The following is a 72,089-nucleotide window of genomic DNA, read 5'->3' on the forward strand; positions in this document are numbered from 1 at the left end:
ACATTCGGTGGAAGGCTTTGAGCATGTTCAAAATTTAGAACGTACACTACCGGACAAAGTGGTCCGTTAGATGTACGGTAGCAATGCGCTGATATGCGTTTTGTTCGTTACTCGTGCGTTCCCTATTCTGAGCTTGACCGGTTCGCTTCCGTTTTTGCCCGGTTCGCATTCGTTCTTGTCCGGTGGACCTAATTCACAGCCGAACTGCTACCGGACATGCAAAGGATATAACGTATGTGCAACGGACGATAACTGACAAGAACGTTTTGTCAGTTTCTCATGCGTTGCGCTTGCGTTTAATGCGGTACAAGTCCGTTACTAGTACGGTGATATCCGTAAATTGAACGTTGTTCGTCCTGTATATATGCGTTAATCTTGCGGTCATTGTGCGTTTTATGCGCCCCATACACCGATCACGAGAGCATCGAGCAGCAGCGGGGGATGCCTTTCGTCACCGGATAACTTTCTGTCGCAATTTTTCTATACGTTTGGCGTCCGTTAACGCTATACGGTGAAGTGTGACTGACACATTCATTATGTGTTATTATGTGTTACGATGACTGGTATAGGTACAAAGTCCTTAAACAGTGAATGGTTAGCTGATACCCATTCATAACTAAAACTTTGTGAAGTGATGATATTCAAACAACAAAGAAAATACGCGACCGGGGCATTAAAACATTCGTTTTCAATCTGATTTCTCGCTACATCAATAATTTCTACTTGCAAATGGATCAAAAGCCTACGTCAGTGCTATCGCCTGTGCCATAGCCGGTTGGAAGTTGTCAATGCGGATGATAGAAGCCGCAACATTCGATGGGTCTCCACATACAGAACCAGTCGACATCACTGTAAAAAGAATATTTCATTGTCTTTTCAATTATGGTCCAGAAAAATGAATCTAAAAGTCAAATGGTGAAGAAAAGAAGTTTAAAAGGTCATGTTGTATATATCAATATGCTACATGTTCATGTTGAAGTTATTGGGGGATTCATTTTTCGGTTTCTTGGAGATTCATATTGAAATTATTGAGAGGCCTTTCGAGATATGTGTTGAGATTATTCGGGGATATATGTTTAATTTATTTGGAGATGCATGCTGGAGTTATTTGGAGATATATATGTGGAACAGTTACTGGAAAATGCGCGTGGAAGTCATTAGGAAATTCATGTTGAATATATTGGAAAATTTATGTTGAAGTTATTAGAAAATTCATGTTGAAGTAATTGGCAAATCATGTTAAAGTTATCTTGAAATTCGTGTTAATTTTTTGTTAAATCTTTTAATAAATTTATATTGAAGTTATTGAGAGATTCGTGATTAATTCGTTAGAAAATTCATGTTAAAGATATTTTGAGATTCGTGATGAAATTATTGAGAAATTTATTTTGAAGTTTCTAAGAAGTTCGCGTTGAAGTTACTAGGTAGTTCCTGTTTAATATTTTTGGAGATTCATGTTGAAGTGAAAGGGAGTTCATACAGAAGTTCCTGCGGAATTTGTGTAGAAGTTACTGGGAAATATATGATGAATCCATTGTGATATTATGTAGAAGTTATTGGAAATTTATGTTGAAGTTATTTGGAGATTCATACTGAAGGTACTGGTGGGGGGGGGGGGGGGGGGAGGGGGGGAGCAGCCATGATGAAGTAACTGGGACACACATATTGGGGACTATCTCATATGGATAGTCCCATGTTATTTGATGGTTTATTAAATTAGTGGTATATGTCCGTAAGTCAAAGGAAATTTAGTGGTGTTTGTCCGTGGCGCATATACTACGTCATCGTACTACGTCACATTCTTTTCATCCTTGAGCTGCATTGAGGAAGGTGCGTAGAAATTCAGACAATTTAAAATTAAACTTTTTCCTTGTGATAATGCATATTCTTAAACTATACTTCAAAATAAAATTCATGAATACTTTGCCTCCTACAGTTCAGCTATTTCATGGATCGTTGGCACTTGAGATTAAAGATATTTCATGATTTAAAAAGCGAATGAGCCGGAGCTGGGGTACATCTACATGGCGAATGGGCCCACGTGAATTTTTATCGCAATGATATTCATTGGATAGTTTTTTCTTATTAGTAGATCTACTATTTAAATTTTAAATTTAAAAGTAAATAAATAATTATTAGTAGATCTACTATTTAAAATTTTAAATTAAAAAATCAATCAATATCTAGATTCTAATTTCTAACGGAATCGACAGTGCTTTTAGTCTCCGGCACTGTCACAGGTTTATGAAATGATGATGAGTTGTTGTTGTTGTTGATGATGCTGATGGTGATGGTGATGTGAAGGAGGACGTTTGTGTAATAATATTATTTGACGTTGTTCTGCATGTGGATTATGTCAACGAGGATGATGATTATGATAATGATGAGGATGATGATGGTCGTTATCACATATTTCAGAGTTGATGATGATGATAATGGTTAATTCTAATCAAAGTAATATGAATTGTTATTAATTGTGATGATGATTTGAAGGAAGATGCTGTTATAATCGTAATGATATGTTATTATTGCTGCTGCTGAACTTGATGATGATGATGATGATAATGTTGATCGATATTACATAGATCTATTAGAATCAGTTTGTTTAAGAGTTGATGTTGATGATGATAAGGGTTAATTCTAGTCATAGAAATCTTAAACCTATTTAGTGAATAGTAGCCAGCTCATCGGAAGTCAAGGTGGTAATGGGTTTCAGATTCTACTAATACGGTATACAAACGCCAATGGAAGTAAGAGGCACCCAATATGATCGTACTGCTGATGACTGGCTTATGTTGTTTTGTTTTGTTTTAAAGATGATGTTGATGATAATGTTGTTTTTGAGGATGATGATGAGAGGCTTATTTGTTTAAATAATTTAACTTTTGCAATACTGTACTGCAAATTAAACTGTAATATGATCGGAATACTGACGACTGGCTTGTGGAATTTTAAGAAATGATGTTGAACGATGATGATGATGATCGATAGTAGCCAAGGTCAGGTTTTACCTTTTATTCATTCTGAACTGGGAATCCCAGTTTGAGAGTGATGATGATGATGGTCTGATGATTTGTTTATGTTGATGGACTTACTTGTAACAATTGCTCGTTTATTGCAATAAATCTACCTCAGTTTATATTCATTAAAAATCATGATATTTGTAGAAACTTAATAAATTTTTTTAAATCTTTTTACGTCATTTTGGCGTTAGATAAAATGAAACGTCGTGAAAGACTGGAGAAGCGGGCCGGAGAGTTGGGTTTAATGAACAAAAGAAAGAGGCGGGACGAGCCTCCACTGGTGATTCCCCATCAAGATAATGAAGTGGACGAAAGACAGAGGCAGGACGAGGCTCCTCCATTGGTGATTCCCCAACAAGATAACGAAGTGCAGCAACTCGTGCAAAATGATGTGGGTGGTGACTGTGTGCAAAAAGGAACTGACGACTGTAGCCCAGGTCAGGTTTTACCTAGTATTCATTCTGAACTGGGGATAGCTGTTTCAGATTCCCTAAAGTCTAAAATAATTTCCGGAAAATATGTTGAGCTAGCACATTTGTTAGATTCAAATATAAAGCCGGAACATAACAAGGTGTCAATCAGTACAACAGGTGAACTTGTTTTAAAACCTAGTGGGCCGTCAACCAAAATAAACGACATTGAATCTTGGTCAGACGCCTTTTTGATTTACAGTAGTATATACTTATGTGCCCATCCCGAAAAAACGCAGGAGTTACTTAAGTATATGAATACAGTCCGGGATGGTGCTAGAAGGCATAAGGGTTTTGGATGGAAAGATTATGACCAGCAACTTAGATATCGCATGTCGGTTAATCCTGCGATGTCTTGGGCCAAAATAGACTATGAGTTATGGCTGGTGTACATGGCTAATGGGCAGTCTTCAAGTAACGTAGCGGTTAACAAGCAATATTTTGGCAGGTGTTATGACTTTAATTATCGGCAATGCAGTCGACATATTTGTCCGTATAAACACACTTGCATAACTTGTCACGCTGTTCATCCTTCTAGGTACTGTCCCAATAGAAAGCAGTTCCATGATGTTACAAGAAAACCAGTATGGGCCTTTGTTCCCCAAGGCCAGCGAGGTCACGTGTCACAGTTCAGCGGCCGTGGATCATTCCAATCCACAAATAGATTAAATGGCCCTTGGAAAAACTCCAGTTAAAGTTGAGGCTCTTGAAGAATTTATAAAGAGATATCCTAACAAAGCTGATGCAAAACTTTAAGTAGATGGGTTTAAATTTGGGTTCAAGCTTCAGTATTCAGGTCCTAGAGATTTTTCTGATGCGAAGAATCTGAAGTCTGCATATTCAAAAAAATTAGCTTTGCAAGAAAAAATAGATAAGGAAGTTAAGTTAGGTCGCATTTCTGGCCCACATCCTAATCCTCCTTTTTGTAATCTGAGAATTTCCCCAATAGGTGTAGTTCCTAAGGCTGATGACAGCTGGAGGTTAATAACTCACCTGTCTTATCCGTCGGGTCGCAGTATTAATGACGGAATCAATTATGACCTCTGTTCAGTAAACTATACATCGTTTGACACAGTGGCTGTTATGATTTTTAAACAGGGCAGGTCTGCACTTTTAGCTAAGCGTGACATAAAATCTGCATTTCGTTTATTGCCAGTGAATCCCACTGACTTTCACCTTCTTGGAATGAAAGTTGACAACATGTATTATTTCGATAAATGTTTACCCATGGGTCTGAGTCTATCCTGCGCATTATGGGAAAAAGTGTCAACTTTCCTGCATTGGTTAGTAACTGAGGTTACGGGTTTGGAAACATTAGATTTTGAAATCTGGTGGCAAGGTTATGGCGGTCTGTGTTTGACCCAGCTGCTTTCAAAGTTACGAACCTTGTGCCGCGTAAGAGACGAACCTGATTTCTTATTAGTTCATTGCGGGGGAAACGACTTGGGGAAAACAAAACTGAAGGAACTCAGAACAGAAATTGATAAGATTGTGCATTTCAAAAACACGCACCTTTCTTCTACAGTATTGATCTGGTCAAACATTCTCCCAAGAATCAATTGGCGGTATTCGGACAATCGTATGGCAATGGACAGGTCCCGAAAAAGACTTAACAGTTACGGGGCGTTTTTGTTATTTGGCGGTGGCCTTCGTTCCTGGAGCCACTAGGTCTCCAGGTCCGATGGCCATGATGCGGCCAGCGAACTTCGGACGTATAACTTAACCTCTTGCATGTGATATAAGCCTTTGTTTCCCAGGGCCAAATTTACAATAACTAACATGATTCAAATCCTCTATGGTCCGAACGATTGGAACTAATTGTTGCTGTCGTTGTTTAAGGTGATTCGCGGGTTTCCTACGAAAATTTCGAAGTATGAGATATAAGACTGATATTAGGTCTGTATGTATTAACATCTCCTGTCTTTCATTTGGAGAAAAAAGAAAATCGTTCCGAGTCCACATTTCCTTTGAAGAGCGCCACCTGGCGGCATATGTATTTTTCAAGAGAAATCGCCATTTTACTGTAATAATCTCATTAAAATTAATGTTATTACATTTTTTCAAACTCAGGAATATAGCTAAATTCAATGTTATTGTTTACATGTTGCGTTTTGTAAATTATTTCATTTTGGAAAATGCTTAGATAAAGAGATATCCGTAGCAGGGGCGGGGAAAAATAGCGAAAATATTCAATGTACAAAAGCTAATTAACATAAATAAACAGAAAAAGCTTAACTCAGATGTGACAAAGTATCATTATAACTTGTAGTATTAACATACTTAGTTTTTCTTCGGAAGTGATAAATATACAAGATCAGAACATTTACAAAACGTGAAATGCTTCGATCAGTTGGGAACGGTACAGAATATAGGCCTAATAACTGTAAGTAGATACTACTGCTAGAATAAAGCATCGCAATGATAAATTATTTTCAAGATATTGTTTAGAATCAGATGCTGTAGCTTTGAGAGCTACGATGTTTGAACCTTAGTTCAATGATAAAAACTACATACTTGTAGATGTATTGGAAGAATTACACCAAATAGTTTACCTTGTATTCCTCCCTCCATTTCTAATCTGAAAATATAACATAGAAAATGATAAACTTTGTAATATAAAAAACTGAAATATTTCACCGACATTTCTGTAACATAAACAAAGTTGTGGAAAACCAAAACGTTTGTCATTTTCTTCCGAAGAATCATAAACTGAATCGGATCATCGGCTATACCACTGGTCGACTACAAGACTGAGCCGAGATACAACCGGCAAGATATGTTTACACTCTGCCAAAATGCAACTCGACAACACCACTCGGGGTTTGTCAAAAACGTGTTTGTTTCAAATTCGAAATTTATTTGAATGTCTTTTTTTTACACCACCAACATCCTAACACGGCATGGAATACATCAGTACACTATAGGCCAGGCAATTATATAATCTTGGTTTTTAAATTAAATTGATTTAATATTATATGTCACCAATTTAACCTCAACTACCAGTGTCATGTAAAGTTCACCCTGTCTTGTAGGCGTAAAGTTTTACGTCAATTTATCAAAGTACAAACGTGTTGCACTTTAAAGACATTGTAGGCCTATAGATATCAATTCTAAAGGAAATCCAATATACGGTTTTACGTTTTTCTCTCGCGAGACAATTTCAGTATTTTAATTCCACAAAGTAGCTATCTCGTCATATTATTAACATTTTGCTGACAATTGTTAGCTTCTGATTTCATAGAAAAGCTTTCTATAGTCATTTTTTGGATCTGAACGACAATTCGTGGATTCTCATTCTTCTACTCGGTAGGGCCTAATCCGAAATTTCGAAAAGAATTACTTAAAAAAAATTGCCTTTGGTCAACGGATGTTTTAACCAACTTTCGGATATCCTCTGACGGACAGCATTGACATGTCTTTGTAAACTACAAAATGTCAAAACAAAACGATTGCTAACCTAGGGCGTACCTGTCCATACTTAAGACCAAACTGTAAATAAAATCACTGAAACATTTAATTAATTAGACGAGTTTGTTACTTACTTTGTAATTGCCATCACATGGTCAGGATAGGGAAACGCAAATTTGGTATATAACTTGTAATAATACGCCTGGAAATCTGTAACTGCTGTTGTTTGTAGCTTATCTCCGGATAGATTGTTCTCAACCCATTCTTGTTGGTTGGACGCCTGTAAAATTCATCATTCTTGTAAAATAAACAAAATGAAAACGTACATTTTATAATGTTTGTGAAGTACTAAACGTTATATAAAGCAGAACATCAAAGAAATGGTTTGTCAAAGTTTACTTCATTGATATTTTATGAATTATCAAAGTAAAACATTGCCTTAAGTTCATAATGTTTTACGAAAAGTAGCTTCACACTTAAATATTTTGATATTTGTAGCCGAAAAAAAATGTAAAATTCGAAATATTTGTTCAATCCGTCTTTTTTCTCAATGATTGGTCCCCACTATCCAAACCCCTGGGCCAGATTAATATTACATACATTATCAATCTATCCAGTGAATGTCATCTTATGCTTTAGCCATTGACCTCCCATTCAGCAAAAGCTGTATATCAGTGTGCATATAACTTACCGTGGCTACTTGAAATTGTTTGGTGTAAACTCTTAACGGATTGTTTGTTCCATTTGGTGCATATCTGAGCCGCGCCATGAGGAAACCAACATACTGCATCTGCGACCAGCATGGATCCAGACCAGTCTGTGCATCCGCGCAGTCTGGTCAAGATTCATACTGTTCGCTAACGGTTTCTCTAATTGCAATAGGCTTTAAAAGCGAACAGCATGGATCCTGACCAGACTGCGGGGATGCGCAGGCTGGTCTGGATCCATGCTGGTCGCAAATGCTGGTTTCCTCATGGCGCGGCTCATATCATACTGTACATATGACTCACCATGACTTTTTTAAACTGTTGGAAGCACTGTCAACTGTTTGGGTTTCTCCAACAATTGTATGTCATATTGTATATATTAAATCACCATGACAACTTGAAACTGTTGAAGGAACACTCCCAACGGCATATTTGATCCAAAGGCTGTAGTCATATTGTATATATACTTCACCATGACTATTTGAAACTGTTAAGTGTATTTATAATAGCGCGTTTTTAAATTAGCTGTTTGTTGCATTCTACATATAACTTACCATAGCTACCTGAAAATGTTTGAAGTACATACTTAGTGGGCCTGTTTGTTCCAAAAGCTGTTTGTTGCATTCTATATATAATTCAACTTGACTGGTTGGAAATACGCTGTATATATTAGTATAATATTGTACATATATCTCACCATGATTATTTGAAACTGTTGGAAGTACACTCTAAGCGGCGTGGTAGTTCCATACACGCCTAAATACTCGTAGATAGCGTCCACCTAGTTGAAAAATAAAAATATAAGTTTATATACTTAACTGTAAAACTATTTACCAATTTAGGACTTAATTTAATTAACACAAGTTTAATTTAGAATAGAACATTATATATCTCAAACTGCTCTCAAGTTAACACAGTACGCATAGCGGCCAACATATTAATCAAAACATCATCCCATTTTACGTATCAAAACTTCTCAAATTAAAAATCGTTAGATTCAATTTGAATGAAAATAAGAGAAACACAATGTTTGTTCCTTTTTAGGTTAGATTGTATACCGCTAACATACCTCCTTAGCCAAGCCGGGCAAGTACTTTTTAAGGTAGGGATATACCTTTGCAGAAGGTAGCAACTCAGTCTGAAAGCTATGCAGAAAAACAAGTGATATACATTGTTATTTTGAACTCGCACTTGACCGTGGTATCGACATATTCATAATCATAATATATCGTGATCCCGTAAACTGAACAACGAACGTAAGATAAACTGACAAACAGAGAGACAGACAGACGGAAGGTTTTAAGGTAGTTCTGCACGTTCGGATCAATTTTTTACTTTGCTAAACTGATCTGAAAAGTTTGTACTTCGCACAAGTATTTATAATCACCGGCAGAACAGTAGCAGCAGTAACAGCGTCTATGTGAAAATGACATTACCTATGTCATTTCCGCTAGTTGAAGTTTTTCTACAATGTAAATTTTCATAAAACTTCACATAGTCGTAAATAAACATATGGTCAATATTCTTGTAAATCAAAATGTATTGGTATTGGTTTCATTTCCGTTAACCGAGTCTAACCTTTATTCTACGTTTCCAGGATAAATGATGTTACGCCATCACTTCCGGTATATCAAAACAAAACTACCTTAAGCACTTACTGTTCATAGATAGATAGGTCAGCGAAAATAAACAATTCTATCACGTTTTCTGGAGATGATGCGGCACGTTGGACTCTTTGGTGCTCTGTAATTAATCAAATAGATACATTTGTAGTAATCATGTTTTGACTGGACAAAAAATAACTGTTAACCCTTACCATGCTGGACACGATTGGTTTTGCCTTAGCGACCAGTGAAGATCATGATCAGCCTGCACATCCGTGCAGTCTGATCATGATCTGCACTGTTCGCTATTCAGCCAGAATCTTTTTGGTAAGCACCCCTTTTAACAGTAAATATGGCACTGTTCAAACTGGAAGGCAGACATGCTCATTGAAGAAATTTAGCAAGGTAGAGGTTAAAATCTCTAAATGTCCATTCTAAAAATAAATTCTTATTAGACTTATTTCTTTTCTTATAGATTAATTTTTTACATTTTTAATACAAACTTGGGGTATGAAAGTTGAAACTAGACCAGAGGTCATTTGCATGGCCTTCTGATCTGATGCATTAATGGGCAAATTATTCAATGCCTCAAAGAGTACTTAGTTTAATTATAAGATATGCTATGAATATATCATGCGAATATAAAAGAGAGAGGCCTACCGTATTTCTCTTCTCGTCTAACACGGTGGTGAACGTGACTTCCATCTTCGGACTGTATCAACATTTGTTCGTTGTCCTGTGTGAATCTTCCATACTGAAAAAATGGCCGGATAGGTGTTTACTTCTATGGACAAAGTGACTTAAAACTTTATCTGTGGTGCTATGTGCCCTTCCACTGCAGGCGCGAAGGGGCATTACGGTACAAACATTGACCGGCACCCAGCTGAGAGGACTTTTAGTTATATTTTCATTGTTTTTTATCTATTTTAATAAAATAGAAAAAGTGGAAACTCCACAGGTCGCTCAACACAACAAAAACGAAAATGTTGCAGGCTCGGTTTGATTGAGCCTGTTCAAGCCACATCTAATGTTTAAGATATCTTTCAGACGTAAAAGGTAGAAGAAACTGCAGACCTGGAAAAAGACCTCTCCACACAGCTTACATTCTCGTGGAGATAATTGGCGCCGTGTGTACTAGTACTGTACTAACAGCAAGACTTACCTTACAATCTAACAGCAAGACTTACCTTACAATCTAACAGCAAGACTTACCTTACAATCTAACAGCAAGACTTACCTTACAATCTAACAGCAAGACTTACCTTACAAAATAACAGAAACAAAGATATTGAAACGTCTCCGAAAAGCAAAAAATACCCAACCAGTAAATATTTTTTTCAGACGTTTTTTCGTCGCCTTAGTAAGTTCGTTTACTATAAATGATTTAAGTAATTACGTTTCTATGTATATAATAGGCAACTCATAAAACGACAAAAATAACGTATCTTATATGGTTATTAGCACGCCTTAGCCAACAGTATGGCATTTGGGCTACAGTAGAGCATTTAGTCGGCTCATAACCACCAAAGGCACGGCTTTGCCGTTTAATTAGTGCATTGTACACAGCATGGTCTATAACCTATTAATAACAATGACAATAAAAACTTACAAACTTTGGGTCCGCGTCATCCGCTTCACGATGAACAACCAAAACACCAGAGTTACCAGAGTCATAGGCTGCGAAATTCTGCAGTTATAAATATCCGTAACTTTTGCTATAGAAGAAGGCATTGCACTTCAGGATGGAAGTCCATTCTATACTGAATTCATTAAATAACTTCCAAACTATTTACTTAGAAATGATTCTTTCCTTACATTCTCATAATTCACACTTCTGTCTGTTTAAAAACAGTATCTTGCAACCTAGAGCGAAACAATGCAATATATTTTTTTAAATTCCGACCTTAGTGTTTATGAAACCAGTCGTAAAAATTACACTCACTTTACTTTTCTTCTGCGTGAACAGTCCTGATGGAAGAAAGCTTGAGGCCTCAAAAACTGACTCACTAAGCATTTTACTTGTTTCGTCATCTCTTTCTAATTTCAGATAACTGTCACACACTTGGTTACTAAAGACCACTTCAATTACTTCCGGGAACCGCCCGTTACCATGGAATTTAACATTCTCTACCATCACTAAATCTGTGAAACATACAGTACTCATGAATCTGTGTTTTGTATCAAAAATAGTGAAGGTAAGAAACAATTAAAGAAAGTAAAGTAGCCGATTCGAAAGTGCACAAAATATCCTTAATGGAGTCTGATAATATCAGGCGATTAAACATTGTGTTTAGCTACCTGTTTTTTAATTTCTTTTATCATTTTAGAGAACAAATAAACGTTTTCGAAACTTGGATTTCGTAACACTTAACTAAAATCAAGATGCATTTCGTTTTCTGTTCCGCTGTGAGCCAAAAGTTTCATATTTATTCCCTATACCTGCATTTAAAAATTGTCTAATATGACAACACAACCTTACATAATAATCACCCACCTGCACCCCTCCCCAGTTCCCCACACAGAGGAGTTTGATATTTGAATTGTTGAGTCGGTACTACTACATGAAGATTTCGATGTAGCATTCGACTTTATGAAATTGAAAAAAAAATGTATAACGTTAGCTTGTGTTCGTGTTTATTTAATGTAACAAAACAGTGTGATATAAAACTCAACTAGACGAAAACACTTACAGTCAGCAGACACTATATCCATACATAAAGCTGCGAGTAACGACAAACATGAAACTAAACACTTCAACATTCTAAATAGTTAATGTATATGCTAGCTCAACATGTCTGCGTCTTTCAGATTGTGACAGGTAAAAGATATAAAGACATAAATGCATAGAACAAAAATTAAATTTATTTTATCGCCCGTGGTGTTTTTTACAGTTAATAATTCGATTAATATCAAAGATATCATAACATCTTTGTTATCATCAATTTTAACAACATTTATTTCCTACCGTAATGTTCATTTTATAGCAATATTAGCTTAGTCATGAACCTTCCCTTTCAAATAAATGTTCGAAAAATTGTACATAGCTGTAGGTCAACTCATTTCAAGCCATTTTTATCTATTTGTTTTCATAAAATTATAAACTGTTTAACCCTTACCCTGCTAAATTTCTAAAATGGACTGGTCCATCTTTCAATTTGGACAGTACCATTAACTGTTAACCTACCGAAAAGATACTGACTGAATAGCGAACAGTGCAGACCATGATCAGCCTGCACGCATATGCAGGCTGATCTTGGTCTGCACTGGTCGCAAAGACAGAAACACCTGCCGCCAGCAGTCTAAGGGTAAAAACAACAGCCCAGCATTGTATGTTCTACTACTGACAAATGGTAAAAGTACATTCTGAAATGTTGCATAGGAACAAACTTAATAACTGTTTAAGTTTTGATCCTGATGAAAATACAAAATAACTAATTACTCTTCTGTATTATTTTTCTCTTCTGTACATCATGTAGAGAATCGTTGCATCAATGATATAGTTATTAAGCCCACAGAGCTATCAGTAAAAGTACAGTGCTGTGAGGTGAAATAAGTCCAGGAAAGTCGATATAAGGTCAGTCAAATATGTAAATAACATACATCACGGCGAAATGAGAAATCTGCGATCAAAAATACTAACTGCCTACTGACTGAGTACATCCTTGCTGCTCCAAGGTGTCGGGTGTGTACATGAATTTTGCAATAAGTGACTCAGTGCTTTGAAGTCTGATATAAACGTACAAAGTCACGAGCGGAGAATTTTATTACAGCCCTGCGAAAGATACTAGTCACAATGCTATTTCAATGCATGTCTTTTCCTGAAGTCGATCTTTTATGAAATGGTGAGGGGGTCCCTTCAACCTTTCTTGTTCTCTGTTCTATTTTAACATCGATAACAACGATTAACATAGAAGCAAAACATTTCCATCCCTTTATGTTATTATTCTGTTAAATTAACATTATCTGTTTAAAACTGTACTGTATCAGAAAATAAAATTTATTTATCCAGCAATTTATAATTTGTTCTTCTATTTTATATGAAAAATAGTATTCATCGCAATTTGTTGTTGTTGTAATTATTTACATTCGTCGGCTCAAAAATGGCTATAAATGTCAATTTAGAAAATCTGGATATTCTAGAATTATCCGAAACTGGATTGTTTGACAAACTAAATGAAAATTCGTTTGAAGAACAGGAGGTTTTAGCCGAAATTCACCATGTGAAAAGCGGATAAACACGGCCACTGAAGCTGAACCTGTCAACATAAGTACACCTATAGACATCAATGATCAATCAAGTAAAAGCACCAACTCTGGTGCCTCAAAACAGCCAGTATTTATTGCTTTGGATGTATCTGACAAGGAAAATTTGTACATGACATGAGAAAATCTAATACCATCAAGAAAACCATTTCAAAGGTAGATCAAACTGTAAAAAAGGTCCATAAAACAATATTGAAAATATGTTTTATACTTAAAGGGAGACATGCATTTTTTAACAAAACAGCATGCTCTATTTGATTAATGTTGGTTTCCAGGTGAACTTCTTTTTTACTGAAATAGAAGAAAATCGAGCAAACTAAATAAAATGCAAGTGATTTGTAGACAGATCAGGGCACGGACCTGAGACCTTCCCAAAACTAATTGAGTTCAGTCGCAGTTACATTACTTTTTGAACACCCCTCGCACATTCGCAGCCATGCGGATTTATATGAATATTGACTAGCCACTAGACTGATAATTAACAATTTGTCAAAAAAATTCAACCTTTGTCATTTCTCTTACTTTGATGTAATAGTGTCAGATGCCAGTCTAATTTAGTGATTTCATAGACTAGCCACTAGACTGATAATTAAGAATTTGTCCAAAAAATTCAACCTTTGTCATTTTTTCTTACTTTGATGTAATAGTGTCAGATGCCAGTCTAACTTAGTGATTTCATAGACTAGCCACAAGACTGATAATTAAGAATTTGTCCAAAAAATTCAACCTTTGTCATTTTTCTTACTTTGATGTAATAGTGTCAGATGCCAGTCTAACTTAGTGATTTCATAGACTAGCCACTAGACTGATAATTAAGAATTTGTCCAAAAAATTCAACCTTTGTCATTTTTCTTACTTTGATGTTAAAGTGTCAGATGCCAGTCTAATTTAGTGATTTCATAGACTAGCCACAAGACTGATAATTAAGAATTTGTCCAAAAAATTCAACCTTTGTCATTTTTCTTACTTTGATGTAATAGTGTCAGATGCCAGTCTAATTTAGTGATTTCATAGACTAGCCACTAGACTGATAATTAAGAATTTGTCCAAAAAATTCAACCTTTGTCATTTTTCTTACTTTGATGTAATAGTGTCAGATGCCAGTCTAACTTAGTGATTTCATAGACTAGCCACTAGACTGATAATTAAGAATTTGTCCAAAAAATTCAACCTTTGTCATTTTTCTTACTTTGATGTTATAGTGTCAGATGCCAGTCTAATTTAGTGATTTCATAGACTAGCCACTAGACTGATAATTAAGAATTTGTCCAAAAAATTCAACCTTTGTCATTTTTCTTACTTTGATGCTATAGTGTCAGATGCCAGTCTAACTTAGTGATTTCATAGACTAGCCACTAGACTGATAATTAAGAATTTGTCCAAAAAATTCAACCTTTGTCATTTTTCTTACTTTGATGTAATAGTGTCAGATCCAGTCTAATTTAGTGATTTCATAGACTAGCCACTAGACTGATAATTAAGAATTTGTCCAAAAAAATTCATACCTTTTATAGGACAAGCCACTAGGATTCTGACTAATAATTAAAGAATTTGTCCAAAAAATTCAACCTTTGTCATTTTTCTTACTTTGATGTAATAGTGTCAGATGCCAGTCTAATTTAGTGATTTTGTTTTAGAGACATTACTTTAATGTAATCACAGGATGTAGACTAGCTATATTCCCATTTTTAAAAATATTTTTTTTTAATATATATTAATCTAGGAGCTAGTCTACAGATATCAGTGTGTTTACTGGCAACATGCCATTAGTGCATTATATAGACATGATAATTTGTAGTGTCAGTATTACAGATACCGGTATGTTAATTTTGTCGATTTTTGCGTCCTTTCTGCACTTAAGTATACATTTATTGTTTAACCTAGTAATGTATGAGCAGATTACTTTCAACTTGTGCACTTTACCCCGTTGACCTGTGTTATACGGACCGTCCTATTTTGATAAAAGGGAATTTTTGATATGTTGAACATTTTCAAACTATGATTACAGTTATTTTGAAAAGATGCGTTAATCAAAATTTCTACATACTTAACGTATTAAAGTATAATTATGTTGAAAATCTCATCATTTTATGCATCTTAATCTCAGGAAAAGCACGTGCATTAAAATTACCGTTAAAATTACCTATCGATAGGTCTGAGCTAAACAAATGAAAATTCAGGGTCAAGGGGGTGCGAAAGTTGAAAGATATCGACCTATAATAATGTATTATGGAAAATCTCGTTGCTGATATGTGTTATGCACTGGTGATTGCTTGACAAAGATAAAATATAATTGAAGTCAATATGTATGACTAATCTCATCATACAGGATTTAAGAATGATTTTTTACCTCTCATGTTTTTTATTAACAGATCCTATTATATGTTGAGTTAAATTATAAGTAATTTTCTAAGAATGAGCTTATACACGAAATTATAAAATCCGTCTTAATTAATAGAATTAATTAACAAAATATCAGTAAATGAATAAATTACATAAAACATATCAGTATTCAGATTTATTGTATGTGTATATTTGTGTTCATATTATTTCCATAAAATATATATTTTAACCTTCCGCTATAATCATGCATGTTTTGTATTGTATATATATGACGATGAACGTTTAATGTTCAAGTCTTTCTGTAAATAAACTTCTGTTTTGTTCTGTTCTGTTCTGTTAAAAGGAAAAGTATGACAATAGGATTTGGAGAAAAAAAAACTTTGCCCATATTCATCAAAGTTCTTAGACTTTAAAATCATTATAATGTTAAGATTTAGAGAGTAAAATACTTAAAGTTTGTAAAGCAGTTTAAGTGTTTTCATTATATTATGTATGTATGGTGACAACTGACATAAAATATTTTAGATACTGCAAAATTTCTCTTGTAAGGAAATCTGGAGATCTTTAAATTTATGAATATCGAAACCTTTGTCTTTGAACTTGGAATACTTACCAAAATGTAGGTACAGTGTATGTAGAAAGTGAGTCCTTTATTTGCTTTTATAACATGTTATTGTTTTTTTTTTACCTCTGTGATTTATATCATCTTTGCACTATAGATTTTTTCTTAAAAGTAATCTAAAAAATTAATATACTTCCAGTTAAGACAATGAAATAGAAGAACTCAACACTTGCACCAGTGGAAGTACTTCTTATTGGATAGAGAACTTTTCAAGGTCAGTGATATTTGTAATGTTTTATATCAATATTTTGTTTTGCCTTTTTTAACTCATCTTAATGGAGCTGTGAGCTGCATAGGTGGATTATCCATCATACACAATGTTTAGCTCGACTACTCAACCTGGCGTAAGCACTGGTTCAAGTTTATTTCTTAAGTTAAATATCTTTTAGCTTTCTAAGATACTGTATGCACATGTTTGACAAGGGACACTGTCAGCAAAATTTTTAGAGGGATGTCCCGTTTTTTTATGCCCCCGACATCTACTGATGCGGGAGGCATATAGTGATCGTCCTGTCCGTCCGTACGAGGTTAACCAAATGGGACATAGGAAAATATTAAAAAAATCTTCTTCTCAAAAACCAGAAGCCCTAGAGCTTAGATATTTGACATGTAGTATTTCCTAGTGGACCTCTACTAAAGTTGTTCAAATTATGACCCGGAGGTCAAAATTTACCCTGCCCTCTTGTCACTTGATTTTACATAGGAAAATCTTCAAAAAATTTCTAAAAATAAACCAGAAGGCCTAGAGCCTATATATTTCACTTGTAGCATTGCCTAGTGGACCTCTACAAAATTTGTTCAGATCATGTCCCCTGGGGTCAAAATTGACTCCGCCCCAGCGGTGACTTGATTTTACATAGGAAAATCTTCAAAAAAATTATATAAACTAAACCAGAAGGCCTAGATCTTAGACATTTGACATGTAGCATTGCCTAGTAGACTTTTACAAAATTTATTCAAATCATGACCCCCGCCCCATGGGGTTACTTGATTGTACATAGAAAAATCTTCAAAATTTTCTAAAAATAAACCAGAAGGCCTAGAGCTTAGATATTTGACAGGAGCATTGCCTAGTGGACCTCTACAAAAAGTTTTCAAATCTTGTTTTTTAAAGTTACTTTAAGAAAATTTCAACTATATTTTCTCATAATTCTTTTGATTGCTTTTTATTATGATCTTTTGACCTTGAAGACTTGTCCTTAAGTGCAATGATAACAGGTGAGCGATATAGGGCCATCATGGCCCTCCTTTTGTTTTTCTTGGTTTTTTTTTACTACATTAAAATGTTGAATGTCAGTGTGACCTTCATATAAAGTAGCATATTACGAAGCAAAAAGCAGACTTGTTAAAAAGAATGATTTAAAAGGAAAATGTTTTGGATAAAACCAAATTTAGCTATTTCAGTATGCAATGTATTTGTCATTTGATACTGCAATTAAGTGACATCATTATAAAATATTTTTCTATTTATTTTAGGTCAGACATCAGCTTTTGAAGTTGCTTTCTTAGCACATCATGCTGTCCAGTGGAGTTCATAACATATGCCAGGCCTTTATACATGGTCAAAGAAGATGAATTTGTTATTCAATTTGTGAAATTTGATTTAGCGAGGACTTTCATATATGATGATTATATTCAGCAGATTATCTTCAAGTGTGCACTTTATAGAATCACAGTTTCTATGAGGTTTTCAGTTTAAAGTTAGATTAATTGAAAAATAAGGGGAGCTATCATGCTCACCATGGTATCGACATTGACATAACACCAGGTTTAAGTTTTTCTTACCAGTCCATATTTTAAAGGACCTTTTGACAGTATTGAAACTTACAACAGTAATGTATCATCATTATACCAAGTTTTAGGCAAGAGTACATAACTCCATCAAGGATTTGACTGAACTATGGCCCTTTGAAACTTTTGTCACTTGTTTATGATAATAGTCTCTCTATATAGGCAAGAGTTCACAACACTATAGATTATTTTGGATGAATTATGTCCCTTTTGGACTTTGAAATTGGTTCAGTTGTGCCCGTTTTGCTTAAAATGTACTTTGTATAGTGTTTTGATACACTTTATCTTTATCAGGGGTGGTATAGTACGTCATCAACAGGTGCGTGCAACACTTCCCGATGCGGCATTTTTATGTCAAAACACCTCGATTCGGTGAGTAAATTTGCGATTATTTCATTGGTAGCGAATAGATTTGGAAATGACATATAGTCTAAAGTACCCGCATGTGTCTCTAGTTTATCACTGACGTTTGCATTTTTCAAGAAAGTTTTACGTTTAAGAGAACATTCGAGCACAATGCACTTCATGGAAACACTTCCCTATTCACCGCACCATATTATATCGCATAAAAAGAGTTTTCATGCATTTCTAATGACTAAATGCCTTGACAGGTGTTCCTTTTATGGCAAACTGAGGTCAGTGATACCTTAATTAATTATCGGAATCTATAATTTCAAAGAAATCAGTAATATAAAATTTCGCCTTCCCGGTTCACCAGGTAAAACGATGCACTTCCCGGTTCACCGCCCGGGTGGCATCGTGTTTGACTTAATTATATGTAGCCTTTCAATTTATTTTGACGCATGGTACTTCGGTTGCCTTACCAGCAAAGATAGTATTTAGCAATGAACGTTTATGTCAGTAAAAACAGTGCTTAATTTACCTTCAAGGGCTATAGTATGACAGATTTACTTTTTCTTTTTCAGATCACAACAGAAACACCAGAGATATTCTGTTTATCAGAATTAAATTATGAAGCAAAGCACTTAGGGTTCAGCAGTATGATATCCGTAGACAGATGAACATAAACTGCATATAGTAATTCATTCTCGGGAATAAAATGAGAATCAGAATTGTAGAAAGAACAATACACGCTTGTTGTGGATGCTTGTGAAAAAGTCAGAAATGAAGACCACAAAAGTAGTCGTTGTTGGAGGTTCACTCACTGGCAGTATGTGCAGACACCGTTTAAAACAACTCACTTTTACGTGTGACCACTACCGTCAACATTTAGCCATGAACAGATTTTGCGTGACTATGGTGTCCTTCAAACAATTGTGATTTTTTATTGAAACATTTTTTGTTTTGTCTGTCTGTGTTGAAGTCACAGAGTCTTGTCAGTGCATCTCCTCTCTTCTAAATAACATTCGACAGATTTTGATGAAAGGCAACAGCAGTATTAAACTTTGTATGAAATGTCGTTGACACTAATGCTCATAACGGGTAAAACACAACAATGTAAATACTAAATATTCTTGTTATCTCTATGCTTCGGTCAATAAACGTTCACAGATTATACTACATTGCCACTTTATCAATTTTTGTGTGTTTTAATGAAATTTCTGAGTTATAATTAGTGTAGTTGCGCAAAACCTCAACATTTTCCAGTTTAATGGTTTCAAGAGTTATTATATTCTGATTTTTGTTGATTTTGAAGTATAGGCAGTGCATCTCCACTTCAACCTTTTTATAATTTTCATAATTACAAATCTTGTACATGGTGTATATCATGGCAATAATTGGTTTTAACGGTAACTTATCAATAACATTCAGAGCTTTCTTTTCCGTGTAATTCCTTCCTCTATAGACGTTGACATATTCTTTGACATTTTTTCCACAAAAAGCTGCTGCCGTCTATTCAGAATGTAGATAAAAAAACGACCATTTAAAATAAAACACCTTTAATTTCATAATAACCACGTTGTTGAGGGTATTGTGCGTTTTAGAATATGTGATAATAAATTACCAATAGTCTTTTATCGTTTTTCTTTTACACTAAAATTACCACAAAAGTTTTGTAATTATTTTAGGGTTCCCTGTCGTGTCTGAATATTACCAGTTGTTGAGAATATGTGACATAGAGATGTACACTACTTCTTGATCGAAGAAAATTAAGGCATACAATGTGGAACGAATTTGTCAGATATGCGATCTTAATGAAATTTAAGGTGAATTTCATTTTTTTTAAATGTTGAGTTATAAAGAATTACGTCCAAAGTTAATGAAACGTTATCATTATACTCGTATAAGTGTGTATAAAATTTAGAATTGCTACAATCAAGTAATAAATCTACTTTAGTTGATTTGTGTAAATATATAACATTAGCTGATAACAAGGAATATGTTGCTATGTCTTGAAAGTGTATGTGCGTATGTTTATGTCACAACGGCTTCCACTGTGTAAGGGTTTAAATAAAAAATCAGTAAAGTTTCCTATTTTAAATAATCTTTTATACAACAACATTTTCAACAACTAAACAGTTTAAGAAAAGTAAAATAATTAACATTGCAAGTAAAATTGTTCTACCACTGTTCAAGCTCACTTCGAGTTTTAACATGTAATTGGGTGCACTAAGATTTGCAAGCAAAATCTGAACATTAGTCAAATGTTAAATCCTGAACCGCTTTCTAGTGTAGATTCAATCGATGTGCCATTCTGCTACGTGGTAATTATAATTCGGTTGCAGTCACTCTTGTTCCTTCCCTGCGCACATCTAAAACCCCTTAATAAGAACATTTCGTTGGCGCGATACAGTAGTTTCTCATTTTTCCCGAGCAATTGTGATGAACACGTGGCCCTGAAACGTTAAACAAAATTAAATAGTAGCATATCATTAAAAACTAAACTGCACTGGTGCGACGTTATACCTTTAAAAATATATTAAAAGGTTGCTCCTTTAAAAACAGCACATGATAATAATTTAACTATATAATTTTGCTTTACTTAGCATATTATCAATGCATTTGTCCCATAGAATCTTGCCTTGAACTCAAGTTCGGAATCAAAACCATCATATTCGACTATTTTCGATGACACGCCATATATAGTTATCATGAAAAAATAATTAGAGTAACAAGTTAACTAACGGTTTCCAAAATACTTTCTATTTATATTATCATGCGTTGAAGTGCCTATCTATCTATACCCCTGATTAAGGTTTCTCTACTGTAAAATTATTGAAATTAAATCAGTTATTTATATCCTAGTCTAAATAATGAAACGTTGGGTAGACCTATTTTATATTTTGATATTTTATGTTGTCTGCGGATATCGACAAGTCAAAAACATATGAGCCGCGCCATGAGAAAACCAACATAGTGGGTTTGCGACCAGCATGGATCCAGACCAGCCTGCGCATCCGCGCAGTCTGGTCAGGCTCCATGCTGTTCGCTTTTAAAGCCTATTGGAATTGGAGAAACTGTTAGCGAACAGCATGGATCCTGACCAGACTGCGCGGATGCGCAGGCTGGTCTGGATCCATGCTGGTCTCAAAGCCACTATGTTGGTTTTCTCATGGCACGGCTCATATAACGATATTCAACTCTCGAGTACAATATTATTTGGACTAATTTATATCCATACCTTCAAACAGCAACCGACATATTCGTGTTTGGTACGGAGACCTAGTTTAGCGTTGAAATCCTTGTCTGGGGGTAATTCCGTTAGAGGATGTTCTCCACTTCTCAAATATTATGTCGTACAGCTTTTGGAATATATAATACGTCAATTATGTCTTGCATGCCAATCACTCAGCAATCCTTTTTAACATATATTGGCAATTCCATTGAGGCAGACTAGAAGTTTTGTTTCCTTTTTCATCTTTCATGTACCTAAAATAACAAATATAAGGACATGATAGAACATATATCATACATATGCACGTTTATAGTATACAACATATGTTCAAGATATGCCTCGTTCTTTCAATAAGTACTATCTTCAAATGCTTAAATGAAGGTTACAGACCATCTAGTGCAAGCACTCTAACAATTAGTTATTCCAATTAATAGAACTTCCAGGCAAGCGTGATCACATTTACATGAGCACCATTCCGATGTTAGTCATGCTGGAAATTGGTGAGCCGGGAAGGACATCAATTCAGTTGGTGAACCGGGAAGGCGAAATTTTAGTTTACTGATTTTTCGGAAAGTTTAGATTCCAATGACTAATCAAGGTATCACTGACATCTGTTTACCATGAAAGAACACCCGTCAATGCTTGGATTTATCAGAAATGCATGTAAACTCTTGTTATGCGACATAATACGGTGTGGTGAATAGGGAAGTATTTCCATGAAGTGCATTGTGCACAAATGTTCTCTTAAACGGAAGGCTTTCTTGAAAAATGCAAACGTAAACGATGAACTAGACGCTTGTGGGGGTTTACTTTAGACTATATGTCATTTCCGAATCTGTTAGTTGTAAACGGAAATAATCGCAAGTTACTCCCCCAAATCGAGATGTTTTGACCAAAAATCCCGCTCGGGAAGTGTTGCGCGCCCTGTTGATGACGTACTATACCACCCCTGTTTTCTTTCATATTACTTATATTTTTAAAACGACTTATTATTATGCAATATCTTCATCCGCCGTGGAGTCATTAAACACAACAGGGGACAGCTCCAGTGTTCTCAGATGTGCCCAGGCTCACTATCCACACCGAAATAGTCGAGCAGCAACTGAGACAATCAGGTAGATAACTATGGACAGATTTTATGTCAAATAACTCCCTTTATTTCAAATTGAAATGGGTACATCATGTGTAACTAATGAAGATACTTTTTATGCCATCAGATTGACTTGGACAGTCAGTGAAGATACATATTGACTAAATTTTTACAAAAGAAACCTCCCTTTTATTTAGTAAATGAATATATTTAGCAGCTTCTAATGAAATTGGTTGAAAGGTTTTTTTTGCCCTTCCATGGTAAGATATGCCCATGTTAGATAAGTCTTGATTGAATGTTTATAGAATGAATACTTCTCTTATATATTATTGTGCAACTTGTACTGTGTATCTTTACATCCCATGTCCCAAATACATGATTACCTTCCCCTGATTTTTATAAAATGAATTTATCTCATTTAAGCATATTATAGGACTCATTTGAAATTTCTTTATGTCCATTATTTTGGACAGAGACTTATTGTAGATTATATTGACTGATTTATGTCAGTTACATTCCTTCGTTTCTTTTTAAAAATAGGTGTATCTCAGTAACCAATGAAGATACTGATTTTGAAGTTTTCATTTATGCCATGAATGGACTCGGACAATCGGGGTTTAATAACTTTTGACTGAATTTATGACAAATAACCTCCTTTATTTTATGAAAAATGAATATTTTATCTCAGCAGCATCTAATGAGATTGCTTTAAAATGTTTTAAGTCTTCCAGGCTAAGAAATAGTCATGCCAGTACAAAATGCCCCATTTGAGCCTAGGACCCTCAAACATATATGGAGATTGGCCTGACTAGTTGTGACCCGCAGGTCAAAAGGGACTGTTACATGAATTTTTTACCCTGATGATATTTAATGTGTAGCACTCCCCGTCTAAAGTATTTTTGATTTTTTATGGAAAACGCAGTGTGGACGAATTGGATAAAAAGTACATTGTTAGAACTTCAAATATGCAACATAAAGGTGAATATAGGTAAATTTTATAAATTCTCACCACAAGAATGTGTGGGTTAGTGGCTTTTGATTTGTGTAAAATTCTGTACATAGGTCTATAACCTTAATTGCTGAGAATTTCTTCCCTTAAATGATGGATAAGTCTTTAAAATATTGAAAGATTTGCATCTGTGCTTCTATGGCATTATTGGGAAAAGGGACACGTTATTATACATGTAACCAGTTGGGGTTAGATCCTAAATTTTTTGATTTATTAAAATAAAACATAAATAAATGCTGAAAGTTTCATTAAAAGATCGTTCTTATGATTTTCCTTTTAAAAACTCCCACCCAGTTTAAACCCATCCAGTTTGTTAACACTTCTTGAAAAATATTTAAAGAGTCTTAGATTTTCCCTACTGAAACATAAATTAATGAGCCGCGCCATGAAAATCAGCATAGTGGGTTTGCGCCAGCAGGGCCGGACCAGACTGCGCATCCGCGCAATTTGTCAGGATCCAGCTGTTTGCTAACAGTTCTCCAATTCCAAAAGGCTTTAAAAGCGAACAGCATAGATCCTGACCAGGATGTGCAGGCTGTTCGGATCTATGCTGGTCGCAAACCACTATTTGGTTTTTCTCATGGCACGGCTCATTTTTTTTGATTGCCCTACTTAGATAAATATTATGTTAGACTTCCCATTTACCCGAGGGGTAATATATCGGACGTCATGCTGTAATCTGACTTTCATATTGATGTCATAATGGTCTCTTACCAGTCCATGCGTCAACCGTTGTTTATCGCGAATATATAGAGCTTTATTTTCTTGTTTATTATTTAATCAAGGCGTTAGCCCGGGTGGTTAAATACTGCAGCATCAGAACGATAAACCCTTTGGGTAAATTAGAAAATTAATCAAAAGAGGCCTCGATTGTTTTCATTCTGACATGCCCCATTGACCATTTTTATGCCACCTTCGGAGAAGGAGGGGTATATTGTTTTTGCAGATGTTTGTCGTCGGTCGGTATGCAACCGGTTTCCGATGATAACTCAAAAACTCTTGAGCTAGGACATTAAGTTGATAGAGAGGATTGGCCAAAATAAGTCCAATTTAAAAAAATTATAAAAAATTAATGAAAAACTATTCTAAAAAGAAAGACAGTTATTTTAATGAAAAAAATCCCATTTTTTTAAGGTATGTGGCTTTGATGCACACCCCCGATTTGATGCGCGCCTGAATCCCCAAGTATTTATACCCGTTGATGCAGAAATTCATTCCTGAATAATTTTATTTTCATGTGTTTTATATGTCAAAGCTAAGACCGGCCTGGGGCGATTATCACAGCTATACCCGAAACCGTGTGATTCTCACGCCGTTTATTTGTAGAGCCGTTGTCCTAATGGCTGTTCGGTGTCCTTACGTATTTCTTTGTCCTGCCATAAGTTTGTCATTGATTGTGGAATTTTTAAAATAACTTATCACAATTGTTCACAATCATTAGCGGCGTGTCGCGTGCAACACCCGTGTCAACATCTTACGGTAAAGGGGTCCCCACTGAGTTTAAAAGGTCAAATACGGCTATTATTGACTTTGTCTGGACAATAACTTCGTCATTGAATGTGGGATTTTAAAATGACCTGGCACAATTGTCCCCATCGTGAGATGGTGTGTCACATGCAACACCGGCGTCAATATCTTAATGGTCAAGGTCACACCTTGGAGTTTAATGGTCAAATATTGTATAATTGACCTTGTCCGGACATAATTTTGTCATTGAAATGGGGATTTAAAATAATTTGGCACAATTCTTCATCACCAGAGACGGCTTATCGGGGCGCAAACACCTGTGTCAATATCTCAAAGGTTAAGGTCACACTTGGAGTTTAAAGGTCAAATGTGGTTATAATTTGGGACCTTGTCCGGACAATAACTTTGTCATTGAATGTGGGATTATAAAAAAACCTGACACAATTGTTTTTTTGGCACAAATGTTTGTCTCAGTGAGACAGAGTTTTCGGTGCAACTCCGAGTCCTTTGTCAGCCGGCGGGCTCGACATGTTGCCCTTGGGCATCCGTTTTCAAAGTATATATGTCTAATACAAAGACCGCCCGTGCGATTATCACGGTTTAATCCCGAAACCGTGTGTTTCTCACGCCGTTTTTTCAAAGGATGGCTTTGTGCACACGCCCGATTTGATACGCTCCGATACCAAATTATTTATACCCGTTTATCAGAAATTATTCCTGAATAATTTTATTTCCCATATTGGTACATATGTCTAAAACAAAGATGTCCGTGCGATTATCACGGCTATACCCGAAACCGTGTGATTCTCACGCCGCCGCGTAGTTATCGCAAGATACGGAAACCTTAAGACAACTTTTAATATGAATAACGTATTAATTTTCCCATTTTTTTTTAAAAAATAGTTGTTTTGATGCTCACTATAGAGTTGCTACAAAACCATGAATATTAAATAAAATAAAAAAATAAATACGCCGCAAAAATGCTAGTTACCCGCCCAGGCACTGGATTATTTATAATTTATCAGCTCGTGGTTAAGCATTTCAGTCCAATTTAGATAAAATATTGAAAAAAACTAAAAATATTTTAAAAGAAAGGCAAATATTTCATAAAAAAAACCCTTTTTTTCCAAGGTATGTGGCTTTATGCTCACCTCCGAATTGATAAAGCGCTGAATACCCAATTATTTTATATCCGTTGATGCAGGGAAAACATTCCTGAATAATTTTTTTTGTATCATTTTGGTAATATGTGTAAACTAAAAACCGCCGTGCGATTATCACGGCTATACCCGAAACCCTGTGATTCTCACGCCGCCGGTAATTATCACAAATTATACGGAACCTTTTTTGGGCAAATTTTTAAAAATGAAATCTTTATTAATTTTTTCCCTTTTTTTAACATATGTTGCTTTGGTGCTCACACCCGAGTTTCTTCACACCTGAATTTAACGCCATTAAATGCTAGAATAATTCTTGAAAAAAATTTAAAACATCGTACTCGTATTTTATACATGTCTTAAACCAGGAAGGTCTAATACGTAAACAGTTGTTCCAGCTTAGACTAACAACGTCATTTAATATTAACGGCCACACGCCGAAAACCCCAAAAATGCTAAGTAACCGCCTCTGTCTTGTTTCTTTTAATGAATCAATCGTCGTTAAAATTTGATTTTAAATGCACTACACGGAAAAATCACTTCGAAATTATTCCACCAGGATGCTCTGTTACCACGCGTAATTGCTCAATAAGAATATTACTTTCTTTAAATAGAAATAAATATATTTTCATCAAAAAGTTATTACATTTTAGTGTGGGATCCTTGCGATGGCCTCAAGCCACGCACCGGAAAATAAAGTTTTAAAAAAAGATGCAGAACCATTCTGAATCATTTTTGCATTATATAGGTATCATATATACGCCGCCCGCATAGACATTTATCGTAGTATACTCCCACTAGCAGCCCCCCTGGGTTTTTTAAAGTTCGTATCAGTTACTTAGCGCCCCTGGATTATTAAAGATTGTATCAGCTCATAATATTGGTTAAAATAAATGTCGGACAATATTAACAATTTAACACTATTCTAAAAAGGTCTGAATCATTTTGTTTATGAAAAAAAAAAAAAAAAAAAAAACTTTCCTTTTTCTTAAAACTATGTTGCTTTTATGCACACACCGAGTTGCTACGCTGAATATTAATATCATTCTTGATAATCCTTGTACGTGGTTTTTGTATATATGTCTAAAACTAACTAAAACCCGTATATTTTAACATACGCTGTACTTTATATTTCTCTATCAAAAAGGCGTCAGTTTATTATCCGCCCTGGTTTCTATAAAGTCATCCCTTAAACATTTCGTTTTATTTCAGTAAAAACAAACATATTTATAATTTATTTCGAAGATATGTAGATTTCTTTATTTCTTTCAAAAAGGAGAGCATGCAAGCTATACTTATGTTTTTCCCCGCACATAAAAAGTCCGCTAATACAGAAAATAATGTTTCCTTAAATAAAAAATTTTACCAAATATTATTATATTTTTGTATGCACGCACGTGTTTCCCCTCATTGTCCGCCCCGGATTCCTAATATTCATATCAGTCCAATTCAGATAAAATATTTAAACTATTCTAAAAAGAAAGACTTGATTTTTATTTATGAAAAAAAAAATCCCATTTTTTTCAAAGTATTTTGGGGTTGATGACAACCCCAAATTGATACGCGTCTGACACCCAATTATTTTATACCCATTGATGCAGAAAATCATTCCCCGAATAATTTTATGTATCATATTGGTATAATATCTAAAGCTAAGACCGCCCGTGCGATTTTCACGGCTATACCCGGAACCGTGCGATTCACGTCGCCGCGTAATTATCACACGCGTGGAAATATTACCACGCGTGTGATATTCACGCGACACCGGTATTTCATCTCGTCGTAAGCACTCGGTGCTTTAGCTAAAAGACACGTTTTTGATCCTTATTTTCGGGTTATTATGAAAAAAACTAGACTTTCAGAAAATGACTAAACGTTAAAAATTCCAAGGTGTTTTAGTATATTGTATCTTTTTAATCAAAACCCCATTAAAATATCTTCTTTTTTTAACTTTTAGAGTGTCTATTACATTATTTCTAGTGTTAATTTGTATCTCAATACACATTACTTCTAAGAATGGGAACCTAAATTAGCAAAATTCTGTTCAAATCGTGTAATTATGACATTTTATTTTTCCGGAGATTTTTTTCCTACAAATACTGTTGTTAGGATTTTCTTATAACTCTATGCAATAAGATAACTATGTACAGAGTTGTTGTCTACTTTGAGTGGGCTATTTCTTCACGAACATACAGGAAATCCTCAAAAAATCTTTGAATGATTTAAAAAGACATACATATATAATACAGCTTTAGATTGATAAATGGGGCTCGACTACATTTTTACAGCCATTTTATACCCAAACTACATAAGCAGGCTAGGAATAACCAAAAACTCGAGTAATTCTAATTAATTTATTTTGGCAAAACTGGCTTGATACACCATGACTAGAAGAATGTGCTAAATTTCATTACAGGTAACATAAATTGAAGTCTTAAAGTATAAGTCTGGTGTAATCGAGCCACTCTGCAGCAATCTTTCTTGGGGACGAGGCTATTAATGAATATCCGAATGCCCGCAGAAAGCACAGACCAACCCGAAGAAACCAGCAGGGCATTGCTCAATGAGGTAAGGTGGTTGGGATGAATGGAGGTTACAAGTCTCTAGAATTCGAAATATAAACTGGCAAATTGTTAAACCGCGTATGTTGATATGCGTGCCGCTTCCAATGAATATTAAGCTGCATGTCACGTGACTCGGATCTATGTTTGGTAAACCTAAGGGATCGAAAGCGAAAGTAGGTGACGATTTATTTCGTTCTGGTATAAACCATGTTTATAACTTAAACAACAATTTATACCCGAACTACATAAGCAGGCTAGGAATAACCAAAAACTTGAGTAATTCTAACTAATTTATTTTGGCAAAACTGGCTTGATACACCATGACTAGAAGAATATGCTAAATTTCATTACAGGTAACATAAATTGAAGTCTTAAAGTATAAGTCTGGTTTAATCGAGCCACTCTGCTGCAATCTTTCTTGGGGACGAGGCTATTAATAAATAGACGAATACCCAAAAAGAACCTCCGCGGCCCCATTCAAGTTGGAGGCGGAAGGAGGTTTTGCCCCAAGTTACACCGAAAATTAATAACCAAGCATTCACATGATTTTTGACATTGAAAGATGAGCGTCCTGAATTGTTTTGGGAGCAGTACGTACATTACGCGTATAACAATCTGAAGACAATCTGCCAAGTGTTTTTATCAAATGATCTTCCATTCTGAGTTTCGAACACGTTGTTGCTGCCCCTATACGAAAGCTATGACCATTATATTTTGTGTCATCAAAACCCATATGTTTCAAAACGAACGTAAGATTGCCAATAAACTTTGTTCTTGTAAGAGGTACACCGTCATTTGACACATGGAGAGCTAATGTGTTTTGTGGGAAAGTTCTATTGTTTCTAATCTTCAAGCGCTCGGTAAGTGCCGATAAAGGGCACACTTCGTTATTTGTGGCATAAACCTAAATCTCGACGCCAGCTCTAAATGGATCAGTTTTTGATGTCCTTAAAGTAACTACAATTTTTCTTCGGTTAAAACGATATCGTTTAAACGCAGATTATCTGTCGATGAAAAATTTCCCCTCACAGTGAATCCTCCACATCTAAGGAAACCAAAGAAAGCCAAAGTGCAACAAGATTTCATCAGCGCATCATCATGAAGACCGAAACAACCTTTCTCCAGGAAGTGTACGATTTTAAATAACATATTAACTTCAATTGCTAGGCGACTTATTTTTGGCCTTATCCTCTGAAACTGGTGGGGTGATAGAATTATTGCTTAGTACTCCATATTTTTTCAAGAATTTCTTAAACTGATTAACTCCTGCTGTATATACCGCCTTAGTATTTGCACTCAAGGATGTGTCCGCTGGTGCAGCTTTCCGTAAGCGATCCATCTAAAACCGAGATAAAGAGTCTGCTATAATGTTATTTTTCCCGAAATATGTTCCGATTTAAAGGTGAAATTATTTTTGACTGCTAGCCAAGTCAGTTTGCTCATGAGCTGCATGATTTGTAGACACTTAGATCGACCTTTATTCAAAATGTTACCTGTAGCTTCATTATCACACAGGAAAATAATCTTTTTACGTTTCCATCAGTCGCTCCATACCACAGCAGAAGCGACAATGGGATATAGTTCAAAAATATATACATTTTTTCTGTCTCATTAGTATATAGTTCAAAAATATTGCAAACTTCTACGCCTTAATTATAAATGACTTTCCTCCTAAACCGATCCGTTTCCTTGTAATTCTGTAGTTTAACCTTGTATGCATTGCCAAATGTAGGTTTATATCTAGCTGACATGTCTGTCCCCGATGTCATATGCTGGCAGAAGTCAGACTCGTGAAGAATGGAAGAGTACACCCCAGTATTAGCTGAAATAGCTCGGTATCCCTCTTAGACCAATCGACAGGAATCCGAAGCTTCACAGATTCGGCTGCTTTGCTGGAAAAAGCAAGATGATAATCATAAAATTTATCGCCATAGAATGAGTGGATTCTTGCTATATCTGTTTCGAGGTCTTCAAGCTCTTGCTGACGGTGCGGCCATTTTGATGTCATAATTCGTCGGTATTTGCCAAATGCGATCCGAAACTGTTCAATGTTTAACCTTCTCTTTAGACGATTGTCGGTCTTTATCGTAGGATACTCTGATTTTGTAGTATTTCCAGGTTCGAAATCACTGTTTGTCTTATTGATACTGGATTTGTACAAATCATTTAATGTTGGCATTCCTTTAACTTTTGCACGTTGACCTGAAGGGTTCTAACATTTAACTGTCCCAGTAAAAGCGTTCATTGTACTATACTGTAGTAGAGGTGCCTGTTGGTGGTGTTGTTGTTGCCGCTATCGTCGTCGATGAATGAATTGGTGAACGACTTCTTGACCTAGAAGTTGTAGCAGTAATGTCAAGCGATCAAGTGCTTTTGTCGCAATTCTCCTTGTATATAACTTTTACCATCGTCTTTGTAAATGAGTCCGGCACGCTAATTCCAATCTGCTTTAATCCGTCTCTAAGTTCTTTTATTGTCCATTTGTCTAAATTATCATTATTATTTTTATTTCTTCTGCTACGAGATGCCATCCTTTGACTGGATATCGTTTATAGTTAAACACAAATATTCCCGAATTAAGTTTATAGATTTACGATTTACTATTTATTAAGGTGAACACTGATTAGATATCCAGTAAACACATTGTACTTTACGAGTAACGATGAGAAAAGTGCCAATTTGATATTACAAGTCTCTAGAACTCGAAATATAAACTGGCAAATTGTTAAACCGCATATGTTGTTATGCGTGCCGCTTCCAGTGAATATTAAGCTGCATGTCACGAGACTCAGATCTATGTTTGGTAAACCTACGGAATCGAAAGCGAAAGTAGGTGACGATTTATTTCGTTCTGATATAAACCATGATTATTACGTAAACAACAAATAAACAAAGCTTCTGCGCCAAATCCGCTGAGTGGGAGCACATAGTTGCCGCTTGATCGCCCCGTCCGTCTGTCCACCGGCCTGTCCGTCCCAAAATTAATATACCAATAGTATATCCTACTGTTCTCAAAGGATCTTGCGCAGACCTACAAAAATTTACATGTATTAATATGAAGTGAGCTTGCGCATATAACTAGGAAATGAATTGCAATGCCAAACAAAAGGTGCACAATTGTTCTGGTCAAATACAATTTTATGTATGCACAACAAACAATTCAGAGGGAAAGACGGATGGATCGGCAATTGAACAACGGTAAATAGAAATGCTTCCTCCTAATATAAAGTGTGGTGGTGGGTGTTGGAAAAAGCAAACATACAATGAAGTAAGATATATGTATATTTTCTGTCCAACCATCTATCAGCTGTCAATCAGTCGATTTCAAGTATTTTTGCAAAATTTACACTTTTGCAAATACATTGCCGCATCACTCTCTATCACTAAAGCTATTGTCAGATGATGATAGCCATCGCAATGTTGTTTACGGGTGACTCCGCCAGTCTGTTAGCCAGATGGACAGTGAAAAATACAGAAGATAGTTCCCTTTGGTCCGTCCACAGAGTCACAAGCAGCCACTATTAAAAATCGGCGTAATTTAGGTACTTCAGTCTTTCAGACATGATTGCAAGCATAATGATGATTTAAGAATTCTTCCTAAAGACAGTGACCCATTGACCTACAGTATCGATTTGTTTTTCGCCATTGTCACAGCTTTATTACGTCATTATTGGCGTATTTCATTCATAGTCAGGTACCGGATCAGCACAACGTCTCAGGCTAATTCTAATGTATTAGCGCAATATTATTTGTACATTTACTACGATCTAAAGTTGAATTATAAAATTTGAAGACAAAACAAATATTGGGAGAGAACTATTCACATATATTCTCATGTGCTTGTTCCTTCACGAACACCGGGAATAAACTTTGGTGAACAAATCGAGTACGACTTCACACTGTGCTAAAATTTAATGCTGTACGTTCATGCATGTATATTTGATAGCTGTTTTTTTTTATAGTTTTTTATGCAGAACATGTCAAATAACATTTCTGTTCACGAGATAAATGTATTACCTACAACATATTAAATTACTTCTTTCGTTTTTCATACTGTGAAGCGTATAATTTATGTTCATATTTTAATCATTAATGATTACGCCTGTGTTTGGACGTGTCGTTAGCTTGACGGTTTATTGCCTCTTTAAATCTTTATGGCTGATGCCGTTAAATTTCTGAAGTGTTGACGTTCGCGGGGTTTTTTTTTGTGGGTTTTATTCTTTTATTTGCTTAATTACGCATTCGTATGTTTGATTATACAATATCCTCTGCATTTTGGCTAAAAATGTTTCAACAGGGAAACACTACACTACAGTTTTATAATGTTTTGTTTCATTTCAGTCTATATTATGAACTGCAAATCAATAAAACCATTTAGATTGGACGATGTTTGAATGGCAGTTATTTTGTAAAATACACTGACTGACCTGAAAGAAAGATTAAAGTTTTAGAAATAAATGGAATAAAGGGTGCAACTCTTTTCAAACTTGGTGTTTCTTAATATAAACCACGGCGATCTGTAACACATTTATTATAATGTTTCAGCAACGGACAAAAGTGATGGATGGTTTACCGTAAAAAGTATATAAAATTCAATCCGGCACTTTTTTCCTACTACATACTTGACTGGAATTTACTAGAAGAAAATGCTGTAGAAATATGTTGAATACGTTTATATTCCCATTTACATTGCAATACAGACAAATTAGTGACACTTTATATTTAATTCAAAGAATTTTGTTTGCTACAGCTGTAATGATTGCCATGTACATTATTCAGTATAACCTTTTTGTCACACATTGTTTCGTATCCTTAACATGTATAACTCAATAAAGAAGGTGGGGTATACTTTATTTTGATGCATTACTTCATTTTGTCATTTAAATGCCACATTGATAAACAAAACTTAATAAGTTGTATTTACTGATTTAATGAAATGAACTTTCTTTATCGATGATGTTAAAAAGGTTAGGTATATCTTTTATGGTACGCCTGACTGTAACGTTATTTCTAAAAAGTCGTTCATTTACTAGTACTTCACGTCTGTTTCTTGTCCATCTACATGCTTTAGCTTCTAATGTGTATGAAGATACTCTGTATCATGATATCTGTCTTATTCTGTTATTCTTAGCAATATTTCTTAAAATATTCTTCAAAATCAAATTGCCGTAAACATGATTCCTCTCCAATCTCACGAACGAATTCAGTTTACCGCAGCCTTTACAGGAAAATTTCAAAGGAAGATCTCAACTGTGGTTCCTCGCAAGCGTCTTACTCACTCGGGCGCTGGAGTTAAATGTTCAGGATGACCAGCACCACTGTCTGATATTTCAAAGTCACTGTCAGGATTTATTATAAAACAACTTTTTGTGTTATTTCAAAATTACTTTAATGTTAGGGGTTGCAATAATATATTTAATTTTACCAAGAATAAGAAGTCAATACAATATGTAAAATTAAATTGGGACACAAGATTAAGTCCAGTTAAATAAATCTATTAAAATCTAAAGTCCACTCATAAACACGCATTCACAACTACAAAGATCTAAAATGTCTATCAATAATAGACTTCTACAATTAAAATGATACACAGATTCTACAATTTCTTTTATTTAAAATAAATGGCAATATTGTCAGAAACTTCCACAATTCCAGTAATTTTAAACAAATGAAATTTAACATTAAACTTTAAAATTCTAATTTATTCTCGAATAGAAATAATGCTCAAAATTCCTAAAATGGCTCTAAATTTTCGTGTAATTTCTTATCCAAGAAGAAGTGTTAAGTCCAATATATACTAATCTTTATTCACGTCTTATTCATGTACAATATCACAGGTACAGAATCACATTCCAATACATAAATAAAATTAGTACTCAAACTATAAAAGACTATCACAAAATATTACAATATCAATTTACACATAACACATAGTTATAAATAAGTTAATTTAATAAATACGACGAGTAAAAACCGAGAATAATATTGAAAGCCTAAAAACTGCCATAAAGAAAAAACAATGATCTTAAAAAGCTAAAAAGCAAAAATTCTCTAGTAAAAAAATGGATTTAAAAAATCAAGCAATATAATAAATCGGATCTGTTATAAACTGATTAATACCAACCTCTCGTTTCTAGATTTTATTATTAACATAGTTTCATCCATATGCAAGTAATAAAAATTCATTTAATGTACATAAATATAAAATGTACATGGCGGGACAGACAGAAAATTATGAAAAGATTTATAAATATTAAACAAGTAGGCACTATTTAAACATGTAAAATTGTCTTCTTTGAAATATTAAGGAGCAGGTTTTGGCTAAAATGTTATCAGTATAAAGCAATTTCATTTTATCACTATTACTTAAACTCATAAAATTCGTTGCAGAAACTCTGGCTCTTTAAAACAGAGTATTTCCTATGGTCACTGTACAAATTACATTCAAGCAGTACATGTATCTCATTCTCAATATTACTGTTATTATTGTCAATACATAATGGGCAGAATCGCCTTGCAGCAGGCAAACCTTCATACCACTCAGTGTCAACGCGCAATAGAGCAACTCCAGCTCTAAATTTACACAAACCTGATCTATGACATTTTGGTATTATCATATTACAATACTTTTCGACAACATAGTCCTGTTTAAATGAACAATAAGTTATAAGTTTGTTACCACCCCTGAATAGCATTGACCTGATTGAACCAGTCATTTTTAAATTCTATAAACATTGCTTCTTCAATCTGTTTAACAGCCTGTTTGGTTAAAAGTACTGATAAATCATCATACAGTGTTAAATAATATTGACACAACTGCTTAGCAAGACAACAGGATGAACATCATCAAAAAATTATATAAACATAATTTAAAGGAAACAGGAAAAACTACACTTTATGAGTATATTTCAAATTACAAATAAAAAATTAAATGTATTTGAATCAACACAGTCTTTACCCTAAGGGGTACCAAATGTTTAAAGACTCTATAGTTCTCACTCAGTTTTATTAATAAAACTGAGTGAGAACTATAGAGTATTTGAATCAAGTTTAAAAAAGGTGACACAGAAATGACACACGTCTAAAAACAAATCCAATACGGACACAAAAATAAGATCTTCACATCTAAGGGCCATTTTAAAGGATTACAACAAAATAATCTATAAGAATACAAATTATTCTAAAAACAAAACATGTAAAAATCTACAAATTCAATGTATGTAAAATCTTGCATCCTTGACATGACAGTAAAAATTCAGTCCGGAAAAATATCTCTTAATATATCTAAAAATCAGTCTAATTGGCCAACTGTAGTCACCAGGAATTTAAATAGTAAAAATGAAAACAAATTGACATTTTTCAAGAATTCTCTAAAACTACTCGATGTCATATCCTATAACTTCGCATAAATGTTTAGACATATATTTACAACATACTGAAGATAGAAAAACATGGTAAAATATATAAGATGCATATAGGAGAAAGTATTTGTTTTTACAGCAACCGAATCGGGACCATTTTGAAGCATTTTTATGTGTCATTAAAGCTGCAAAATATTTTGAAAATCTTAATATCAGAATTTTTTAATAGAAGAAAATAAAATGAATGTCATCAAAAAATAGAAAACAACAACAATTTTAAAATACGATATTGAAAACGATAATATAGAAAATATAATAATAATAATAATATATTTGTAAAGCGATAAAGTTTTTTTTTCTAAATACGATTTTTCCATTGAAAATAAAGTGGGTGGGGTAATTATGTCAACATGTGAAAATGAAAGAGATTTGTTAGTGACATTTATGCTTATACAATACTGAAATCACCTTGTATTAATATTAACCTGAAATTCCTATAGCATTAGGTGGGATATTATATGTTTTATTAAGTACCACCATTTTTTCAATTTTACAAAATTTCAGAAATGCTTAAACAGTGGGTGAAAAAAATGTCCAATAAAATTCAAACGAGTTCAGTGAACTGCGTTTTTCTTCTCTTGTTTGTCTTGGAAACAAATGTTCTTCAAGCTCACAGAGTATGAAAAATTTCGTTCCTATATCCTTCATTAATACCGGTCCAATTAACTTGAAACTTTCAGCTGCGTAATAAGATGCTCTCTCTGTCACTTTCCTCTACATAATGCCACACAGTAAAATCACAAAGATATTCACAAAAAGCATTTTAATATTTCTTTACCAAAAAACAGGTTTACCACAAAATATTATAAAATCGTCGAGCTGTGGCGGAGTCGTGCAGTCTAAACAGATAATATTTGTAACAAAGAGCGACCAGAGAGCTAATGCATTTTCAAACATTTCCAACAAAGATCATAAAACTCTTTATTACACATCTCTAACAGCCAAATGTACAGTCCAAAATCTATAAAAGACTACCTCAATGTATTTCTTGTCTACATATAATATTATGTCTTACAATCGTATAATATGTTGTTGGGGTTTTTTTTTGGTTTTTTTTGTATTCATTATATTACCAGTGATGGAACCACGTTTAAGTGCAAACTTATAATGAACATATTTATTATCTTTTACAATAAATGAATAAAGAGATACATCCCAATTCCAATTACAATATTCATGACACACTGCCTGGTTTTTGAACATCGTGTAGAATAACGTTAAATTTGAAATACCTAAACATGCATACAAGGTATGGTTTTGTTCATTTTTTATAAAACCAGAATATAATCACAGCCTTCATAATGTGTGTATTCAGAACAGTATGTTTCGAAAATATAACAAAAGGACTACAGAATAAAACGAAAATAAATTAGATAAAAAACCTTTACATTTCGCAATAAACAAATTTGTTATTTGACACTTTATCAAATAGTTTTCACTCATGTGAAAATAAAATGGGAACTTAACTCCATACTCCGTTCGGTAATAAAAAGTAATATCAAGGACGCATTTGAAAGATTTTATTGTCTTAGAAGCCAGTTTTATCACTTTGCTAAAACAGATTAGTATAAACTACCTTATCAAAATATTTCAAATATAATTCTATGTCATAGATTTTAGATTTTATTCTTTATTATAGTCTCATTCACACATATACACTTAACAAAAATCATCAAAATACTTAAAAAATGAATGTGTATGGCCATACCACAATAAGAATTACAAGAGACTATTGTCACAAATAATGCTAAGATATCACATTCAACCATACATTTAAACTAAAGCACCGATAAACTACATTAATCTTTTACTAGTTTATGATGTTTATTTATAGGGTCTTGATATTTCTTCATCAAACTGTGCATTCATGAACACATCATATCCCAGTCAGCACCGCCTGTTCATCTAAATAAACAACTTCAGAAAACAGATGATAGACGCTCGCCGGAATATGAAGAGATACCAAAGGCCAGATATTTGAAGAAGAAAGATCAAACTTTAGATTTTTTAAAGCACAATTTAACAAGTTAACTATAAAACTGTGTAGTATTTTTTCTGTGTTAAGTCTTCAGTTAGGTAAATTATGAAAGCCAAGACAAGACTATGTCTAGATTAAAACGATAAAGACTCCTCAACACACGTGTTACCCACAGCTATATTTGTAGGAATGATTTAACATTTATTATCATAACATTTTAAAAAAGGTTTGTACATTATGAAACAAAGGCAATCTGACTAAAGTACATCTCCTATTACGCTACGCATAGGATCTGAAAACGACCTATTCATTGCCTCGTTCTGACGGCCCTTTCACTAGCCAATCAGAGCCTAGCTTACAATATCTTGCAAATCTACCTCTAGCATTGACTTTTGATATTTACAATTCTTATGTCGTAATATATCAGATAGCCGGTTAGCTCAGTCGGTAGGCCACTTGCTTTGTAAGTCAGGGGTCCCGGGTTCGAGTCCTAGAATAACTGCATATTTTTCTTACTCTTTGACAATCGAACAAGTCGCCTGATTGGATAACATAAAAATAGCAATAATGGAAATCCAAAATATACAGAAGACGAATGTGAATGGGTCGTTCTCAGATCTTCGTTTAGAAGATCAAGTACTTTAGTCAGATTGGAAACAAAGGGCTCTTATTGAAGTGTTGGATAAACTGTTTGTGTAATGCAAACGTTTTATAACCGTTCCTTTTCTTGACACTTGGTATACATGTAATGATGTAGGTTAATTGTGAATTATTTTTCCCGAAAGATCTAACTGTGGCACGTGGTCAGACAAATTTTCGTATTCCGTTTTCCATTCTGTTATCAACTTGTTTGAAGATCCTTCCGTTTTAGCAAAATGTAAGCCTTTTTCTCTCCAGTTAGTTGTTAATCCTGCACTATCTGAAAATAAAAAGAACAGTCACTAAATTGAGTAAAACTATACGAAATGACTTAGTGACGTAATAATTACTTTGATCTCATTTCAGTCAAATAATCGTCTCGAAAACTGCCATAAATTATAAGCTTCAAAATACAAGAAAAACTGCTGTAGACAATATATTTATCTCGCGAACAGATTGTTATCTATACTGTTCTATAATTACATGTATGTACAAATACGGCATTAAGCATAGTGTATCAACCTGAGCTCACTCCGGTTGTTTATTAAAGAACAAGATAATTTGCATACTAAAAAGATAGGTCCTTACAAAAACATCAATAGCGCTATTGAACGTAGATTTAGCATTAAATTTTGTGCTTTTCAGCAGCACTTAGTCTGGTAACCCTGACCGAAAATGTAGCGCAACGATGAAGTAATGGCAAAAACTCATAAAAGCTGCATTTTCTTAATTAAACAACAGACCTTGATAGCCTATAAGGTTTCATTTTAATCTTGTGAAGGACGTGAATTGTGCAAAAACATATTTTAGTTTGTAGACACACTTTAAAACTACGATACCTGGTTGTTGCGAACGATAGAGATAATTGGTGTACTTGAAGTGAAAAGTGCTTACAGGATATACGTGATGTTTCTTTGTAAGAATTTTGCATCCGAGACACAAACATTTATTCTTATAACCAAATGACAAACTGAAACATAACGTTCTCGGATACACTTTGGTGTCTGTGAATATAATCTCGGTGATATTCGTAATGGACACGCTTACCTAGTTGTGCGCGCGCTCTGCTAAAACGCCACAGTGTGGGAAGAAATGTACATCATTCAAGTTTCTAGTTTTTGATATCTAGTATCCGAGGGGGTTCTGTGTGCGAGAGATCCCCTAATATTTTTTAATAATGTAGGTGGTTATCTAGAATGCAAGATCACTGAGGGTGATGGTCTCAAATCATGGTGCTCTCCAACGAATCTAAGATGGGCAACAAGATGGCCGACAGATTTTGCAGTTGCACAGAATATCATAACTGTACCAGTACCATATATATTGTGTATTTAAAGTTAGCTTTTTATGGCTCAAATTTTTAAAATTTTGTTATTGTTGCAAAAATACATTGTTTATCACCGAGGAAATGGTCGAAACTATTGCAATATTTTTTATGTATCTTTTTTCTTAAAATGATAGTTTTAAATAAGAAGAAATAATTTTAACCTATTTTAAATTATAATCAACAACAGATGATTCAAACTGAGATCAAAATTGAGTTTTTCATGCAAAATTAGGTGGGTGGGGTAATTTAACATGGAAAGTATTTGTGTTGTAAATAATAACGTGTGCTGTTCATTTGTAAATAAAATGACTTCAAATGACCTAAATATACCCAACCGCTTGCGCTTTACTTAGAAAAATCACACAAAAGATGATTGTAATTGAAACTGCAGTAGTGTTCGGATACTCAGTGATTATCACATATTTTAAGAAAATATGCGCTGCGCATGTATGCTTGTTTCGCATAAAAATCAGTTATTTTTATTTATAGTAATGTGTTGAAAATATGCTATTATATTATACAACGTTCATTTTGTTTTAAATGAAATTAAAACTTCAAATCTCATCCAAATAACCATTGTCCACCTGACAAAATTAATTATTTAAACTGAACAACCCACACATTTTAGGCGAAAAATTATTCCTATCAAAAATCCATAAAAAAGTTAGTACTCTGAAAGTAACTGTTGGTACAAACTTATTGACATAAGAGTTTTGCGAGATATTCTTATAAGTAACCAAGCATAATTTGCGGAAGGTAGTAAACCGTTGAAACGTACATTCTTCTTGCATATTTACTAATATCTAATTTTTATTTTCACCCTCTTTATCATATTTCAGTGTAATGCTATGCCAAACTTGGTGGAAATGAACATGGTGAAAAATTCAACCCAAACTGTAAGTGTGGAGCTTTAAATAACAGCCAAATTTCATTTGAAACTGGTTTTTAGCTCACCTGTGCAAAAGGCTCATGGTGAGCTTTTGTGGTCGTCCGTCGTCAGTCCGTCAACATTATCTAAAAAATTTCTTCTTCTTGAAAACCCCTAGGCAGAATTACTTTATAGTGATTCCCTTTCAAAATTATTCAAAAAATAAATTCCACGTAGAACTCTGGTTGTCATGGCAACCGAAAGGAAAAACTTTAAAAAACTTCTTGTCCAAAACCGTTAGGCATAGAGCCTTGCTATTTGGCATGTAACATTATCTAATGATCCTCTGTTAAGATTATTCAAATTGTACCCCTGGGGTGAAAAGAGGCCCCGCCTCGGGGGTCCCAAGTTTTACATAGATTTATATAGGGAAAAAAATAAAAATCTTCATGTCTGAAACTACAAGACCTAGGCCTTTGATATTTGGTATTTAGCATTGCCGTTAGGTCCTCTACCAAGACTGTTCAAATTATGCCACTGAGTTGAAAAGAGGCCCCACCTACTGACCTACTTTCTTGATATTTTAGCATTAGTTTGACATTTGAAACATGTAGCTTATATTACTCAGGTGAGAGATCCATGGTCATCATGACCTTTTGTTAATTGTCATGCCTTATTTGACCGTATTTAGTGAAACATTTAAATGATATGTTCAGTTTGTCTTGTAAATATTACATCTTTGGAGAAAATGGTCATAAAACTGGTTAATTTGTAATAATAACTACTTTTGTTTGTTGTTGTACATTATGTCAGAAAACATTTTCTAAGAATATTGACAGACGTCGTGAAATTTAAAATAGTAAAAAATAACATAATAATAAATTAAGCCCAGTCTTGATATATGCGTATAAAATCAAATGGATGTGGTAAAAACATGATAAATTATAAACATAATTTTAGTCGTAATTAAATATCTATGTTCTAATTACATACTTGCAAAGTATAGAATTGATCATTCTGTCTTAAATATCAAAATTGGAAGGGGATGAAAAATCTTAAAATTTCTTTCCCTTTGCTTGGTATAACTTTATTACACTCATCATGATTTAATTAAAGAATTGGTAAAATTTATAATCCCTGTATTGTGCGCATCCATTAAAATCAGTTTCAAATGGGTTCTAAAGAGACCTAGATTCTATAGATTCTGCACTTTTGTCCTAGATTCTGCATTATGTTGTTTATATACTAAGTTTATTTAAGCATGTAATGTTTATGATTACTTTTATTCGCAAAAGTAATGTTGTTTGTGTTGTACTGTGTTCATCCGTCTATTTCTCTTCAATATCAAAGGACATGTCGAATTATCCTTGTTATTGTTTTTCTTCTATATATAATACCCATATTATTCTTTTAGTATATCCTACAGAACGTGTTCTGAAAAGGAATATTTTGGAATCACTGCCCCGTAAGTCTAATCATCCCACTGAAACAATAAAAACATCTTTTTGACTTGCAATGAGCGGAAGCAACATAAGTAACATAGTCTGGTCCGAATTCGTTTTCACAAATAAAACTATTTTAAAACATTCCAGAGGCCACAACGCCAAGTTTGCTACGGTTGCGTCACATCATCCTGAGAAAATCAAACATTTTGCCCGAAGTTACCCATTTAAAACATGTTTGTTATTCCTAAAATCGCACATAGTTACCGAATTTGTCGTTTCAAAGATCTGTTTAGTTAAAAGTATTCAACATTTCAGTCAAATAAATCAATGTGAAAGAAGGAAAAATCAAACTGTTAATTTAAATAATGCATTTTGATTTTAAACAGCCCGACTTGGCAGATGTAATAACGTACTAACTAATATCGACGGCAGCCACTACCACTACTGTTTCTTCTATCACTCTTCCCATAACACTTATTACTAACACTAACTTTACCACTTCTGCATCTATCATTACTAAACCTACCTCTTCTACTAGCACTACTCACCTAACTCCCACTATTATTTTGTTAATAGCATTTGAATTCCAACAGTAATAGCTTAATCATAACCTTGATGCTGAAATGTCGCATAGGTAGCACAGAAGACGGTCATGTTATTAAATCCTGGACAAAATGTCTTAATAATATGTCATTTGTTTTCTTTTTCTGACTTATCAAAGTGCGGAAGTTGCCAGTTTCTTTTTTTCTTTTTTCTGGAGAACAGATCAATTCTGGTATGGAATTTATAGTTGTAATACCTAGAAAAAGCATTCAACCACTCAAGACAAACAGACTTAAGTACTGCAGACATTTTAGTATGGCATATGTTCATTAAAGGCATATAGTACTTTTTCTGAATGAATCTAATATATGAGATACTTCGTCATCCATTAAAATATAAAATTATGGAATTATGATACTGTTGAAAAAAAGTCTAAACTGCAACAGGGATGTAATAATTCAAATGTACAGCTAGATGAGTTTGAGAGACACTTTGAAACTATGGTTCCGCATAATTTGCGTGACGATGCGAAAGCATTTGATACTTTACATTATTTTGATGACCGCTAATCTAAATTTTGAATGTCCTGATTAATCAGTAAGTTATGAAGAGGTATGTAAATCTATTTCTCTGTTAAAAAAAACAACAAGAAAATCTGCTGTACAAGATATACTGCTAAATGAATATTTTACACAGGCATGTGATAGAAAATGATCAGGGACATTTATCGTTCCTTTTATGGAATGTGCAAGGTCTTTGTTCAAAATTACAAGACTCTGATTTCTTAAATTTTGTTTGTGATTTTGATTTTCTGTTGTTTAATGAAACTTGGAATGCTTCTAGTAAAAACGTTAATATTGACGGTTATGATTGCTTTAATTGTCCACGTCTGAAATCTAATACTAAGGCTAAACGCTACAGCGGAGGAGTAATTGTATATTATAAAAGCTATTACAAAAACTATATACAATTATTAAACATTGATCATAGAGGTTTTATCTGGTTTAAAATTGATAAACTCTGCTTGAAGTCTAAAAATGATATTTATTTCTGCATCTGTTATATTCCGCCGGAAGACTCCGCTGTATACCGAAATATTAATTCTATTCTGTATGATTTTGATTTCTTTGAATGTTTGAATACTGAAATACGTAAATATTGTAATAAAGGAGATATCTATTTATTAGGTGACCTGAATAGCCGGACGGGAATTTATCCGGATTACATTACTGACCTTAATTTGAGCCGTTATGTCGATTTACCTGAGACAGGTATATCTGGGGCTGATTTACCTGTGCGAGAAAATCGGGATAATGGGTTTAATAATTATGGGCCGAAATTATTGACTTTTTGCAAGGAAAATAATCTTTGTATTTTGAATGGTAGAAAAGACGATGGTAAATGTACTTACAATTCAGTATATAGAAATAAACCAGTATCTAGCTTAGTGGACTACGTAATTTCAAACCTTGATAGTTATAAGAATATCTCTAATATGTTTGTTTTTGATGTTAATGAATATTCTGACCATTGTCCTTTAACATTTTCTCTTTGTGGTTGTATAAAAGATATACCGAACGATTATGTAGAATTGGATAAAATTGTATGGAACTCGTCAGAAAATGCAGAGTTTTTAAATCTGTTGCATAGCAAATGTAACAGCTTTAACGAAATAAATGATAACCTGTTACAAGGTTTATACGATATTGATCAGTGTATGCAATGCTTTTCTGATACTGTCTATGAAATTTCATTTTCATGTTATGGTAAAACATATAATAATCGTCCTAAACAAAAGAAGCGAAAGTCGCTATGTTTTAATGATGAGTGTAAATATGCTAAAAAGATGTTCCATGATTCGAAGAGACGTTTTGCTCGTATAAGATCGGATGAAAATAAATTATCCATGCTAAATTGTAGAAAACAATTCATTAAAGTAAAAAGATTGGCTAAAAACAAGTTCTTTAATAGAGAAAAAGTCAAGATGGCTAATATTAGCAAAACGTCTCCTCGAAAATTTTGGAAATATATCAAGAAATTTAGATCTGCTAATGGTTTCAATTCTAATGTTAGCCTTGATGAGTTTAAAAATCATTTTCAAAATATATCAAATGATACTCAAAATCAGTTCATGAATGATCTATTTCATTCAGAATGTGATGAAGCTGTAAATGTGGAATATCTTGATAGAGCCATTTCTGTAGAAGAAGTTAAAAAAACAATATGTTCTCTTAAGAGATATAAAAGTTGTGACTATGATAATAATGTTTCTGATTTCTTTATTGATGCAAATAATGTTATATCTCCCTATTTATGTACCATTTTTAATTACATTTATGATAACTGTGTATACCCTGAGGCATGGTCTAAGGGAGTTATTGTCCCAATATATAAGAAGGGTGATAAGGATATACCTTCGAATTATAGAGGTATCACATTAATAAACGTTATTGGAAAAATATTTTCATTAGTATTAAGAAACCGTATCAATAACTGGTGTGAACAAGAAAATGTATTTAATGACTCTCAATATGGTTTCCGTGATGGGCGTTCTACAACAGATGTTATTTTCTTATTACATGCTATTATACAAAAGGTTTTATCTAGAAAGTCAAAATTATGGTGCATTTTCATTGATTACCAAAGGGCCTTTGATACAGTTAACAGAGATGCTTTATGGACTAAATTGATACAATCAGGTATAAGCTGTAAAATGATTAACATGTTAAAATGTATATATTGTAATGTTCAAGCTTGTGTAAAAATGTCAAGTAATATGAATATTTCTGACTTCTTCAATGTAACTATCGGTTTGAAACAGGGTGAGCCCTTATCTCCCTTGCTCTTTATACTCTTTATAAATGATATTGTTGAAAATATGAATTTTAATGCATTAACTGAAAAAGATTTTGAACTATTGTCTATGTACATGATCTTATTTGCTGATGACATAGTATTGTTCACTACTGATCAAAATAGTCTGCAGTCACAAATAGATGCTATACATCATTACTCTGTAAAATGGGGCTTAAAAATCAATGTTAGTAAAACGAAGATATGTGTGTTTGAAAAAAGGAAACAAAATGTTTATCCTGACTTTTATATAGATAATGAAAGAATTGAAATTGTTGATAATTTTGTATATCTTGGAATTAAATTCACCTACACTGGTAGCATGGCAAATGCTGTTAAAGCACTACATGATCAAGCCCTTAGAGCATATAATAATCTCTTAAATGTCTTTGATAATGTTAGTCTTGATATTAGAACAAAGGTATCTTTATTTGATTCTATGATTGTTCCTATTTTAACATATGGATGCGAAGTATGGGTGTTTATAATTACAAAGAGGTAGATAAATTACACATTCGTTTTAGTAAATATATACTGGGTGTTAAAAGGCAAACCCCTACCTATGCTGTATATGGCGAACTTGGACGCGTGCCTTTATCAGTTATTTGTAAGGAAAGAGCTGTTAAGTTCTGGTTAAAAATTATGAAAAATAACGAATTACCTATTTATCACATGTATAATGATTTATGTAATAATGTTAATACTGTTTGTTGGGCTAGCAGAATTAATTCTATCATTGATCACCTCGGATATTCGAATATCAGATTTTTCTTTGATACCAGTGTAAATTATTATAATTTGTTAAAAACAAGAATAAGGGACCAATTTGTCCAAGATTGGAGTGTTAATATTAATGCCATTTCAAAATTAGATAGTTATTGTAAATATAAAACTGCATTTTGTTTTGAAAAGTATTTAGATGTCATATCAAATGACAACCTAAGGAAACAAATGACTAGTTTACGATTATGTTCACATAATTTAGAGATAGAGCTAGGAAGATATGTTAATGTAGAAAGGAATAATAGATTATGTAAATTATGCAATCAAAATGTTATCGAGTCAGAATACCATTTCATATTATGTTGTCCACGTTGTAGTTGCATAAGATCCAAATACCTGGGCCGATGCTCATGGCCTACTGTGCAAAAGTTTAATACACTAATGTCATCCAGTAGTAAAAGATGTATATATAGTCTTGCAAAATATATTAAAGAAGCATTAACTTTAAGAAAGAATACTCTTGAAAATCTACTTGTCTTCTGATCGAATACAATTATTCTGTTTTGTTCTTTGTCTCCTGTATATATGTTCACTTTCTCGTGTATGATTGTCTTTGCCATAAGTTTTTTATATTTGTAAATGGCCAAAGGCAAATGTATTGCTGATTGCCAATAAACTGAAACTGAAACTGATATTTTAGCTGGATACATTATTGAAATATTTAATGCGATCTTAAATACTGGTATATTTTCAAATGCATGTGCAAAGGGCATAATCATTGTTTTACATAAAAAAGGAGATAATTGTGACGTTAAACTTATATAGGCATTACGTTATTGAGCAAATTTGGAAAATTATTAAGCTTGGTGCGAGGGAAATGATGTTATATCTGACGCACAGTTTGGCTTTATGAAAAACAGGTCGACTATATATGCGATTTTTATTCTTCATTCTGTAATTCAGAAATTTATTAGAGAAAATAAACGTTTATATTGTATATTTATTGATCTGAAACAATGTTTTGTCTCAATTAGAAATGCACTGAGGTGGAAATTATACAATAGCGGACTCAATGGTCAAACGTATTATACGAAATATGTACCAGTCTGTTTATTTTGATATATCGATTGGATTAAGGCAGGGTAGATAATCTCGCCAGTTATGTTTTTTTTCGTTGAAAATCAAGAAATGTATTTACAAAATAGAATCAATTGTGGTTTAAGCCTCCGAGAAATTTGTCTAATATTGCTTCTTTTCGCTGATGACATGGTGGTTTTTGGCTTGACACCAGAAGATTTACTACTTGGTCATAACATTAAATTACACAGGAAATTTCAACCTAAATACACAAACATTATACGGAAAAGGGTAAATGGCAATGAATACGTTTATTTCAAATTTAAAAAGATATGGCACAAAACCAAAGATAGCGTTACAATTATTTGATGCATATGTATCATCTATCATAACATAAGGTTGTGAGATATGGGGTTTTACAAAATCGAAACAGCTTGAAAATTTACACCTGAAGTTCTGATAAACTATTCTTGGTGTAAAACAATCTACTTTCAATGTAGCTGTAGATGGAGATTTAGGTCGATACCCGTTTACATAAATGGGTACGTACGCATAATAACATACTGATTTAAATTTTGTAGTAGTGACAATACAATTATAAGAACTATTGTCGGTTCTTTTATGACAGATGTTGAGATGAACAAAGTAAATTGGTTTAGCAATGTGAAAAATATATTAGCCAGACACAATTTTCTAGATGTATGATATAACTTATACCAAATGGATATTTCAAATTTTCTGTCAATGTTCATGCAAAGACTGGTTAATGAATTTATGCAATATTGGCGTGGCAATATAGATCGAAGTAGTGAATTGTTATTATATAAATCTGTATAAAGTATATTTTGCTTTTGAATCTTACGTAGACAAAATAATTACAAGAAAACTTAGCATAGCATTAACATAATAACATATATCTGCCCATAGTCTTCGAATACAAACTGGGAGATACTCCAAAAACAGAACTGAAAGAAATCTACGTTATTGCCAGATATGTGATATGAATGAAATTAAAGTATCATTTTGTGTTTATATGTGCACCATACAATGAGTTACGCCAAAATACATAAAGCGCTATTATAGACAGAGACCAACTATATTTAAGTTTGTGAATTTAATAAGTAGCCAAAACAAATCCGATTTATATTTATTAAGCAAATTTATAAACGAAGCCGTTCTAGATGTAGGTAGCTGTATGCTCAGTATCACTGCATAACCATCTATCATTAATACTTAAGCTGTAATTGTGAAATTCTCAGTATCACTGCATAACCATCTATCATTAATACTTAAGTTGTAATTGTGAAATTCTCAGTATCACTGCATAACCATCTATCATTAATACTTAAGCTGTAATTGTGAAATTCTCAGTATCACTGCATAACCATCTATCATTACTACTTAAGCTGTAATTGTGAAATTCTCAGTATCACTGCATAACCATCTATCATTACTACTTAAGCTGTAATTGTGAAATTCTCAATATCACTGCATAACCAACTATCATTAATACTGAAGTTGTAATTGTGAAATTATTTAGATTATTGAAATTCATATTCATAAAAGATTCGTAAGTTCATCCACACAACCTTGTTAAGAAAATTACTATTTTCTATGTATACACGTACTGTTGCCATACATGTACATGTCTTCTTAATATTGTGTTTAAATTTACAATGGAAAACACTAAAAACTGTATAGTTTATGTGTAACAAAATCAGTTCTATTCTATATAAATCTCCGGTCCATAGTGTGTGATATTGACCAGTCTAAAATTTAACACAAGTGTGCCGGGCTACATGTAAAACTTGAAATATCTTTGAAATTTATTTCGTCAAGTTTTATTGTTACAAAATTTACAAAATAATATGCGATGTCTAATCACAAATACGTTTTCCAAAAAGTAAATTTGTCTCTCCCACAAATGCTAGATTTGTGTTGTATTTTATATATTGCATAATATGACTCGCTGTATTACCAATGTTTTCTGTACTTTGTATATTGATTCTTTGTTTATGGGCCATCAATGGCTTATTACAAATAAAGAATATTATATCATATCCAATAACGGACTAATCTTTTCCGGTATTATTGAAATTAAATGTTAGAGAACACCTTTCTTCTTTCAAAAGCCTTATAAACATATGTTGATAATTTTCTTACTTCATATTAATTTGTAGAATTCATCAACTCAGTAAATTTCACATAATTTGTCAAATGCCAGAAATATTTCTTAATGCATTGTTTCATTAAATCTTAATACAGCGAGCATTCTATGACAATCCTAATTACTTAGGCCCCTATATATTATACATTTTCTCTCATCAAATGGTGTTCTTTGAGGCTCTTTCCATCTACCACATTCTGCTTCAAGTCTATGAGGTGACTTCTTTATTTTTATAATGCAATATATTTAGTAACATTTGTGATATAAAAAAAAAAAACACGGTTTAAATTCGAAAAGTACATTAGATACATAAAACAAAGCTCCGGACGAAAAACTTACTTTGTACAATGTTGTCTGTTAAACGTTGATTTACAACTCATAGAAAAATGTTTACATCTCCAACACCTTGATTAATCCTCACTTCATAGGAACCAAGTTTTTATTTCAGCAACCCAGTTCGGTCTGTTTGGATAAACATCTGAATCTATAATTAACATCTTATATGCAACTTTTATATATTTTGTGTCAGTATTAGTGCAAATTTTCAATCAATATCTAATTATAGATAAAAACGTCTAAATATAAATGAAATTCTACCGGTTTCTCAAAAAGTGTTCTGAGTGCATAGCTTCACACGTAGAGTGCGTTTACAAAATAATCAAGTGTACTCGTTCTCTTTTCAAGCCTTAATTATTAAAGCCCCAGACTTCCGATGAGCAGATTAAAAGATTGCTGCTATTGATTTATCAAATAGTTCTAACAAAAGTCTTGGTGCTAAAAGAGAAAATCTATATAGAGCTATGTATTTGTTTAGCTGAAATAATGCGTTACAAGCCGATAGTATATTATCAATTTCATTGTAAGCTCCTCCACCTGTGAATATAAAACCTAGATATTTAAACTTGGTTACTATTTCTAATTGGATATCACTGTAACAAAATTGTAAGTTTTGTGGAAGCCTACCACCTCTTCTAAACACCATTATTTTTGTTTCCTTGGTATTTACAGAAAGTTTTTAACTGAAGCAATAATCTCTTAAAACGTTTTCAGCTGTTTTTGAAAATAAAATTATGTCGTCTGCTTACAGTAATAACCACAGCTCTAATGTTCCTATATCCACACATTCTACGCCCTTTAAAACAAAAGTTTCCTCTATATCATTGAGATACATACTAAAAAGATATATAGTAAAACACTTATTAAAAGGCTTACAGGTCAATAGAAAAAGCTCTTTGGACCTCGGGATGATTGTTTTACTATTGACCAGCAAGCCATTTCCAAAATTATGTGTTTACAGTTGGTTTTGGCATTACCATAGGTAAATGCATACTTGTGAGTATATTTTTTATCTTGGGGGTATATTCTATAGCAATTAAACACCATAAATGCAATGCAATGTGTCAACATAAATATCTAACAACATTTCTATTTTGAGGTTTTTGACGCACAGGCAAAATTTTGCGTCAATCTGTCAATCTTTTTTGTTTCTTTGTTGTTGTTTTTTTTTGTTGTTGTTGTTGTTGTTGTTTTGTAACGCGGTTGGGGGTTATATAAAAACAATGAACAGTTGTTTCTTATAAAAAAAACAGAATAAGCGTTTTATAATATAACTTACTAACATATTTAAAACAAAATATAATGGATAAAAAGTAAGTGAAATTATTTGTTGAATAAAATACATATGCATTTTTTTTCTTACTTTCAGAAAATCATGATTTTTATGACTTATCCCAATGAATAACATGTGTTTTGGCATATTTTACACCAAAAATAAGGCTTTCTACTTTTCATGTTGAATTATCCCACCCACTTGATTTGCATGCAGAACTCAATTTGGTCATAATATTGTCTATGTTTTGTTTAATACTGTTCTTAATGCACTTAATTTAATAATTCATTTAAAACTAACATCTTAATCAAACAATTCATAAAAAAAGATAATATTCCTGATCGTTTCAATATTTTGACTGTTTCCTTGGCGATAAATCGTACACTTTCCAAAACCTATGACATTTGCCGGATGATATCGATATGAAATATGAAACTTTGATCAAAAGTAATAAATTGAGCCATGAAAACTCACTTCAATTACACAATATGTAAGGCATATAGGGTAATATATGGAGTTTTGTAAAACTGAAAATTTTGGCGGCCGGCCATCCTGGATTTCTCGGAGGGCACCATGATTTGAAACTATCACCCTCAATTTTCTTGCACCTCGGATAACCACCTACTCTATTTTATTAAAGACTTTAGGGGGACCACAACTTATGTAATAGAACTCGTCTCATATAAGGTGGTATATATTCAATTGAGGCTTTCTAAGTAAGAAAGCAAGGAATAAATGATCCAACTTTCCGTATATTAAACACTACAGGCTTCTCTTCTAACCATTTAGAAACAACATCATTTTGCACTTTTTCCTTAGTCAAACATTACGGTAACCTTACTATGAGGTACATGATTCTAAATGAAAAGCTGTCAGGTCTCCCGTGGCAAAACATAAATAGATAAGTCAGTCTCTAGGTAATACGAAATGCTATAATCACATGTCATGAATAATAACAAACACGTATAAACATGAAGAACTTTCCGTTGGTGATGTTGAATTTACTTTCATTCAGTACAGTTTTTGATCAATGTTTACCCAAATTAATGTATACCATTGTCAATAAATAAATATGTGAACTTTCAGCTTTAAGTCTCAAGCGGTTGAAATAATCTGAATATCTGAATTTAGCTGAATTTGTCCCTTGTGCACCCCAAAAGTGTGACATTTTACATTGAGGCTTATTTGCAACTGTGCTTTATTTGTTTAGACATGTCTGAAATTTATTATTTCATTTTGCCACTCATGAACCTTTTTATATTTGTTTACTTTGTATGAAGCAATGCATGTAAATTATGTGATTACAGTGTGTCGGTCATGCTTTACGTCACTTATTTTTCATTTAAAGCATCAAAAGGCTGATCACTAACATTTTCTTATAAACAGAAAACTAATAATGAACGAATGAAATAACATTGCTTTTAAATACGTGCCCTCTGTACACCTATGAAATAACTAAATTTTAAATGCAAATTGCGTTTGATTTATAAACATGTATGATGTGTGAAGAAAGTAGGTTTTAAGATAGTTTGCTAATTATTTTTCATTTAGCACAAACATTTTCAGGTTATATTTTATTTCTATGTCAAATTTGTAAAGAAAGTGTGATTTGATCAAATATTCCCAAAACCATACATCTACACCTATTACTTTCATATATGTAGAAAAAAAATATTATTATACACTATTTTTCTCATGAAGCACTATAGCATGTTGCACTTATTTTGAACATTTGAATTAAGTATTGAAATATTGTCTGGCTCTTTCCGGAAGTTATTTTCTTATAATATCATATAAATTTGGTGATCACCAGAAGCCAGGTGATCACCAGAAGACGTAGGTTTGAATTTTCAACCCCTATGTCACACTTTTGCCTAAATATTTTAAAAACCGTTCCTAGGGGCAAATATTTTTCTTTTCGCCATTAAATCATCACTGTATTAACAGTCATGCCTGTAAGATAAAGGTACCTCTACTACTCCGTTGTGACTAGAGCTGACGGACCGTCTTTGAAGGTAACTAGTGCCGCGGAATGGTTCTAGCTAAAAGGATTTACGAAACACTCACAGGTATATACTGAACGCCATCTTGTGTTGGTAATGCTTATTAAAAGCAATGACAATGTTTTTTTCAATGAGTTCCAGACAGTATAGAGCGAATATAGATCCTTGTAACATAAAAATCAAACAGAACATAGAATGAAAAAAAAATCAAAAATCTCATGTTTGACTTCTTGTGGGATTCTGATAAAATATCTCGAATTATATTATACAAACATATGAAAATGGCGCATTGAATGTGTTAGATACAGACTGCTACTTAAACTCAATCAAGGCTAGCTGGGTAAAAAGAATCACTTAAAGAAGCGATGCTAAATGGAATAAAAATTATAACACTGACCTGGAAAAATATGGAGGACATATATTTAAATATAATACTTGCAAAGCAGATACAGATAAACTAAATTTCAAGTTTACATTTCTTTAGGCGATAGTAATATTCTGGTGCACAATTAATAATAAACCATGTATACAAAACTACTCAAAAGAACTCTTAATATAAAACAGAAAAATAGACACATGTTTCTTTACAAACCTATGTTGGAAAGAGGCATCTTATACAGGGAATAAATGTTGGGCTTCCGAACCAAACAGTTCTTATATATGTATGACATTGAAAATGTTGAATTTCTTTACTATTTGACATCGAGAGGAATAATTGACAAAACAACTGGAAAAACACTTAGCCGAAGAGCAAATTAACTTAAATTAAACAACAAAATCTAAAGAAACTGGGTCCAGAATTTTAAGGTCAACAGATTAGATGGAAACACGCTTTTACAATACCAACAACTACTGTCGATTCAAAGTTTAGAGAATATCACTTCTGTGAGAATAAAAACAACTAACAATTATATGTACAAATGCAAAGCCACAACTTTTCTGTTCCATGGTCCCAGAAACCCAGAGTCACCTTTTTTTTGGAATGTCAAATAATACAAAAATTCTGGGTTAATCTATAGATTCCTCAGAACTATAAATATTCAAATAGGTATCCTTAATTATAGAACAGTGGCGTAAGGGTTAGAAGAAGAAAAGGATATTAGAAAAAGTAATATAATTGACTTCATTTTGATATTAGCCAAATATTTTAAACAACAAAAATATACCCGACATTAAATTTTTCAAACTTTATCTAACACGGCGTATTGTTATTGAACGAATAATAGCAACTTTGAAAGACAAAACAGATATATCTAACACAAAATGGAATGCTTTTATAACTTGAACTCATATCTATATACGAATGTAAATGTATATGCAGAAACGCAGAACATAATATCGTAAAACTTGTTCTTTCCAAACATTCTTGCTCACAATCTTTTGGGTATTTTTCCAAATTTTCTATCCTCACATCATAAACGAGATTACACGGCTATATTATGTTATTATTGTGCAGTATGTTACTCTTTCGTCTTTGTAACTCACATTGTTCATATACAATATCTGTAAGTCTTTAAAATAAATTTATAACATGTGCAATCTGTGTTTACTTAAATGAATAAAGATGTAAAAAATAATAATGAAATGTTGAACAATTACAATCCCTGTGGTTTACAACACTGATATATCTAGTATATAGGTAGCTTTAGAATTAAATATGTTTTTTAAATAAACACAGTTGACAAAAGTATAGGACAAATGCAATCACCTGAGCGACAGCAATGCTTTTAATTTAACTTTTTTTTTTCATAATCTGCACATGAGTAAAATGAAAATTAGAGACTTTTCATGCTGTGTGTCTACGCAGCTGAAATATTGACAGCGGCACAAAGACAAAAGACATTGCATTTCAAAGTAGCAAAAAGCATTTTTTTTTTTTTTTTTTTTTTTTTTTTTTGAGTTATCTAGTGATAACCCGTTTATTTTCCATTCCATATAAAACAGTACATCAATTATACAATACAACATGTAAACAAGCCTGCATAGTGAAGAAGTTTAGAGCAGAAATAAAAAGATAACAAATTATTAGTAAAGAGATATAATCTTAATCTTAGCATGTACTGCTTATGGATGTTTTTTTAAAGATCTTAATATTTTAAACAAAAAAAAATACATAGTGAATGAAGTGAATGGAGGTTATATTTAAAAATATTCTTAAATCCATCCGCCAACAAACCGACATCAAAAGCATTCTTAAACGATACTATTTTCTTCTAACTCGTAATAAGCAAATACAAATAAAATACAAATTCATACTTCCTTATTTATATTTTGATATGAAAAGAAAGATGCCAAAGTCTACTATTCATATCTCTATGTTTGATACTGTTATTAAGTGACATTTGTCAGAGGAGAACCATAAAATACATAAACTATTACCTGGAAAATTACAATGTAGAGTAGATTCGTTGTTTTTCCAGGCGTAATATATATGCCACATCGACCACATAGTATTTGCTCTTCCCTGGCGGGAAAGAGTCTTATACCACCCCGTCGCAATATTGCCAGGGACATACGGCTTGAACGTATTTATGTCTTGATTTTCGAACCAGTCTAAAAATTTCTTCCAATTTTTTGTGCTTGGTGAAAATCCCCATGTCCCGAGAACTGGAAAGAGGACAACAAAACTGTCCTTTGGTCCGCGCAAGATAGCGTGATGGTGCGTTTCGCTAAACGTTATAGAATGACCTTGTAATGAATAGCCATTAATGATCGCATTTTTGTCATACTTTTGATGAACTACTTTTAGATATCTCCAGAAATATTTCGAAACTGTTAAATCGTCTTCAAGAATTACTGCAATTTCTGAACTGTTGACGTCAGGTTTCCATGTTGTAAACCATTGTCCATAAATACCTACATGCTGCGGGTGGAGTAATACTTCATATTCACCATATCTAAATGTAAAAGAATTAGCCGCTTGCAAAGTGAGACGGTCAACATTTCCATTTGCCTCCCTGTCTATCCACACTTCAAGTTTAATGTAATCAGAACCATACTCAGCTTCGTTCAGTGAATTAAGCAATCGGAGCAGTGAATGAACTCTGTTATACACTATAACAAGGATTCGTAAATCGTAACGTTTAAGTACATCCTTCTTCGTATCCAAATTTTGTTTCAGTGTACTAATTCCATCATCTCCAGCATCGTCAACAAAATATTGCACAAAGGCAATAAAAAGAAGTATTGATAGAACAGAAAGAAATGTTTTAGATCTATATTCTAAATATCTTGCCATGTCTTTTTTTTAACTAACTCGTTAACCTCTTTTTTCTTTTCTCAAAGATAAGATCGCATTGATGGTATTGTGTTGGTCAGCAGATTATTCAAGGTTTAAAGCTAGAAAGCTACTAAAACGTCCGTTCCTTAGCGTGATCAGTTTCAAAATAAAAAAATGAAAATGAATTTGACTCCGGCATCAATTTACAACTGATTGTTTATTGGGTGATTACAGTGTTATTTACAATACACGTGACTCCGCCCCGATGAGATACAAATGCGTTGATAACAAGAACAAAAATATCTATTTGCGCGTTTCCCACTAAAATAGCTGAAATAAGGTCCGGACAAGCTGATAAGCAAAATATTGTAAAAGAAAATGGTTTGTTTTGTTTTTGACTTGATTTTAAGTTGTTGAGTTCTGCTCAACCCGGAGCTAGAGGGCGTGGACGGTAGCTTGCATTTCCACAACGGTCCATGAATAGGCTCAATCAAACCGATCCTGCAACATTTTCTTTTATGTCGTATTGGGCGACCTGTGATTTTCCACTTTTTTTAATTTTAAGTCAAACATCTCTAGAACAACATAGCTAGAACCTCCGGTCTTCTTTAAGTCAGATGGGTGCCTTTCTCAAATGAAAGAAATCTAGAGTAAAATGGGGTAACTGGGACAATAGGGTAACCGAGACACTTTACACGTTTTAGTAAATTAGGGAAATACGGGTTACATCCATTTCCACAAGATCATTTTATGTAAAAAAGCTTTCTGTAACACAGCCTAATATGGTAAAGTGTTCTCCCGAAGAAATTGCGAAATGCTGCAAGGATCGATTTCTGTAACTATTTGATGTGAACATTACATATCAAATAAAAATAAGAAAACAATAAATTACATGCTTTATGTAATTAGATCTATTTTTCTTAGATGGTGCATTAAAGTATTCTCGCTTATCTTGCTGTCTAGCGAAACATTAAGTAGAAATTGTCGCCTGGTTTTTATTGATGGTTTTGCTTATTTATTTCCGGTAATCAACTAGATATCTTAATGATATTTAATTTCATACGTTTTGGTCATAAATGTGACGTCATGATAATATGTGACGTTAGCAGGCTTTTGTAAAAATGTAATATGGAACTAAACTTGTTTGAAATATTAATATGTATTATCATTGCAAGTCAAGTATATGACATTATTCTATTAAAAATTTATTAAAAAGTATAATAATGTTGTTTTAATGACTTTCAATTTGTATAATATAGTGGTTTGTCATGAATTGTTGTATTGACGTCAGGCAACATTATAAAACAGGTGCTTGTTTGTGAAACATGGCATGTTTGGAAAAGTTGCAAAACTGTAGGTATATATCATTACTATTAAATACACTGACATTTGTTTTGAAAACTAACAACATACTATTTTTAGAACGTGCATTTTCAAAAGTGTCCCACTTACCAACGTCAGTAAACAGGAAAGACGTCATGATATTTCAAACACAAATGACAAAGCTTACTTCCGGTTTTGTTTTATCTGTTGCAGAGTAACATTATGATTTTTTGATAAAATAACGTTTTTGAATCGAGAAATATACTATCAGGAACAAAAAGGAACTGTCAAGGTATTATATCTGTAATGTTAAAAGTGTTTTCATTTACATCAGTTATTTTCTTGCATAACGAATAAATTGTAAAATATTACGTGCATGTAATTTACTCAATTTAGAGACTTTCAATTTTTAGGAATTTGTGGGCAAAAGTGAACTTTCTTCTTTCAAAACGTCAAATTTCAATCTAACGTTAATTTTAGCATAAAACTGCTGTTCCTGTCACTTTTCAGGGGTGTTTTAACACGAGAGAAAACGTGTGTTAACAGAGAGATTCTCGCGCTCGCGTGCTGTTATAACAACTTTTTATATATGCGCGTTCCGTGGCAACGTGTAAACGTCATTCGGCCCCAAAACGGATAATTCAAAACGAAATGACGTCAACGTAAAAAAACAACTCCCGCGCATTTCGTGGAAACTTAATGACGTTGAGTGACATTGTATTCATTTATCAGTTTTTATGCTTTTTATGCTAGAATAGCGTTAGCACATGTTCATTTCGTGTTATAATATTTGCAGAATCCCTAACGGGCTCGGGCACCAACCAATCCCTCGGGATTTTGCAGATGTTATAACACGAAAAAACATGCGTTATCCCTACAGTAACACACGTTTATCACGTTTGACGTTGGTCAAATTGACTCGTTTATAATAGTTAAAGAAAGTAGAATGTCTGATGTTTCGGTAGGAAAAGCTAACATGTCATAAAAGGAATATTACATTTGTGACTTTCCACACTCAGCAGATCCTCGCAATTTATTATTTTATTCAACTTGTTTAATAAATTCAATATGAAAAGACACTCGTGTAATATCCTCCTTTTATTCGATATTTATTCGATATTAGCCATATAAGGTAATCCACATTCTTCTGCACGTGATAATTGTTATAAATTTCAGATTGGAAGTTACAATACGGCATAAGATGTATAGATAATAAAACTCTGGAGGTAATTGCACGACTAAAATATATCATATCGCCATTAATGACGTTTATATGGTTTCTACTTGAGTAAATGTAATTTATAATGCTTCCTGAGAGCTCTATTTGCAGATCCTACTCTATCGTTCATTTTACATGAACACCGAAAAAACATTCATTTCTAATATTTACATTATATTTCCTATCCACTTGTAAACATGATTATTTTATAAATTGCACATATGTTTTGAATTTAACATTAAAAATCAGCTTCCCGGCCATTCTGTTCGTCAGACGGAACAACTGTGACGTCATCCAAGAAACGTTCTCCCTGACCATACGCGGACGTCGTCAAATCACTAAGCAGCGTTAACGTAACTTTCACGTCTTTCCTTTTCTGTTCATACGAAATGAACGGCATTGTGTTCAGTGGGCGAATGTAAATAGTTGGCAATACAAATCGCAAAGCTATTTGTAAATGTGCTGTACCAAAGGTCTTTAAAGTTTAATATACCCTGCAGCTAGACCATAAAATGTTCATGCAGGGGCATATTTCTACCGTAATATAACCTGTTGATGTTCGCCAGTTGATTTGCGATGAAAACTAGTTAATGTCTATTTCTATTCCTCTACGTATTATTCTGTACAATCAACAGACATTTATATGACAAAGGTACAAGTCATGTGAACAGTTGTTAAAAGTGAGAAAGATCTCACAAAGTACAAGGTTAAAAGAATAAAAAGAGGACTACGGCGCTATGGTTAAAACAAAGAAATATCTTAAGTGCGGGGTAAAGTAGACAGACGCCCAGCAAATACAAAGCGTTTGGGCTGAACAACTGTACATTACTTAGGAGGGTGTTCCACAAACGAATTGTTTTCTCAAAGAGGGAATTTGAGTAATAGTGTGTTCGTGAATATGAAATTATGTAATTTACACAAACACGGTTGTATTTGATTTTGTAAAATACGAACACAGACATTTGGTGTTTGCGTTTTGCTAAGGCTTGCCAGTCTAGGGTATTTGTGATGTGGGAAACACTATTTTTATAGTCATAGTTGTTACAGACACAGCGTGCTGCCGACCTGTTAATCATTTCAGTTTTGCTAGGTAGGGACTTTTCTCATGCATGCAAAACAGCTAAACAATCTAATTGTGGACATAATTGTTATAAGGCTTTATTTTAATTTCCTTATTGTTTGTTTTCACGTTTCTCAAGATAAGATAAAGCGGAGTTTTGTGTGTAATATTGTTGATATCGGCTAAACAATTTAGATCTATAGAAATTGTCACATCTTGATATGTAATGGCGTCCTGTTTTTCTTTTTATATACATATAGTGAAATGTAAAACAAAGGAGACTATATGAAGGTTAATTGTAACACAAAGGTCCAGAGCTGCCACCGGTAAAGTTATATTTGCCCATATACAATGTAACTACTTGGGTGCAGTTTCAAACAATGAAACATGGGAATACCAATTACTTGTCTGAAAACTGCATTACCAAACCTGACGTAAATATTGTTCAATAAAAGGAAAGGGCTTGACTGAAATATATCGCAATATCTTTTCACGTGGGCTTTTACAGCAGTAAGACATGATGTAAATTATGTTTGGTTTGGGTAGGTATGCCTGCATTTTAGATTTTATTTAGTGTTTATTATTTCCACGATCAAAACCATCACCGTCTTCGTAATTTGTGTGTTAAAAGAAAATGATTAACATTTAAAATAATTATCATCATATCAAAATGAAAATGCTATTATGATTGATGATAAATAAAGAATCTATAAAACCGATACTTTGCGTTTTCTTCATGCCTACATGGACAAACACGCATGCTTCTTTCCCTTAAGGAGTTGGTTTTCTTTAACTGATGTGTCCCGTTCCCTTAAGGGTGCTCGAACTTTGACGTTTTGTATTCCAAAGATGACTGCTTCACAAAATATATGTACTAAATGTGTCTGGCCATGTAAGCTTTCTAAACTATAATTATTCCTTTTTATACTGCCCGTGGTCTATTTTGAAAAGAGCGCCATGCTTCCGTTTAAATCATTCTGTTAAAATAATGTAATACAGAAATAGTATCTTTCTTAATTTTGACAGTTATACTTTCACTTTCGCTTTAAAATTTGGTATAAGCTTCTCTATACTTTCATGAACATATCCCAGCTTCCATTTACCTTTTTACTTTTAAATTCATTTTCCCAGTCTACTTGGCTAATGTCATTTCGCATTCAGTCATAATCACATTTGTAAAACAAGTATGATTCATTTCTTTCAGTTTCTGAATTAACTGTGCTGCATTTCACTTCAAATGTCATGATCAAGTGGTCACTCTTACCAAGCGATGATATGTACTCTAGGTTTTCAATTAAATATTCATCACTTGAAAAAAGTAAATCTAGTCTGCTTGGTTGCTGATTTTCCTTAAATCTTGTGTTACGGTTAACATGTTAATAAAGAAGCTATCACCTATGGATTCAATAAATTCATGACTACTGTTCGTCTCTGCTGCTTCAGAAATCCAATTTTCCCAATCAATAGTCCTAGAGTAAAATCTCCCATGATGATTTTGTAAGTATGATTTTGTTCATTTATTTTGCTCATCATGTTGTTTAGTAGTTTGTTGTTTTCTTCACTTGAGTTTGGTGAGCGATACACAAGTCCCACTAAAAAGTTCTCCGACTTTGACAATTTTATTTCACAAAAATATTGCTTTGTTACATGTTGTTTCGTTTAAATGTTCATACAAGCTGGCTTCTAAGCTCTCTTTCACAAAGATAATACAATCGCGATTTCCGGAACCAAAAAATCTTGAGTTCAAAAATGACTGATATCTTGCAAAACCAAGGTACTTATATCCGCAACAGGAATTTTCGATAAAAAATCCATTGATGCAAATAACTTCTGGGTTATGAACATAAACTAAAGCTTCTAGTTCTGTCTATATATTTGATATACAGTCTGCGTTTGTGTACATACACTTAATATCCGACTCATTGCATAAAAGTATGTGTATCTGATAAATTAAGTGAAATGTCATTTGAAGTCTGGCTAGTGTTCAAACTGGAGGTCAGACATTTAATAGACACAGAGTTCATAGAACCATCCGAATAATCGCTGTCTGTACTCGCTGTAAAATTATTTGAAATATTTAACACATTATCATTACAAGAGTTTTCCTTATCAGCTAAAATCAACTCTTCAGAACTGTGAAACGTGTTTACATCCTCATGCTTTGAAGTATTAAACGGAATATTCAAACTTGAAGAAAGAACATAACAGAACTGGAACAGTTTAAATTTTCAGTGTCATTTTCTTAACGCCTGACCCTGTGAACAAGCGACCCCGACCCAAAGGGGGACCATGGCCTCTGGCACTTTTACTACTTTGATTTGAGTATCTTCCAAAAACTCCTTGTGGTGTGTGAAAAAGGCTCGCACTGCAGGTTTGTGACCGCGAAGGGCTTACACGTTGCCCTGTACCGCTAGGATTTGGATTTCTTGGTTGAGAAGCGCTATATTGTCGCCTTGAAAATCCAGCATATTGACGTTCATTTCTTTTTTCACTTTTTTCATCATTTACAATGCCATTATTACCAGACAGTTCTGCTTTCAACTGTTTTATATGTAAAATTTGGATCGGTAAGCCTCCTTTTAGCAACTTCTGCTTTCATCTGATTATTGATTTGTCTAAATGTGTATTCTGGGGTAACAGATACATTCTGGAATCTTTCAACATATTTTAATTCATTGATCTTTTCAGAGCTTTCCTCTCGAATTTTCAACTTTCCGGATGACTTTCAAGGGTCTTGGCTTCCTAACACTATCTTTCTTTATCTCCTAACCTTTTAAATGCATTGTGTTCTACTTAAACTTAAAGTTTTTCACACATTTCAGTGACATTATTCACTTCTTCAGCTTTTCTATCCTCATTTTCACTAGCTTTACTTTCAGATACATTGTACAGTATGGTATTGTTCTTCCTTTTTCACGTTCTTGGTGGCCAAGTAGGGTGTGATCCATCTTATAATCAAGGCTCAATTCAGACTGTTTGTTTACTTTAGACTCAAGTTTGTCCATCCTGCATTTAAATTCATCATTTGCGTTTTCCAATAAGTTAACAGCTTTTAAAACCTGTTTCACTCCAGGTATTGCACGTTTGCATCCATTATATTTTCATTTATGCCTGGATTTACCAACTCTTCATAAAGTTCTTTGGACATAGTAGAACAAGGTAAACAGTACCAGTAATCACATAGTTCACATGCAATTGCCGGATCTTCATCATCCAAAAATTCTTTACATTCGCAACAAGTACGATCTCCATCTGACACGCTGTAATTATGTTCATTTTCACCGACTTGTTTTTGCTAAGGAAGGGGGTTCTTATTACCACTTTGTGTTGACTTTTTCTGACCCTTTTGATCTTTCTTTGGAGCCAGTATAAAGAATTTAATTAAATGTTTACAAAATCACATGCGGCGGCGGCCATGTTTTATTTCACCTTTAGAGGTCACAACTTCAAACAGTGATAATGTGTTCGTATTCAAAATAATTCCCATAGACATCCGCAACAGGTTCAAATCCAAATGTTTGCACTGGTCTGCGACATTTGTAGAAACACTCGCACATTCTCAGAAGGCGATGCCAAACAAGTGTTTCCTCACCAGCAGGTACGAATCCATTTGCACTGATCAACGATACTTTAAGGAACACTCGCAGACTTTCAGAAGGTGGTTCCGAACAGGCCCTATGTCTGCGAAATTCTTTGATAAAAGGTATTATGCTAATAATGCTGTCATTTTGATGATGGATGGAGCAGGTGTCTTCCAGTCGTAATAGGTAGACTCCGCTTGTCACGGAGGTCACTTAGAACAACACGAGCACATGGCTCATGGAGAAATGCGCAGTGTAGACTATACTACTACCATTTGAATACCTAACTCAGAGCTGGCTTGGGATTCAATCCCGGCTATGAATTCATTTTTCTTATATGCCATGAATACTCAACTCAGAGCTAGCTCTGTATTCATCTCTGGCTGGATATTAGTCTTATATTATATGAATACCCAACTCCAGGTTGGCCCGGTCTTCGATCCCAGCTGTGAATTCATTTTTCTTATGTGCTGTGAGTACCCTACTCAGATCTAGCTGTGTATTTACCTCTGGCTGGAAATTCGTCTTATATCATTAGAATACCCATCTCAGAACTGGCTGTGTATTCACCTCTGGCTATGTTCTCCTTACATAATAAGAATATCCATCTTAGTGCGGGCTGGTTATTCGATCTTGTCTGCGTATTTATTTTTCTTATATGCCGTGAATACCAAACTCAGAGTTTACTGATCATTTGCAAATGAAAATGAATTTTGTGTTAATAGATGCATATCCAAATCTTTTCTGTCTGTACATCTTGTTTAATTCTGCATTTTCCAAGTGCCAAACATTATTACCTCTACGCAGTTTGTCTTTTTTTAAAGACATTTCTTGTTTACTTTAACATGAAAGAAATATTGATACTCGTGTCCAAACACTTAACGTGATAATGTATTTTTTTCAACGATTACGACTAACTACATAAATTTGGGGAGTTCACGAGTTTGATAAAGCGTCGTATTAAAATGGCAAGAAAACCATCACATCAAAGGATGTAATATTTAGAGTTCATGTGGCTTGTATGTCAACATATCACTTTATCTTTCCATTTTCATGACGTATTTATAGCGCGTATGCGCATAATATCAGCTTCAACGTAATACTTTCTCCCAAAACATCAAGATACATAAATTATCAGGGGGGTAATATACGCTTCCATAATCTCGTGGCAGGTTTGATCATTAAATAGAAATTTTGCGCGAAGAAAAAATTCAGGAAAAAGAAATACATAGCAAATATTATTTATTGCTGCATTTTTTTTTTCAGATTTCTGATTCAGGTTTGATCTTTACAATCGGAAAACAAGTTTTAGGTATAATGGAGTGTCCTTTTTGTAAATGTTGTTTCTGACTTGGACTGTTTTTCTAAACGGCGTCATTTTGTTTAAATGTTTTCCTTTTTTGAGAATGGCATCAGATCGCGCTCGAAAATGTTGTTCTTAATATTATTGCACATATTTTCTTTGTACGTTTGTTTTTTCTTTATATAAAAAACCCCATTATGGTTGTAAATATTCAGAAATGTTTCTTGAAACAGTTTTTAAAAAGACTCGAATTCAAGAGGACACTGTTTTGCACGAAATATAGGGGAAAAAGGTAAACATGATTGTTTACTAAACGGTCATTCAAAAGTTTTCTTCCTTCCTTGTGACAAGAATGTATATCGTCCCTAGCTTTAATATTTCATGACCTTTTTTGTTGTTGTTGAAAACTCAGCCATGCTCGAAGAACGAACTGAAGCTAAAAGCTTTAAAATTAATATTCATGAGTTTCGCCGGGCCCTTATTGGTGTACCTTTGATAATAAGGCATTATGCCTTTTTTGTTTGTTTTATTCAGTGTTAAATTACAAGGGCATTTTAGAGGTTTACATACCGTGCCTACTGTTATCATTGCATGTGTTAGGGATTCATATGGCAGGGATAACTTATATAATATTTACCTTGTTACTTTAGAACAAACTGAGGATTACTGGTGGGGATAGAGCACACCATAAACCGATTTAAACTCCCCAGCAGTGTATATAACAACGATGATTCCAAAACAGAAGACAACCGTGTTTGGCTTTGTCCTCGTTTTACTTTGTGTGTGTTTCAGATTCCATAACATCAGATCCCCTTTCTAAATTCCAGTTTGTTAATTTCTGCCAATTGTTTCTCGTTTAGGGCAAACCCATTATTTAAACTGGGGACCATATGCCGCTTTTCATGGAATTACACGCCAGTGTATCATTGAAGGTTCCATGTGCAACGCCGTATGAACACATCTGCGGATGTCTCTAAAATTTTTTTATACTTTTAGCATGTGTAAATGTTGAGGTCTGCTCAAGCCGAGGCTAGAGGGCGTGGACGGTAGCATGCATTCCCACTACCGTCCGTAGATAGGCTCAATCAAACCGAGCCTGCAACACTATCGTATTTGTCGTGTTGAGCGACTTGTGGAGTTTCGACTTTTTCTATTTTATGTCACCCACCCATTATGTGGAAGAAACATAGATAATCACATCTTTATGAAGCCTTCAAAAAGGGGCGTAAAATTTATGAAGAAGAACTCAAACGTGTTTTTGCTCAAAGCGAGGTAAACAAAATGCAACGAATGTGTGCAAAACTTGTCCTAAATCGAAGAAATTATGGCAGTTCCAAACAATCGCTCTATGATCTTCACTGGTTACCCATCAAAGCCAGAATCACATTCAAGATGCTGACCTACGTGTATAATTGTTCAGTCGGAAATTCTCCGGAATATCTTTCAAAACTTCTCATAAAACAAACTCGGACAAGGAACTTGCGTTCTTCAAATTCCGTTACTGGGTGCTTCGTTGTTCCTTTCAATAAGAGCAAACGTTCAGTGACAAAAGTTTTAGTGCTGTTGGACCTAAACTCTGGAACTAATTGCCTTTCGAAATAGGGAACCCAGAAACATTAGAAGCTATCAGAAAGAAGTTGAAAATTCATTATTTTAGAGATTACTTTGCACTCTTTTAGAGCATGTGACTGTTATTTTGAAGATACATGTACTCTGGTAACATAACCGCCTCGGTAGCCTAGTGGTTGAGCGTCCGCTTTGAGTGCGGGAGGTCGTGGATTCGATCCTCGGCCGCGTCATACCAAGGACGTAAAAAATGGTACTAGCAGCTTCCTCGCTTGGCGCTCAGCATTAAGGGGATAGTGTTAGGACTGGTTAGCCCGCGGTCAGTATAATGTGACTAGGTGGGGTATCATGCCACGTGTCTACGGCATTATATTCCAGTGAAGCAGCACTGTAAAGTTGGGCATTGTGCTCACTGCTACAAGTAGACACCGTCGTTTATATGACTGAAAAATTGTTGAAAAAGACGTTAAACCCGAACACACACACACACACACACACACACACACACACACACACACACTTTGGTAACATGAACTGGATTATTTTTACAGTGTACCAATGTGTACAATTTTATCACTTTTTAATACAAAAGTACAGTTGTTTGTAATAACTTACGGACATGTCACAGTCACTATAATTAACTTTTTATTTACTTACAAACAAAACAGCTACCTTACTGTATCTTAATACTTTAATATTTTATTAACCTTATCTTCTTAAGTTTTCAGATGTCTGATCTTTTGTTTAACACTTACTTGATAGTTTATTCTTAATGGTATTTATGCTCATTTATTTGTTACATCTTTTAAAATGTTTTAATTTTTAGACGTATTTTTTATGTTTGTAAAACGCCATTAAATATATTTTACGTAAAAATAGGCGTTTAATCAAATAAAACAGTTCCAAGTTTCAAATGATGTGTATAGGTGTATTGGTTGTCATTAGTTGTGTGTGCGAGTGCATGCATGATTGCTGATGTCTGATGCTGTGTGTGCGAATAGTGTTGATGCCTATGATGCTGGTGGTTAAATTAGAGACAACCAGTTACAAAATGTAAATGTCTCAAAATAAATACCAAATACATTTTCTGTAGTGAACATTTAATTTATTGTTCATTACTGCTATCTTCTTTTCTAGAAAAAAGCAAGATTTTGAACCATGTCAACTTCGTTTATTTATATAGTAAAATCATGTAAAACAAATAAGGACCAAATTCCAACAGTAAAAGGCGCATTCACAACACACAGTCGGTCAAGATATGTACGAATGTGTAAACTTGCACTACTGCTGAGTACATTTACATAAATGAATGAAATACAAAATTGTTAGTATAAACATATTTGAGGTCAAAGCACCTCATTGGAACAATTAGTGGCATGTCTTAAAAATAGTTTACTGGCACCAAAACGCCCAAACAGTATTATAAAGGGTTACGACTCGACATTATTGAGACACGCATCATGTTTTCTGTCCAACCCTTTTACAGCTGGACGATGTGCTTTCATTTTATTTTGTCTGACATATTAGACAAAGAATTATGGTTTAAAGTGTTCGAATGATAAATAATAAATTCTTAACGGATTTGCTAAAATCTGTGAAGCGAACATGAATTGATCTGTTTGATCTACAAGCCTGTTTTAGTTTGACTCTTAATTGGTGTTGCTCTTTCGTCTGCAAAGGCAATGAGTACATGATAATATAGTGTTTTTTTTTTTTTTTTTTTTTTGCTTTTTGTATATTTTACACGATTATTTTTGTGGAAAATATCAGCAGTTTAAACTCTCCAGTGACGGCATTGTAACTAACCGTCCCAATGCGGTGCCCCGCTGTATTCTATGCTTCATTTTTTACTTGGATTCAGTGTTGTTATATTTTCTGGTCCTTTGGAATCATGGAGTCTATTCAAGAGATGTTTAAGAGTAACGCTTAAGCCGGTGCTAGGGGGCGTGAGGGTGTTGCACATTTCTTTACTTCTAATGAACAGACTCAATTAAACCGAGTATCTAATATAATAATTCTTGGTTGCATTCTATGCTTCCAAAGGATCTTTTTACAGATTTTATTGCTTTTTTGCTTGTATTATTGTCTTACTTTGTCTGTGTAGATTGTTATAAAAATCATTTAGTATGTATACCTATTTCATATTTCTCTAATTATTCATCGAAGAGCATATTATCTAACGTATTTTGTCTAATTTTCCGTCCAAGAATTTGTTTCTATTAGTGTATCAATCCACCTATAATCAAGTGGTAAACGTTCATTTTGTTGCATTTCGTGTAAAACAATGTTTAGATTTATGACTCGAGGTTTTATTTCAAATTGCTAAAATCTTCAAAGGTTCTTGCCTTTTATGTTCTATCTAAAATGTATTTAGACCTAGAGTGGGCAGACCAATGCTCGGCGTAAAAACTACATACTTTAAATCTAAACAAGAGCTGTCCGTAAGACAGCGCGCTCGACTTTTCTCAGTGCTTGACTCTGAATTTGAGCTTTGCCAGTAAAAAAAAACAATCCAAGTTAAAAAGGGGCATAACTCTGTTAAAATGCAAATTATAGTTATGAGAATTGTGTCTTCTGGTGTAGACTTTGATAGTAAATAACTATTTTGAGTTTCAAATCAAAAGCTTTAATAGTAACAAAGATATTTGACTTTATCAAAAATTTAACAAAAAAATCTAAGTTAAAAGGGGCAAATTTCTGTCAAAATTCAAATCAGAGTTATGGGGATTGTTTCTCCTGGTGTAGACTTTGATAGTTAATAAGTATTTTAAGTTTCAAGCCAATAGCTGTGATAGTAACAGAGATATTTGACTTTATTAAAAACTTTAACCAAAAATTCTAAGTTAAAAAGGGGCATAATTCTGTCAAAATTCAATCAGAGTTATGGGGATTGTTTCTCCTGGTGTAGACTGTGATAGTAAATAACTATTTTAAGTTTCAAGTCAATAGCTTTGATAGTAACAGTATTTGACTTTATCAAAAACTTTAACCAACGGACGCCGACTCCGGGGCGAGTGCAATAGCTCTACATTTTCTTCGAAAAGTCAAGCTAAAAATGATTTATCATTAACTTACCGTATTTCTTTATCGCCAGTTTGTAGAACAATCCTCGAGTACTCGATGATATTGTTTACAAATTTATAGTCACATGGTGACGTAACAGGCGGGAGCTAAAAATAGTACGATAAAACTAGTGCGGTTCGTGTAGAAGTATACCAACACTCGGCGTACGGCATATTAACCTGCAGGTTGTAATTTTTAACTATTTATGCATTAAAGACGCTCGCTACAGTTTCGTGATTTTTTTCCCAATAATAGATTTTGATGAAATTTTCTGTATTACAAGAACATGTTATGATGTATTGAAAAATGAAATAAAAATACTAGGTCACCAGCTTTGTTTCAATTTTATTTGTCCACGGAAATGATGCTATTTTTAACATTTTTCAAAATTTCCATACTCCTAAAATATATTTTATTGAAGTACAATAAGCAGCATAAATTGGATATCTAAGCAATTTTCTAATGGAAAACATTATATCTAGTAGAAATATGATCAGAAAAATAAAAAAAAAATGATTAAAAAAAAATACTTGTTCAGCAGACCCAAGGGGTATATTTTAATATTTTTGAGGATCTTAAGTTTATATTTCTGCTATTTTATCGAATTTCACATAATAGAATTAAATCAAACTCTGCACATACATTTGGGTATGTCTACCTAATCTAAAACAAAAAGAAAATTAGTAGGTCACCATATTCGCTTTGGCTTAAATGAACTTTAAACATCTGTGGGGGGGCGCATTTATGGAACACAGATTGCTACGAAAAATGAAATCAATTTCTATGTCAAAAAAAAGTATATGTTCGGAAAAAAATCCTTAACAGAATAATGTTTTGTCGACAGATCAATAGTAAAAGATAGTTAACAAGTGTTTTTAAGTTTCAAAGTCATATGTCTAACAGCTGTGGCAAAAAAGAAGTAAGTATGGACTGGTACGAAAACATAATCAGTTTCTACCGGTAATCAGAAAAAAGGGTCATAACTGAATCAAAATCTTTGACAATTTTATGTACTCTCATTTGCTTTGTTGATCTTTTTAACAGTACAACCTCTCAGAGCAGCCATCTCTTAAGCAAATATATCTATAACAACATCATAAAAATTTCCCTCAGCTGAAATATAGTATCAAATTTACCTCTCCAGAACAACATGATCAAAAATTCCCTAACATGAAATATACTATCAAATTAATGTCTCTAGAACAAGAAAGTCTACATTACAGTCAATATTTGTATCTCCCAAAGGGTGCTGCTTTACATAGGTTGCACTGTTCACACATTTTGATTTTACTGTTCTTTCAGATAGTTGTACAATTTTTCTATAATTTTTGTATTTTTGGTAACTCTAGGTTTGCCATGAAAAGGTTCACAAAGCAAATTAGACAGTCCTGTTAGTTTGGAGCGCTGAACTGCCAATTTCAGGTGGGCTAAGCATAATCCACTTCCCCCAATTCTGTCAGCCAAACCTTTTGATAAAACTTTGTTTTCTTTTAACTCAACTAGGGTGGCAATATTCTGCTGATTTTCCTTTTTGTACCTAAATATATCAAGGGCAGAATTTAGCGAACAACTATGCTCAGACATTTGCTGATTAGACACACCTACAGTAGTACACAATTTCTGTAAACTTTTAACATCACTGAGAGCATTGTGAGCAGAGTAAGTCTGTTTCACAAACAGACCAACCAAATGTTCCTGTGAATATTTTTCAAGACCTGGATGAGCTTTTTTGAACAGAGGCAAAGTATCAACCGCTCCCAGGATGTTTGTACACAGATGATCAGTCATACTGGTCAGCTCAAATGCTCTAATAATTCTTGGAAAATCGCATTTATGGAACGCAGATTGCTACGAAAAATGAAATCAATTTCTATGTCAAAAAAGAGTATATGTTCGGAAAAAAATCCTTAACAGAATAATGTTTTGTCGACAGATCAATAGTAAAAGATAGTTAACAAGTGTTTTTAAGTTTCAAAGTCATATGTCTAACAGCTGTGGCAAAAAAG

General features: G+C 33.6%; 3 protein-coding genes and 1 long non-coding RNA gene across 7 annotated transcripts; 1 reads left to right on the forward strand and 3 right to left on the reverse strand.

Moving 5' to 3' along the window:
* The first annotated feature begins 1,674 nt into the window (after positions 1 to 1,674).
* On the forward strand, positions 1,675 to 18,517 carry LOC123528555 (uncharacterized). 4 transcript variants are annotated; one of them, XR_006682000.2, is made up of 3 exons: positions 1,675 to 3,460; positions 16,580 to 16,654; positions 17,917 to 18,517. XR_006682000.2 is itself a non-coding variant. In XM_053518988.1 (2 exons), the coding sequence occupies exons 1-2, from the start codon at positions 3,220 to 3,222 to the stop codon at positions 16,594 to 16,596; spliced, it is 258 nt and encodes an 85-aa protein (XP_053374963.1). In that variant the 5' UTR covers positions 1,675 to 3,219; the 3' UTR covers positions 16,597 to 16,765. The 4 variants fall into 4 exon arrangements, 3 of the variants coding, with proteins under 3 accessions (XP_053374963.1, XP_053374957.1, XP_045164294.2); XM_053518988.1 differs by lacking the exon at positions 17,917 to 18,517 and having other exon boundaries at positions 16,580 to 16,765; XM_053518982.1 differs by lacking the exons at positions 16,580 to 16,654; positions 17,917 to 18,517 and adding an exon at positions 11,260 to 11,457.
* A 2,143-nt stretch (positions 18,518 to 20,660) lies between these two features.
* LOC128547183 (uncharacterized) lies at positions 20,661 to 22,010 on the reverse strand. Its single transcript, XR_008366356.1, has 2 exons — positions 21,815 to 22,010; positions 20,661 to 21,029 (listed from the first exon to the last, which is right to left on the reverse strand). It is a non-coding gene; the product is annotated as an uncharacterized LOC128547183 (long non-coding RNA).
* Positions 22,011 to 39,153: 17,143 nt separating this feature from the next.
* On the reverse strand, positions 39,154 to 57,666 carry LOC123528551 (uncharacterized). The gene is made up of 2 exons (XM_045308348.2): positions 56,128 to 57,666; positions 39,154 to 39,413 (listed from the first exon to the last, which is right to left on the reverse strand). The coding sequence occupies exons 1-2, from the start codon at positions 56,984 to 56,986 to the stop codon at positions 39,253 to 39,255; spliced, it is 1,020 nt and encodes a 339-aa protein (XP_045164283.2). The 5' UTR covers positions 56,987 to 57,666; the 3' UTR covers positions 39,154 to 39,252.
* A 13,704-nt stretch (positions 57,667 to 71,370) lies between these two features.
* Positions 71,371 to 71,871, reverse strand: LOC123563894 (uncharacterized). Its single transcript, XM_045357045.2, has one exon. It carries the CDS (start codon positions 71,869 to 71,871, stop codon positions 71,371 to 71,373), a length of 501 nt encoding a protein of 166 aa, XP_045212980.1.
* Positions 71,872 to 72,089: the final 218 nt, after the last annotated feature.

This window comes from Mercenaria mercenaria, chromosome 1 (genome assembly GCF_021730395.1).
Source record: "Mercenaria mercenaria strain notata chromosome 1, MADL_Memer_1, whole genome shotgun sequence".
Lineage (NCBI taxonomy): Eukaryota > Metazoa > Mollusca > Bivalvia > Venerida > Veneridae > Mercenaria > Mercenaria mercenaria.

What these genes read in the sequence shown, in the direction of transcription:
- LOC123528551 (XM_045308348.2), bottom strand. Translation starts at nt 56,986, where the DNA reads ATGGCAAGATATTTAGAATATAGATCTAAAACATTTCTTTCTGTTCTA. An exon ending in TCTACATTGTAATTTTCCAG is followed by an intron (nt 39,414 to 56,127) that starts GTAATAGTTTAT and finishes TTTTATTTTCAG; the next exon opens with ATAGTGCAGGATTAACAACT.
- LOC123528555 (XM_045308359.2), top strand. Translation starts at nt 3,220, where the DNA reads ATGAAACGTCGTGAAAGACTGGAGAAGCGGGCCGGAGAGTTGGGTTTA. An exon ending in AACTGACGACTGTAGCCCAG is followed by an intron (nt 3,461 to 10,259) that starts GTCAGGTTTTAC and finishes GATATCTTTCAG; the next exon opens with ACGTAAAAGGTAGAAGAAAC.
- LOC123563894 (XM_045357045.2), bottom strand. Translation starts at nt 71,871, where the DNA reads ATGACTGATCATCTGTGTACAAACATCCTGGGAGCGGTTGATACTTTG.